The sequence below is a fragment of the Pleurodeles waltl genome, chromosome 1_1 (genome assembly GCF_031143425.1).
Source record: "Pleurodeles waltl isolate 20211129_DDA chromosome 1_1, aPleWal1.hap1.20221129, whole genome shotgun sequence".
In the NCBI taxonomy this organism is placed as follows: Eukaryota; Metazoa; Chordata; class Amphibia; order Caudata; family Salamandridae; genus Pleurodeles; species Pleurodeles waltl.
In genome coordinates, this window is record NC_090436.1 from 260,529,368 (window position 1) to 260,601,456 (window position 72,089).

Sequence of the window (72,089 nt, forward strand, 5' to 3'; positions counted from 1 at the left end):
AACAAAGTGATAAACGCCAAATATCATGAACTACACAAGACAAGTGGTGTTACACACATTTAGCAATGGAAACAATAAACCAGGAAATATTCTCATCAAACAGATGTTAAAAACGTGTAGTGTTAAAAGATATAACACTGGAAGTACTGAGGCTGACATAGATACTCATCACCAGATTTCATAGGAAATTAGTACAAGGAACAGTAACGGGGAGAGAAGGGTACTCTGAGCTTGATGGAGATCTCAAGAAGCAGAAAATGGCATAAAGTCGAATGGTGATGAGAAGGAGTACTAAAAACAAGGCACATATCAAGCACTATAAACTTCAATTAAACAGTTGAACTAATAAAGGAGCCATAATCTAATAAGGTTTTACTGACCTCTTGTTAAAAAATGAAGCCTAAAAGAAGGAAAAAAACATATAATTTTTTTTCGATATGCCATATGCCGTAATACAAAAAACTTACAATGAATGCTGCATTTCGTATTTGACCTATACAATTACAAAGAATAACACTAAGAGTATGTTCAAAAACATAGCTATAAAGGTTGAGTAAACTAAATGTATATTATCACACTGGAAGTATAGCTTAAATACCTCTGAGTTTATGGGGCCAAAATGGCAACCATGTTAGTGTCAAAACAGCGCTTATGTAGAATGACACAAGCCCAGGCCACTCTCGGGAGCAGGCGATCAGTCTCTGGGGGTGTACAAATATGGCACTAAGTAGAAGTCAAGGTACTAAGAGTAGCGGATGGCCTATAATTCCATGCCCCAGTCAAATGAAGGCTTGTATCAGCCAATTATTTGCTTTGTTTCCTATAAATACCTCTTCCAAAAGCATTACCTGAAACAGGTGCGAAGTCCAATTACCTATGTCATGAAAAGGCAAACTAGGTGCTATATAAGAATTCTGTGGTCAGAAAATTCTTGCAAATTCGGCGATATCGAATACTGAATCTCTAACTCTTTCCAAAACTGAAGGCTGAGTATGAAGTAAGAAAGGGCGTTTTATTAAACTCACTAAAGACACTTGGAAGTATTCATTTAATACCCATAATTTGATTCTACTTTATGGTTCTTAGTTATTGTTTCTCCCAATAGGCGGGCTAACTTTCTCAGCACAGATCTTCTTCTATAAGAAAAATCTCTGACCCAGATGTCACTGAATGGGGCTGTTGCAAGTTTTCTAGCCATTAAATTAACCAGTGGTCGTCCATCTTCCCATGCGTCTCCACTCTCTCAGCGAGTTAAGAGTACTCAATAAATAGCTAATGCCATAACATAACAGTTGTTGTAATTGACGAGATGTATTTAAAAATTGAATGCTGTAAAGTCGATGGTGAATGGATAGTATTTTCTGAAATAGAGTAAAAGAAGCAAAGGTTGTTTTAAAATCTAAGGTTGTATAGAAATAGCATAAGGGGCATGAGTTCCTCTTTTAAAATATACTGTTTAGTGCAGATGTTTTCTATTCATAATCCTTGTAATTTATTTAAGAGGTATTTTTTTCACACTGATCGAAATGTTGATATTCATATTCAAGTAGCTAGGAATGTTGTAGTAAGAATTTGGATTGGTATTCCTGGTCTGATCTCTCATTTTTCTCTTCCTTTTGGCTGTGGTAGACACTAGGTGACCATAACCCTGATTTGTCTTGTTACAAAGTTAAAAGGGTTCATTGTTTTTCTTGTCTCCTTCCCTATGGCCTGTCTTGTATCTCGGAGGTCTTTCCTTAGCCTCTCCCACTTTCACTGGCTTGCACTCTATTTGATTAATAGCCCTCAATGCTGTTATAGTGTGGGACACCATTGGCAAGGTTCTCAATTATCAACAGTTGGGAAGGCAGCGTTCATGCTTTTCCATTAAAGTTTATCTCTTAGCATGTTGGTTTCCCTTTCCCCTGACTTTCTCCAGTGCTCCAAGACCTCTCCCTGGGAATGTCTTGTAACCCCTTTCTCTCTTCCTGTGCTTTAGTATAGACAGGCCCGATAGGAAAATGTCAATGCCTCCACTTACTCTGCTAAGCCCTCTGCTCAGCTCCACCATTCAGTGTGGCCCAGCAGTACTCAGTTTTGGCCTGGTCTGGTGTAGCTCATTACCCACATTTACTGATTGGTATCAAACTGCTTGTGAAGGTACTCCACATGTTTTGTGCTGTATCATCTTATCTTATAATTATATTTGTAAAGTGCATGGCTACCCTAACAGGGTTCCCAGCACTAAGCAAGAAGCATATGGCGGCCAGCACAGTTAAACTAGCCAGGTGTTCAGAAGCTTTCAGAACTGGGTACCCTCTCGGGTGATTAGTGCGCTCTACAAATCAATATAACATTGCATAGCTCAAACAAGAAGGCATACATAAAAAGCTTTAAAGAAAGGAGGTTTCATAAGGTATTTGAAAAAAAGCATAGTACCTCTGAACTTGCCTAGAGAGTTTAACACATCGAATCATAGCAAGATTCAAGCTGCTACAGCAAAGAGAGAACTTAGGGATGTAGGGCTGATCCATGGGACTTAGATAGATAGGAACATAGCCGCGCAAAACCTTGTGCATACAGATCAGAGATTTGAATTGAATGTGCTTATTCATGAGTAGCCAATGGGGAGAGTATAAATGAGTGAAGACAGAAACAGATTTAAAGACTTGGCAGAGAAGACAGTATGCTGCATGTTGCACAATCTAAAGCCTGATCACTGACTTTATTGGTACCCAAATATAGAACATTTACATAGTCCATCATAGAAGTGATCAAGGACTGCACAATGGTTTAGAGTACCATTAAGCAGCTACTGCTTTTTCATAAACACTGTTTACCTTACAGCACTACTATTCATGCTTTGAGGGTCTGATGACAACTTTTGCCCCCACATTTCATTTGTGGATAGTGGAAAGGACATGCGTTTGTTCCTCTGCTCTGTCCCTAACCACCCCTCTTTGTTTTTGTGATGTGTATCCTGTCTTAGAGGCTCCATTAGCAGTGTGCATAGGGCATCAAAAGTGTTATGGACACCCCAGAGGCAACCCTTGATATATCAGAGGCCTTACCAGGAGTACTGTGCCACTCTCTGGCAGAGCTTGCTCCTACATGGGTGTTACTGATCAACAGTTTTTCCCAGCCACCACTTTCTGGTGCTTTCACAGCACCCACTGCAGTTATTACAGTGGTTAATGGCTCTCTATCCATCAGTTCTAGGGCAGGTGTCCATGGGAAAGTCACAAGCACTGGGCCCGATTAACAAAGGAAATGTTAGACATTTGGCCTAAGTTTAGTCCAAAAGTCTTACTTTAAGAATTTTCAGTATTTAGAAAGGTAAGATATAAGTCATATATTTACATCTGCCCTTGGTGCAGAAACTTCATATTTTGGGGTGGAATCCAGATTTCACACCAGGTTAGATAAATAAAGCTTAATTAAAAAATGTAATACATTTAAGACATAAAACAATACCAAAGTTACAGAAATCAAATCAGTAGTACTGGTGCTATTACATTTTAAAGTTTTTAGATAGAATAGTGGCAAAAGGCCACTGTGGATGTCTTGTAGTGCCAGACCTCAATAAGTCACAAGTTCAGGCCGACCGTGATGAAGTGCAGGCCGGCTACAGGGTCCAAGTTAGGCTCACTGAACATAATACCTTAAATGCTGGCTTGTAGAGCATTGCATGGATCCATGTTAAAGATGTGTTGCACAGCCGAGGCGATGCATCGTTTCTGAGATGCGGCAAGACTGTGGTGTGAGGTCCTTTTGCATCAACGATGAGGATCCTATCGACAGAGCTTAAGATGGGAAGTCGGGGCAATGCATTGGTTCCAAAGAGCTGTGCAGCTGCATTGCAGAGTCAGATGTCATGTTTCAGGCTGCTGACGATGAGAGATGTGAGGGCCTGCCTAGTTGTCTGCTACCTACTCTTCTGCGCATTACAGCCTTGAAGAGCTGCTGTCATCTTTAGATGTTTAAACAAATAAGGCTGCCATCTACAGAGTAAGATGCATGGCATACTCATGCTTCTAGTTGTCATGCAGGCAAGCTAGGTGATATTTAAAGTTGAGTCAGGAGAGCAGGACCTATCTCTCCTGTAGGATAACATTGTACTTGCCTTATTACATTCTACAAGTGTAAACTCCAAAAAGGAAGAGATAACAAGTTCCTGTTTGGTGTCTTTGGAATGGGGTTAAAAGCCCTATTTAGAGGTGAAATCGTTTTTTTTATCACAATTTTAAAAAGTAACTTTTTTCTGCCCTTAACCCTTTTGTGCCTATAGTCTGGCCTGGGGCTTTTGATTGGGTGTAACTGACAGATAGACTTTGTGAATTTGTCTCAGACAGTGACACAGTAGAGGGATTAGGCATGCTTGAGTGGGCCATCTGCTGGCAGGATGGAGGTTCGGAGCTGAGTACGGCCCCACTTACATGTGAATAGCCTGTGCTCTACCTTCAGACAAAGGGCCTGACAACTCTGCATTGTCACTTCAGCCAGCTTGGAACCAGGGGAGGCAGGAAATTATTTGTACTTGAAAGCTTCTACTACTTTCCATAAAAGAAAAGAAGGACCTCAGACACCACCACTTCGGTACACTTCTGGACCTGTGGACAATCCTCCAGGAAGAAGGACTGCTGTGCTGCCACTAGGACTGCAATTCTGCTGGACTGCTGCTCTAAAGGAACTGCTGCCCTGCTGTGCTGACCTACTGCCTGCTGGCCTCTTGCCTGGGAAAGAAGAACTGGACCTGCAACTTCATCTTGACCCCGGGACCCCTGAGTGACTTAAAGGGATAATCTGCTGGCATCCTGATCTGAGCCTCAGGGACATAAGAGTCTTCAAAACAAGGTCCTGGACCTAGCTGCAGCACGTTCCTGACCCCCAAGTGGTGCCTCTCAGGTCCTGGACCTTTGGTATGGTTCATGGGCTCTTTAAATCAAGCTTTTGGGCTCTTCATGACCGTAAATGGGCTAGTTTGCACCGGAAGCGCTCCGCTCGCCCTGAAACTCAGCACGAGTCACCACCAGCCCAGTCTCTTCACACAGCAAGCATCGATCACCCACAGAAGATTGCCACCATGAACCTCCAGCCTGCCGTCCGTGATGCCCGTGCTGTTTTGCGTGCCACACCAACCACTGCCTGTGACTCTCTCCTTCCTCTCTGTGACCCCTTCCAATGCAAATTGGACTCTTGGCACAAAACTGAAGAAAGTAAAAGTTCAGCAAAACTAATCTGGACTATAGCCAACCCATGCATCATCACAGTTGGCATGAACCTTTGACCTTGACCCGGTCCAATGCGACCATATAGCAGCGGTTGGAGCTTTCTGCTTTTAGGCTCTATTTTACATGTTATTCTATAAAAATTCATAACTCTTGTTCTACTTTTTGGATTTTTGTCTTTTTGGTCTGTTTTATTTATTAAATTAAGATCTTTTTTTCTAACCTGGTGTGGGTTTTTGGGTGGTGTTTTCACTGTTTTACTGTCTGAAGTGTTACATAAATAAATTTCCTGTAAGTTAAGTGTGACTGCTCTGTACCAAGCGACCAGGGGATTGAGCACGGGTTAATTTGAGGCACGCTTGTGTCTTGCACTGAGTAGAATTGTGCTTGCTGCATGACTAGAACTCACACTCCAGTCAACCAGTAACCCAATTTCTGACATCAGGTCCTTTTAACTGTCTCTTACTAAGTAAGCCTTCAACTGCTCAACTTCACTATGCTGAGTGTCAAATGCTAAAGGATTTTACTTGGCTATCAGTTTTGGGTCCAATAGTAGGGATAAGTCATGGGACACCAGAGTTAAATGGCACTTATTCACTGGAACTGCATATAGTAACACCTGACTGCCCCATGACTCCTGCAAAACTAAGTTCCCTCAGTGTGGCATTGGTAATAATGGGGAAAATATGACTTATTTTGTCAAAGCAGCTGGTATCACACCATAGCTTGCTGGCAAGTCTGCGGATATTCAAATGCCTGCTTAGATACAATATGGCCCCATTATGGTTTTCAGTATAGTCCTACATGGCATGCACTTTTATACCTAGGTGTAGTCCCTCCAAAGCCAAAAGCATATAAAGGCATCTTGCCAATGCCCCAGTACGTTGGTGGATGCAACCTTTCATTTTGGCCGGCTCTGCTGAAAGTGTGCTATGGATCGTCCTTTCGTCTTTTTCTGAGGAGCTGGGGCATAATGAAACTCAGTAAAAGTGTGTTAAGCCCCACATTTATTCTTGTCCATCAGTGTTATTGCTGCTCATTAGTTTAAGTTACAGTACATTTCAGTACTGGTACAGTGGATTATTTTCCTCAAGAAAACATATTTTGACTTACCAATAACATACAGGTACTTAAAGCCTGCCCATTGCGTACCATTGATTGACGTTCCTGTCATTATCTGTCTGCTTCCTATTCATGTCCCAGGTTGTCAACCTTGTGTTTGTCTTGCCTATGGAGCATTGCCCCTTTACCATTTAGTTTGATTGGCTTGCATCTCTGCTTCCGCTGCTTGCTTTTCAAGCACTATTTTCTTCTTTTGTGTCAAGCTATGCATGAGAATCCATGTGTTCTCTCCCCCTGCACTCTATACTGCTTTATGACCTGCATGCTTCTCTTCATGCCTTCCAGTTATGCCCCTTCGTGTGCTTCTCTCCATTGCTTCCACAACCTGTGCTCTCTTTCTCTCTCATTATTGGTCCACCTGCACCCTCCCTCTTGTTTTCCACAGCCCCTGTGTTGTGCTATGTGCATATGCTAGGGTAGGGTATTTGTTCCATGCATGCACTAGAATGTATGTGCTCTATATTGGATTCTTTGGGTGAACTTTCCGTAAAAGAACAGTTGAACATTTGCTGGTGAATGGGGAAGTTGTGTACTGCCATTGGGCTTAAGATTGGAATAAATGCTTAGTGAGTATTTTTGAAATAACATGGTGACTTCCGGCTCTCCTGTCCTTCCGTGTGTAACTTCCATGTCCCCCTCTCACTCCCTCATGTTGATGGTGCATCCTTTGTTGCTTTGATTTGCCTCCTCTGCCCCACCTGTGTTGCTTCCATGTCCTGTGTTGCTTTCAACCCAGCTGCTTCTGTCCTCCTTTCTTACACTACCCTACCTAATTAAAAAAAACATTTTTGTGCATTTCATTTATCCAACTTGGATCTATAACAAAAAACACACATTATTTTATAGGCACATCCACAAATGGGGCTTGTGCCTACAAGAAGATGTAGTCAGTGACTTCAAAGACCGCATCTCATTTATAAAAATGTTGCCATGCTGCAGAGCTTCAAGAATGCCTTTAGAGTTAAAAAACATTGGCAAAGCCAAAAAGTCCCAAAGGCACGACCTGTTCCTGTTGCCAATGCTTGTCAACAGAGCTGCTCTCCACTTCATAGAATTTATCTAGTTTAAAGAAAAGTGTAAATGGACCTTTCAAACTGAATTGTCAATTATCTTCAAACTTGCAAATAATGTTCATTTGTTTCAAATGAAGTTTATGTTTGTGAGATGATTTTGCCTGACAAATGTTTGTGAAAATATTTCTTCTGGTTTATTAGGATGATTTATTCTTCAGCTTTGTTCAGGACCTGAATTTGTGGCAGTCTGTTTGAGACTCATACGGGACTATACACAAACTGCATTTAGTAGTAAATTTAGCCACACTACTATGGTCATAATAGACTATGAAAAAATGGTACTCACAGACCTATGTGGGTAAATTTCCATCTCCACCTTCAAAGGGGTTTAGGGAGGTATATGCACATATCCCAAAATAACAAGGTCATTGCTATTCACAAACTGCACTTCTAAAGTTACTACAGACAAAAACAGCAGCAGTAAGTTCAGCACCACATATGGTCAACCACTGCACTGCAAAACCCTACATAGAAAATAATGGATGTAGGGACTTAACACTCTATAGGAAACAATGTTAAATTGAATTACATTATTTCAAACCATTAAAAATATAATTCAGAGTTAAAAAATAAAACGTACTTATAGTGCAATTCTAATATATTTTAGTGGCCTTTTTTGATTTACAAATAATGTAACATGACATTTTAATAAACTATAATTAGACTGTTTTTAATACATGTTATGCACCATTTTAATTAATTGTTAATGCATATTTTTTTTATTTTCAGTGGGCATTCATTGCTTAATTTAAACTTCAAAAACATTTCTATTTATATTAAAATATTTTTTAATTAATTAAAGATTTAAATGAAAGTTAAGTTAATAGTGATGTAACATATTTCTCTTTTGTGCCACATTTAAAATAAATAAGTAAACTTAATTTAAAATAATATTTAACATAAGCATATTTTTCTTTAAAATGTAGTAGTTAAATAAGGTTTTAACTTTACCACAGGGAGACTCCACGGTTGGGTTGGAGCTCCCTGTGCGGTAAAATGTAGGAAAAGGTAAAAAGGTTTATTAAACTTGGATTTTGTGAGTAGCTGAGAGAGTGTTTTAATTAAATAAAAGTGATTGCAATTGACATGTAGAATAAACATGGAGGCCTTAAACGAAGATCAATATTTTAAACGCAGATTCGCACAGTAAGCTTCGATAGCCACATGCATTAAGCTAAAATCACTGGCTAATGCATTTTTCTTTCCTTCTTTCACTCTGACCAAGTTCAGGAATGTGTGATATAGACCATCAATGATGCAAATGTGTTTGGAGGCAATCAAGTGAATAGATGAAGTATTATACTTCATTTTTCCCACATGCATAGTTTTCGTAAAGTATAATAATGTATTAAAATGTTTAATTTCCATAGAATGTTTCTTTATGAGTATGTTTTGTCAATGGAAGCCTATAGGAAAGGAAATGATTTAATCTAGTAATGTATTGCTCTAACCATGACCTGTTGTTGTCCAATAGTAAGAAACGTTGGGAAAAAAGTTTGCTTAGTAGACGGAAGCTGTCCTGTTCCCATGATGAGACCACTGCCTGATAGATGAGATGACTGACTACTGCTACAACTTGCTGCAGTTGTTGATACGAAACAAATTATATAACTGCTTCCTCCTAGATCAGAGAAACTTTAGAGATTCCTCTTGAGAGCCCTTCACTTCAGACTCTTTGTAGATGCTTCTCAGATTCACTCTGAGAGACTCTTTATTGTCTTGCCTGAATCCATGCTGTTTCAAGACCCCACTAAGGCGGTCATTCTGACCGCGGCGGGCGGCGGTCGCCGCCCGCCATGCGGTTACCACCGAATGACCGCCCGCGGTCAAAAGACCGCGGCGGCCATTCCAACTTTCCCGCTGGGCCGGCGGGCGACCGCCAAAAGGCCGCCCGCCGGCCCAGCGGGAAAGCCCCTGCAACGAGGAAGCCGGCTCCGATTGGAGCCGGCGGAGTTGCAGGGGTGCGACGGGTGCAGTGGCACCCGTCGCGAATTTCACTGTCTGCAAAGCAGACAGTGAAAATCTGTATGGAGCCCTGCTAGCAGCGCCGCCATGGAGGATTCACTGGGCCAGGGGAAAACCGGCGGGAAACCGCCGGTTCCCCTTTTCTGACCGCGGCTTTACCGCCGCGGTCAGAAGAGCCCAGGAAGCACCGCCAGCCTGTTGGCGGTGCTTCCGCTGGCCTCCGCCCTGGCCAGGGTCGGAATGAGGCCCTAAGTGTCTTGACTTCCATGAAAACATAATTGATTCATCACAAATAAATAGATTGTTTTGATTTATAGTTGCTGGTTACTCTCATCTATAACAAAGTTCTGTCACTTGGGCCCAGATGAGAAAAAGTGGGGACTTTATGTTCTGAATTTATTGGTAAGATTTATGCTGTAAACCAAATATTTATATAAAGGACCTGCTCCTTCAAAAGTTGGTAGCAGATTGATTGTTTGTGTAATGGGAAAGATGAGCTTCACAAACTAAAAAGTGAACCTAGAAAGATAAATGCCCATGTCCCAATGCCCACATCTGAGCTTGAAGATTGAAGGAGTGCAGTTTTTTTAAACAGTTGAGATTTGGAGTTGTGAGTATCAATAGGGATATGCATCAAAATTGATCATTGATTATTGTGCTGGTCATTAGAACTGCTGTTGGCTAATAAACATATAATTGAAGCTTCTAAAATTATGCTTTTGAATTGCTGATGCTTATGAGCTTTTGTCAAAGAAGATAAAAATTGTATCGGGCTAATAATTAGTCTCCGATCCTGAGATAGAATAAGATTTGATTCATGATATTCTTGTCCGCCAGTGATTTGTGGTGCAGGTTGTGAGACATTGTTAAATGCACTTTTGAGATAGGGACAGTAACAATTTTTTGTGATTGTACTAATACTGGTCATTGTAAGTGGAACCTGATGCACAAAGGTGACACTACATTGACTAGGTGATTTCTCGCTGGTCTGGATTTCATTGGTGTGCGTCAAACTCTTTTGATTACAAAAAGCCGGAAGGTGTGAAAACCTGAAAATTCCATTTGTTGAATTATTCTTTTGTATTCTTTAGAAGAGACAGACAAAGATTGTTATTTTATGTTGCATAGTTTAGTAGATACAAGAAAACTGTAAAGGAGGGTTAGCCACTACAAAGAGCAGGTTGTTGCATCATATTGATTACAAGAAATACTTTGTGACATGAAGCTCTAAGTGCATTGGAAAAGAGATATCAAGGACGAACAAAAAGGGCAATGAGAAATTATACAGATGCCATTTGGGATGATCAACAACAGAGATGAAGAAACAACATATGGAGGGAACTAGATTATATCCTGCAATTTCACATGAGAAAAGTGAGCAGTCCAAAAACCACAAAAAAAAAAAAGGAAAAAGACTAAGGGAGAAAACAAGATAAAAGATTAAACTAAATCAGACACTTACACTGATTCGGCAGATGATATTTCAAATGAATTACTGTCTGCATGTCCATCACCTTATGAGGGTCCTGGAACAAGTACTGGTGTGACAACAACTGAAATTGTGACAGTGACTACAGCCTCTGCTGATACAAACACATATCAAATTGAAAAACCATTACTAATGATTCAACCTACTGTAGCACAGCCTGTTGTAGCTTACCCTGTTATAGCACAGCCCATGATAGCGTAGCCTGTTATGATACAGCCTGTTGTTCAACCCATTACGCCAAATAATGTGCCTGCTCAAGTTGGAACTGTTCAAGCAGTGATGCCTGAAAATGTTACTGCTTCCATTGTGACTGTATAGCACCTGTTGCTAGGGTAGTAACAGCACAGACGGTAGAGGTGTGCACATCTGTTTTCAAATGTTGTAGCTCAGGGAGCTGTTTATGTAATGACAGTGACAAGGTTTAACCCAATGTCACAGAATTCACAGATTGTCATGTATACACCACCATAGACTAACCAATCATTAATGGAAGGAAGAATTGTTTTACGACACAAAGAAAACAAGTTGAAATGGTGAAATGAACCTAGCTGAAAGTGGGATATTTCCTTTAAGAATTGAGGAAGCTGCCAAGAAAGATAAAAATGCTGAGAACATAGAAAGCATGGGTACTAGCCAAAATATGGAAGAAGAGAGGCCAATACATGTCCCAAGATCCAAAAAATTGAATTAGAAGAAATAATTAGAGGGTGTTTGGAGTTGGATCATGTGAATCAGTAATAAGAAAAATAATGTATTTATTTGTGTGAATAAACTACTAGATGATCTGCGACTGTACATGACAAATTGACTGAATTTGCAAATAAATATAAAGTCAATATTTAAAAACAAAAACACATTGCAGAAAAGTTTCAGAGTACAGTTGAATGATGAATCAATTGATATGATGTGTTCTTCAGGAATGCACATTATTGAATTAGTGAAATGTGTCTGCAGATAGAGTGACTTTGAGAAATTAGAAGGCAAATGGGCAAAGAAACATGAAAAGAAAAACAACCCAACAGAGTCAGCTGAGTTAAAAAGAAAGACGCCTTTGGATACCCTCGATGATGGACAGGCATTGGCTTATCCATGAAGAGAAATACAAGGTGGAGGGTATGAACATGTTTCTTGGAGTAGGGTAGACCTTGCATCATTTACGAGCAATTTCCCCAATTTGAGAGAAAACCCTCTGCAGTGGTATACATAGGTTGAAAGGTTTGTAAAGATTTCAAAGGTTTTGTGGAGTGAGTTGAGCACATTCTTTAATGTTATTGTTCCTAATGATTTGTGGTTTGAATCTAACATTGTTGCTCTTTGGCCAGATACAGAACAACCAAGAGATTCTCCCACTGGTGTTCCTTCACCTACTGTGATGGAAAAATACAATGAGGTGAATGTTTTCCTGAAAGACAGAGTTCCTTCAAAGGATCTGGATTATGTGAGGATGAACAGGATTCATCAAGAGGTGAAGGAATCTGTGCATGAGTATTGTGAGAAGTTGTTGAAAGTCTTCCAGCAACATACAGGTCAAACACATCTTGAGCCAACTGATCTGAGATTCTTTATTTGCAGTTTGTTCTCGGTTTGAGGACGAGATTAGTCAGCATGTACAGCAGAATGTGATTTGCTGGCAGACAAAGTCAATGGATGAGATCCTGACATACGCTGAGTACCGTGGTGATGTCAGAAGATGAAGCAGAAAAGGTTTAAAGAGAAGTTCATGTTGGCCCAGACTGAAATGTCTCAGAGAGGGTTTCAGAATCAGTCGTTTGCAGGAAATGCTTGTGCAAAGCAAGGTGTCGGTTTTCAGAATGGTATACAAGTTGTTAAGGGAGGCATGATTGCTTCACATGGTAGATGTTGAGGAGTTCCAATTGATCTGAGTACAGGTGTTGATGTTGCAACATTGAAGAAAATGACTCCTTGTCACCTTTGTAACAAGGTTGGGCATTGGTAGCACAAGTGTAGGCTTAATCCAGACAAAATAAGTAATAATCAAATGCAGGGAAGAAACCAGACGCAATTGCAGAATGTGCCTAACCAGAAAATGCAAGCGTCAGTGCAAAACCAAGTTCAAATGATGCCAATCCCACAAGCTCCTATGATTCAACAGAATGTGGGTGATCCTAAAATGAATGTGAATCAGATGCCCTGGTAAATAAAAAGTAATTTCAGGTCCTGAATCAGAATGTAATTCAACTGTTCCTATGACTAACAATGAAAGTTTTGACTCAGACACGTCACGTTGACGGTGCCAGACAGGAGTGGCAGATTGTGTGCTTGGCACAGTCTTAGAGGAAGACCAGAGTTGACCATTTGTTGAAGGTGAGGTAAATGGCCACCAAGTGTCATTCCTGATTGACACCAGTGCTACATATTCCACTGTTAGAACAGCCGAATTCCCATACCTACCCCTCTCGGGAAGGAAGATACAAGTTGTTGGTATGACAAACAAACAGATTACAAATCCAGTTCAAAAGAAGTTGCTGTAAAAATAGGTTTATTCAAAGAAAATCACCAGTATGTTGTATGTGATTTGAGTCCTGTAAGTCTATTGGCACACAATCTGCTGTACAAGTTAAGTTGCACAATCTATTTTACTCCTAATGGAGTTGAGTTCCAGACACATGATGAAGATGTTAAGTTTAAATTAGCTCAGCAAAATGCTGTAGGGCTTTACCTAATGAGAACAGTAGAGGAATTGCCCCCTGAATTGAAAGAGGCTGTGAATTTTGAAGTATGGGATCTCGCAGGGAAAGATATCAGACTAATAAAAAGTGTAGAACCGGTACGAATCACAAACAAGCCCAATGCAGTTTTCCCAAGAACACCACCATATCACATGTCAGGAGAAATAAAAGTAGGGATAACACCAATAATTGAAGAAATGTTACAGAAAGGAATTCTGAGAGTTCTCATTTGTTTCTTGCAATCTTCTATCTGTATTTTTTGTTCTGATTGGTCGAATGAGGTAACTTAATCATTACAGCTCTCCTAAACATCTACATTGCAGGTCTTTAGCCTGTGGATAAGTGAGGAGTCGAACGATAATCTTGTAGGGTACAATTCAGAACAGTTTTGAGGTCAAGCTTTTCTAAAGCATCATGCTGAACAGCTTTTTAATATGTTAATGAATCGCTCAATAAGGCCATTGGCCAGGGGCCACACAGCTCTTCTTATGCTTCACATTTAACTGACTGAGAAAATTTTGACTGTTGAAAGTGGGGCATTGTCAGACTTCAAGATTGCTGGAACAATCCATGTCACAAAGGGACTGTCTTATCTCTCTATTTTTTTTGAGTGATAGACAAGAAATCTTCAACCAAGGGAGTATTCATTGACTACTAATATCAGAGTATGTCCATTCTCTAGAGGACTGAAAAAGTCAACAGCAATTCTCTCCCACACATGCTTTGGCAGCTCTGACATTTTTAAGGTGTGTTTAGTGGTGTTCGATGGCAGACAGTTGCACAGATGATAGGCTTTAAATTCCTTTTCAAATCTTTCATCAACTTGAGGGAACCAAAAACGGTCTGGGAGAGCTTGCTTGGCGGCAACAATTCTACAATGTCCTTCATGGCCCACTTCAAATAGCTATTGTCTCAAACTCTCCAGAACTACAATTCTCAAATGTCTCAGTATTATGCCCTCTTGAGTTACAAACATTTTATTTTTGACATTCTTGATTTTCTGATAGTCACTGTCAAAGGCAAGAGGTTTATTGTACTGGTTCCACAACTGATATCAACATGTCACTGTCTTGACTCATAGCAGTAACAATTTCCTTAAACAAAACAGCAGCTGCCGTATTGGATGTTACATTGAAGTTTATGGAAGCTTCAGTCATTTTGGAAGGGATGCAAAAACACAGCATGGGCTCTCTGAAAAAATAGCAGGATTGTAATATTTTATAGGATGATGCACAGCTGTGTAATTGTACTCTTGCAGTTGTAGACCTCACCGTTCACCTTGGCCCTTGGATTGCCAAAGATGATGAACAAAGCTTGATGATCTGTTACTAGTGTAAAAGGTTTTCCGTACAAGAACATGTGAAAATGTTCACAAGCCCAAACCACCTCTAGACTTTCTTTTTAAAGTTGAGAATAAGCATGGACATTCTCCTCCATATTTACACACTTTCATTGCACCACTTCACACCCTCTTGCGCCACATTCTGCCTGCGCCAGCCAGAATGTATGCAAAGGGGGTGTTTCAGCCCAGGTAGGCCAGTAAACATGGCAGAGTGAAATCTACAAGATTTTACAACGCCACTTTTAGCATCTTTTTTAACGCCTGCTCAGAGCAGGCATTAAAATGACATGCTCATTACTTTCAATGGGCCTCCCTTTACTTTGCAGGATTAGCGCCACAATTTATGGCACTAATCCTGCAAAGTAACACAACAGCATCATAACGTTTTATGCTGTTGTCCTACCGTGTACCATATTATAAATATGGCACACACATGGTGTCATTAGGTGCCGTGGGGGGGGCAAGAAAAGTGGTGCATCACAGCTGATGCACCACTTTCTTGTAAATCTGGCCCTTAGGTTGTTACATACCAGAAACAGTAAGTATCCTGCCAAGGAATGAGCGTAGCATTAAAATATTGTGTGGGAACTGGCAGAAGACAATGCTTGTACTGTGTAATACCCTTACATGAAAAGATATAGCCAAAGAATTTTAGCTTTGTTTGTGGAATTTACATTATTTATCATTCAAAGTTAAACCAGCAACAGAAAGCAAATGACAGACCTGCTTCAGAGCTTTGTCATGCTCTTTCTGTATGGCTCCAAAAACCAATTTGACATCACTGTACTTTACAGCATTCATTACAGGCTGTACGATATGTCACACACTAAAACTCAATGTTTTGTATTGAAACAGACCAATGTGTGTAGAAAAGATGTGATGTACCTAAAATTCTCTTAGAGTTCCAACTGATCATATATTGTATTTAAAATATCATGTCATCAATGTGCAGATGGGGATATCCTTCTCTTTCAATTGTTTTGTTTGCCTGATGCTTATCCACGCAGATGCGTACTGCTCATTTACTGTTTTTTTTGGGGCACTACCACTATGGGCGAAACCCATGGCGTTGGACGAGCTAAGCGCTTAATGGTACCATGTTTAAGTAAAGATTCAAGTTCTTTTTCAACAGCTTTCTTTATGAATGAAATGCAATTCTTTGGTGTCTTTGAGCTACAGGACAAATGTCCTTATTGATGTGTAATTGTACTTTCATAATCTTCAATTTTCCCGACCCAGGAAATAACAACGGAAACTGACCTATTATTTTGTGATGAGCGTTCATGTTGTAATTCACTGAAATCTGTCCCATGTCAGTGGCTTTGCTGAAACTGAGTAAGTAGGCACTCTACGCTGTACTTTTGCTCGGTGGTGAGGTCATAAAGCCCCTTTTATCAAGGTTCCAGTAAGTGCAACAACAGCACATTTTGCAGTTATTAACTGTTCTGTCAGCTAGCTCTGCCATGTAGGCTGTTCATGTTTGACAGTGTTTGTATTCAGTACATCTTTAAGGCATCTGTTGGCATTCATTTTGCCTAGTATCACTCCATCTAATGTATAGCTTTATTTTACATAGCAGCGTGGTACCTCTTTGTATGACCTAGCCAGCAGGTTCTAGGCCAATAATATGTATGCTTCTTAGCGAAGTCTGGCCTATCTTCAAATGCTTCACACTGGATTCTTTCGCACTTTGACTCCACATACACCAGATGTTGATTTGCCAATCAAATCCTGAATGGCAAAGGTCTGTGCATCCACTTCACTAAAATGGCTTGATGCTTTAGCTCTGATGATGACGAGCCTTTGAAGTACACTTACCAGGCTAACAGGAAAACAGGTTTATCACTCAATGAGATACTCATGGGAAGAGTCATGAAAACGCCTGCTGTACTTGCAAATGCACTTGTGAATATAATAGATAACAGGGTACTCGAATACTGCACTGGATTGGCTGATGTGATTTGTTCTGTCTGTTGACAGGTTGAGGATGTCACTGCAAACCAGCATCAAGAGTAGTGTCATGATTTAAACCCAGGGGACTGGGTATTCCTAAAGAAACGTGAAACAATCCTGTCTGGAGCCAAGGTGAAAAGGCCCCATCAGGTGATTTTAATCACAAACAAAGCTGTCAAATGTGCTGGAGTGGTAAACTGGGTACATACTTCACATACCCAGAAAACAAGAGATTCGTATGAATAAATAGTTTCTATGAGCCAGAACCAAGAACACTGGTGACTGTACCACTGCAAACTGTACAAGTCACACAGGTTCAAGATGCAAAACAGCAAGAAGAGAGGGGTGAAGAAATGTAGACGGGAAGAAATTCAGTGCTCGGATATCTCACAGAGTGGCATTGGAGCTCTTGGTACAGACGGTAGAGAAGCAAGAACTCAGACAGAAGTGACAGTTGAGACACCCTCAGAGCAACGAGAAGGAACAAGCACTGACTCAAGAACAAAAATAGACACCCACAATACTAGATGGCAAAAAGTTTCCAGTCAAAACAAGCTGAAGGCAAATGTGTCAGATGGGCCCATACCACCTACAATTGAAGAGGAGACAGAGTCAAGTGGTATACGTGACAAAGAAGAAGACCATCAAACACTCAGAAGATCCAGAGTACTTGGTAGAGGATAGTAAACACCTGAATGGACTTATTCTGTGAGCCAAGTGCTAAACACCCTAATATCAGACTTGCTCAACTGGATTAAAGAATTCCCTAAACCCCTTTGAAACTATTTAAAGCAAGACCAAATCTTGAATAAATCCTAGAATTAACTGTCCTAATAGACTGAAACAAAACTGATAAGTTGTTAAGGAAAAAGAATTATGAAGATTTACCTAGGCCCAAGGCTGCAGTAGTAGAGTAGGGATATCATTTTAGAAGAACACAGAGTAGGGTTAATGAAGACTATACGAAGCATGCTGTAAATAAAGCTGCAAGAAACTAACTCGAAGAAGAAAAACAAAAGACTGTTCGTGCAATCAAATAAAGACACTACCTTTGCTGCTACACTAATCATTATAAAAGATCTGACTTTAGGCAAACATGTGTGTTTTTACCATGGCTAGATGCAAGATTATTTTAGGTACTGGATTTTTTTGTTTTTGGTAGATTTATTAGCTATAGCAATATTGTTGTCATACACCTTACACCAGAGACAGAAACATTTGCATTTCTATTCACTAACAAGACATATGTTCCTGACATAGATGAGGATGAGTTGAAAGCCTGAATAGTGGTTTACATGAAAGATGATTTCACAAATATTTATTCTAGATTAGGTCAAGAGTATACACGAGCTATAAATGCAAAGGATTGTTATGTGTGTGCTCACTTAGATTGATCGGCTAATGAGGAAGTGGCATACCATTACATTCATCTTTCATATGCTGCATCATGCAGTATTTTATTGAATATCATTATTCTAACTTTGACATGATTCTTTCAAAGGTGGCTCTACTAAAATGTTTGAAATGACATTCACGGGTAAACGAAATAGAGACAGCTTGGCATTATTTGACACCTTTTCTACCTATAGAGACTGTTAAAGCATATGAAAATAACTTAACCTGCTTAATGAATCTATTAGATAAACCTTTTCGCATGATGTTGTAGAAGAGAAGAACACATTTTGTACACAGTACTAACAAGAATGACGATGTTTGTAAAAGAAAGGAAATGGGTATGGAAATAAAAAGTTTCTTCCAAGACTAAAGTTAGACAAGAGACACAAAGAGAAAGTGTGTGTTTTCAAAAGAAGAATTCAAGGCAAAAAGAAACCTGTAGGCAGTAGTGATTGTGAACAGTTGTATGAATTATCGGGAGGAACCTGGCAGATTTTACAGGTAGGTGATCCAACTACATCTGGAGTTTATTTTATATTTGGTAAGAATGCATTTTTGTGATTACGTGCTGATTGGGAGGGTACACAAATAGTGTTAATGAAAGCACAAAATAAGTGGGAAACATGTTTGGAGCTATTATGCCAGCAGTAGGAGTAATACTAAATGACAAAAAGATTTGAACGCTTTCAACAGTAGTGGACAAACTAGCAACAAGCACATCTGCAGTTTATTAGTGGAAAACACTGCACTAATAGCAATTAAAAGATGAATGATTTTTCAAAACAGATATGATTTGGACATTTTGCTAGAAGAAAAATGTGGAGCCTGCAAGATGCTGAAAATAGAAAATTGTTGCATATATATCCCTGACCAGAGTAAGGAAATTTTATAATGTGGTAAGAATATTTCTGATCTAAAGCTTGACTTTGAACCTTTAGTAACCACTAGTGTAGCGAAAAGCTTAACAAAGGGAATTTCTGCAACAGACATGGATTAAAGCAGAAATAGGAGGAATCCTCAAAGCTATATCAGTACCTATACTAATTGTGGTTGTCTGTTTGTTGCCTATACTAGGAATCTATAAAGCTATTAAAGCATTGTTGCAAAAGAAGAAAAGCAGAGCCATGAATAAACAAATGAAGAAAGATTTGAAATTAAATTACCACATTAACAAAGAATACCTGAAACTAAAAGAAAGGGACAACTGAAAAAGAAAGTGAAAAGACTCAACTGAAGACGAAAGTGAATCTTGAGTTCAATTGTGAATAAAGGATTGTGATAGTTAGAAACCATAAGATGGGGGAGCATTTTAATTAAATACAAATTATTGCAATTAACATGTAAAATACATGTGTAGGCCTTAAATGAAGTATTTTAAACACAGATTTACACCATAGGCTTCCATAGCCACACTAATGTAGCTAGAATTACTGATTAATGCTTTTTTTTTTTTTTTTTTTTACCCTTACAGAGGTTGGGAATGTGAGCCATAAACCTTCAATGATGCCGATGTGTTTGGAGACAATGGAGTGAATAGGTGAAGTATTATATTTCATTTCACTCACATGCATAGTTTTTGGAAAATATATTAATGTATCAAAATGTTTTGTTTGATTTCCATAGACTGTACAGTTTATGAATAGATTTTGTCAACAGAAGCATAGGGGAAAGGGAATGATGTAATCTAGTAATGTAGTACTCTAACCATGACCTGTTTTTCTCCAATATAAGAAGTATTGGTAATCAAGACTAATTTGAAAGTCACATTACAATCTGTAGCACATTTGTATCTTATGTTTAGAAGATCTTTGTTTACTTTGCTCAGAGAAGAAAGCTATTGTGTTCCCTTTATGAGACTACTGCCTGATTGGCAAAGATGACTGTCTACTTCTACAATTTGTTGCATTTGCTGATACGGAAAATATTACATAACTGTGTGTCCCTAAAACAGAGAGACTTTGGAGACTTCTCTTGAGAGCCCTTCAATTCAGATTATTCTGATGCAGAATAGTTGACGTTTCTCAGATACACTCTGATAGACTGTTGTATTTCCTTGCCTGAATCTATGCGGCTCAGAGACTCTAGTGAGTTTCTTGAACCTTCTTTATGGGAAGTTCTGCTTGTGATCTATGTAAAAGATTAATGCTTTCACATCTTGAATTGAGAAACCTTTATGGGTTTTATTTGACACTTTTCTCTCACTCTCCCTAGCCTAGAATTGGGATCAACTTATAGAGAACAAGCTTTATGCTTTATGTATTGTATTGCTATTTTTATTGACTTTATTTTTTTTTTAATTACTAAAGGATATGTTAAAGCTTTGACACCCACACCACAACTCATCATTGACTTCCATGAAAATGTAATTGATTTATGATGAATAAACATATTGTTTTGCACTTCCTGGTTACTCTCAACTACATCAAAGGTAGGTCACTTGGGCCCAGATTAGAAAAAGCGGAAATTGTATGTTCCGAATGAGTTGGTAAAATGTACGCTTTTAGCGAAAATATTTATTTAAAGTCCCTGCGCCTCCATAGCCCAAAGTAATGTTACCTTTGTGACTAGCCCCCATAACTTACAAGTTCCAGGATTGGTATTTTGTGAATTGTTTTCAAAATACTCTTATGGAATAGTGTCGGAACATTCCAGAGATTCTGATCTTCAAAAGGTTACTAACAGAATATCATATATATTTGGAAGTTTAGTAGTTTTTCTAGGCATTTTCATCGAACCTTGAAGAATCGGTTGAGCAACATGCGGTCCTATTTATTAATGATGGAATGACCATCAGAAAAACCGTCATGTTTCATAACATGTTAATCACAAGAACAAAGAGCAGCTGTTTATTCGGTTGCTACGTTGACTACAACTCATTCTCGAAGTCAATACCACTGCCAAGCAGCAACAATAAATAAGGGTGATGTCAAAAACGACAGTATCTTTTTTTCAAAGAGTTGAATTGAAAACACGTGTGTTATGGATCTAATTTGCATAATCTTCCTAGGAGACATGGCACCCTGTGCCAGTGCAACGCCTCTTTATTGTGGTGTTGCTACATATATTCCTAACATATGTACTTTGGTCAGAGGAGCAATAGTTTGCTTCCATGATTCAGAAAGTAAAAATAAATTCTACCTGCACAGAAACACTCTTGCAACCCAATAATCATAAAAAGCTGATAAAATCCATCCATTCAACAAGGTCATTGCAGTGCTCGAGACATGCACTGATGAAATTATTATCCTAAAATACTTACGGTCTAAGTGTGGTAACCACAATCATGTCTTTTGTCTTCTGCCTTGAAAGAGTTGTTTTATTAGCCGTTTATTCTGCCATTTTACGTTTTTTTTATGATGAACGTAGACTAAGCCAGTTGTCTCACATCCAAGAAGCTAAATGTCTGTAAAATGGTGAAAGGGCAGTCTTATGCAATAGCAAACCTGAAAAATGTTGGCAGCTAAGTTGTGTTGTCTCATATTAATCACGTTGTCTCCAAAGGCCCTCCGCCTGTTCATGCTTAAGACTCTTGCATGCTTAAATTAGCATAAACTGCCATATTTCCTTTCACCCTTTCCAATCCTCAGTATGCTCTCTTTTTATGGGTGACTTATTTATAAACATATGCTGCATATCTAGGTCTAGTGCTATGTAAATCATCCAAATACTGTCTGGCGTAGCAGCGCTATAGAAAATTATGTAATTAAATAAATTAATATACTTGACTTGGTCAGTGTGCTATTGTACGTGCGGTGCAGTCAAGACAATTTAAGTGGTTCCCTTCCATCCACAGTATGCTAATTTTACTTACCTCTGATATAGGTGCTATCTGTGAATCCTCTGTTCTCACTCATGCATTAATTCTTTTGAGGTTACTAAATGGATATTCCATACGTTAAAGTTACAGTCCTCTGCACACATGATAGTCGCAGGAGTACTGCAGCACATGTTGTGTGAATTCTTAAAAATGAAGTTATACGTCATTAATGTCTCACGGGTGAGTTGCGGGTGTTCATGTGTTCACTGTGATACCGATAATTGGTACAGTGTACTACTCAAAATGAACACGGTAACAACAATCTCTGCTTGCTGCTCTGTAAAAGCCATTCACAATGGGAAAGTTTCCCCTGTTGATGCATTGCCCCTTTATAAGAGGACTCTGTTAGGTTCTTAATAGCAAAAGTTGTCATTTTTGTAGGTCTAATACAGAACATTTTTACCTATTAAAAGATTTCATGATGAAGTGCTGATTCTACCAAATGCACATCTTACCCTTCTAAAGAGGACAGTCTTTGGATATTATTAGCACAGGATAAATGCCGTAACAAAGGCCCCTGCAACCCCTGCGGTGTGGGTGGGAGGTCCCCCAGGCTCCAAGGGGCCCCCTCAGCACAGTAGCAGGGCCCTAACGCTCCTGAATAAGACCTGCAATGTACTTTGCAGAGGGGCCACCTCAAGTTTTGTTATGCCACTGCACAGGAATGTCATTTTTTGCAGGAGGAATGAAGATAATGTTTGCCTCTTAAGATATCAGTGATGTCTATAGATGTGATACACAAAGGGCCACAGAAACAATCAGGGGGCCACCTGCATTGGCCAACATGAAGATAGTGTGTATGAAACTTTTAAGCAGACTGTGAAGTAGATATTGCTGTGTCCAGAAAGGGGCAAGGTCTAATGAGAGTCTAAAGCACTTCTGTATTCCTCTTCAAAGAACTCTCTTCCGCAGTGTCTTTGTAAGACATTTACGGTCTTTTTCTCCTCATAGCTTTGTGACACAATCTGCATATCTCACAACTCATCTCTTTCCCATGAAGCACATTATTTTTCCCTCTCTCTTGAATGGACGTCCTTGCATTATCTTCACTTCACCAATACCCTCAAACACATTGCACATTTCCCCCTACGCACCGTACTTTCTTTAATTTCTCATGTCAATATTTTGACCACTATGTACCTTCTTTAGACACTTGCACACATAATCACAGTTACATCTGGCACACCTGAACATTGCTCTGTGCGCTCTGCAGACAGCAATGTATTTTGAAATCCTTTATGACCCACTGATAAAGAAATTCCCGCTGCATTTGACCTGAGATCCACAGCTCTCATCATAACCCACCCACAACCTGAATTCACACAGCTACATAGGAGCACCTCTTCACACTACACACTTTACATGAGCAATATGTTGCATGCAAAAATACAGAAACTCATCATACTGGGAAAAAATAAGTTATCTTAGGTAAAGCCAAAGTAAATAAAATGTGAAATGGAAACAGAAACAACACACCTGTCCCCAGCCGAAAGGGCAGTATCTGATTTTGCTGGCTTTAGCTGCCGCTGGCCACTATGGAAGATTTCTTGAAAAAATTTTGATTCTGAAAAATGTACACTTATAAAAAGATGGCTTGGGAAAGTAGTCAGATTGTTAATGGATTTGGGTAGAATGGAGAGGAAATAGACTGTGCTGAAAGAGATGGGATGTTTCACTGAGCTGGATGAGCATTGTTTTAATCCTGAGTAAAGGGGAATGGTCACTGATGAGGTAGGCTGTTGGGAAGTTGAGGAAGTTGAGGAAGTGGGAATTTCAGATGAAATATAACTACTGGAAAGTCAATTAATTTAGAGAAATTAAAGTTGAAGGAACAGCTCAAGACAATATTCAGAACTAAAAAGGCAACGCAAATCAAAATGTTGAGGGCCTCATTTACAAGAGGCCTGCATCACTGGAGTGTCACTTTTTATGACGCTGCAGGGGCGCAGGCCACTCAATCATATCTATGAGGTACCATATAGATATGGATTAAGGCAAGGCTGTGCAAAGCACTGTGTTGTCTTATTCTACATCAAGGAGGCATTGCAGTGGGTTTTCCCTTGAAACACCTATGGGTTTTAACACATTCCCAGATTTACAAGAATCTGTAAACCTAGGATTGCGGCAAAGCTGTGTGCCTCCCCAGGGAAAGCGTAACAAGGAGAACTAACTTTATTTCTCCTTATTCTTTCCTCTTTTTAAGTGTGTTGCATTCTGTAGCACACTTAGAAAGAGGAAAACACCTACATTGATTATTTTTGTGCAGGAAGGTGCCTTTTCCTGCACAAAAACAATTGTGCCAGCAACGCAGACACCCTGGCACTATGGTGCTAGGATCCCTGCATTGGCGCTAGGCACCAATTGTGCACCAGAGCATACAGAAAGGATAGGAATGCACCATTTGTCATTAATACAGCACATTCCTGACTGTTCCTTTTGACACAGGGCAGTACAACAACAAGCCTTGCAGAACTGCCCTGGGCCAAAAGTTGTAAATGAGGCCCTGAGTCGCTTCGCTTCCTTAACTTCTCACCCAGCAAATCAACAATTGCCAGGAAATATAGTGGATAGAAGCAAATGAATACAAACAAATCAAAATATGGAATTGTATTATTGTACTCTCTACTATTTGTTTAATGTATTAATGGAAATGCCCCAGGATTTCAAAAAGCCAAGATCAACTGATACTTTGCTTTTTGCACCCTTTGTTCAGCCTCACAATTTTGCTATTTAACAGCATTTCAATACACTCTCTTGTAGAGCAAAATTCTTCGTCATACAGGCTACTCCCCTTTGAAATAGTCTGCCTTCAAAATGAAAAGGTTTATCCTCCTGTACTCTTCAAACAGAAACTTAAACTCAACCTTTTCTCATAACTACCTATGAAAGGTAATCCCTGATAAACTCAGCACCAAGAGACCATAGGCTGTACGCTCCGATTTATAAATATCAAAACTACAATTAAACTTAAATGCATTACATGGACATATTTCACATCTGATATTAACTCTTCTAGAATAATATCCCTTCTAATAAGGATTGTATCTATCTCTTGCAAGTGATATCACTGTAGTTGACATTCTTGTAGCTGAATAGATGAATATTCAAACTCACACCCTGTAGCAAAGTCAGATGCTTCAGTTGAAATAGTATGTGGTATCCTGATCACCAACAGCTATGCAGCTCCGGCTGTCAGTGGAATGACTAAAAGTTTATTTCAAAGATGGTTTACAGAAAGTAGGCATAGAACCGTCATGATGTGAAATGCTGTTCAATCACACTACAATGTGGCTCAGGCTCAATCACACAAGGTTAAAATAGGAGGACTTAGGGTAAGGGGCAGAGTAGCTTGTCTGAGCAAGACCTGACACAGATACTCGGAGAGACAAGATGACTTCTTACCTTGTGATTTCTCTTTGTCTGTTCACGTTCTTCTCCAGAAGAAACTGACAAAATCTTTTGTAGATATTTTGCACATGTAGGCCTGTACTCACTTAGCAATATTGTATGCATGCTGTTTCATGGACCGTGCAGTTCCGCCACTGTCAAGGACTTAGCAACACATATGGAGAATTGCTGGCTTCATGATGGCACTGTGAGAGCTGAGATTTTCTTGATAGATGTTTAATCTTTATATAGTTATACTTACAGATAAATGTGTGAATTAATTTAATTATAATACTGTGTTTATGAAAATTGTGACCAACTAAATGGCCATCATCATAAGTAAGGCCTATATTTTGTTTTTCATGCTAAACTTAAGCTGAAGAAATTATTTTGTCATTTCAAAAGAGTGTGCTTCTTAACTAAAATAAATGTTATAATTAAACATGTATTTGGTGACCTCTGCTGGACTGAAGTAAAAGCAGATGCAAGGTCATTGTATGAAGCTATTTGTATAGAATGTTTCTAGTGTGTTCTGTTTTCTGATTAAATTTCTGCAGTGTAACTAACTTCATTGTCTGTAGTTATGTTTTTAACTCATATATTTTTTCCTCAAGGGAAAATGAAATGATACATCAAGAATTGTTACTGTATTTTGTAATCACTTTCCTGTGACATTGTATTCCATGTGTGTGAAACGAAGGGCCCACATTTGAAGCTGTAGAAGAAGATGTGCAAGGTACAATTGCATTTGTTTTGTTTTCGTCAATGAAATAACAGCAAATAGAAGATCTTAGAGCTAACATTTTATATAATTTTGGCATCTGTTAATGTTCTGATTTGTCATAACTTTCTCACCTCATGTTTTATCCAATCTTTTTCATTTAACAAGTTTAATTTAATGTTCAGTCACCATTATTGGGAGTTTGTTGTGAGTCGCTATTTGTCTGTGTTCCAGGTTCCTGAGTTCCTGAGACTTACTTTATGACCTGTCACTTTGACATTTCGTGCTTTGCCAGTTAGTCTACTGACAATGATAGTGTTTATCATTTTCTGTAGTTTATTTCTATTAAGTACTGAAATTATGCTTATATTGTTCAGTGTATCTTATAGTCCAAATTCTAAACCATCTCCCCTACTCTTAGTGTTGCTGCTACCTGTTCCTGTCCTGATGCTGGTGTCTGATGTTGCTGTCCCTCTGACGGAGTAGATATTGTTGCTGATTACCGTAGTGATTGGGTAAATGTATGAGCTGTGATTTGTTATTTTTGTTTTTCAGGTACCAACTGCAAATGTTTATTTACTGCTGCTTATTTTTGATAGCGCCATAGCTAGAGGTTTTCCAAATTTATGTTACTAAAACTTTTACATGAAGTCCAACATGTTGATGCTAATTGGTGGTTAGTGAGGTGTTACTCTCATGCTCATGAATAATCATTGATTCTTTTGTCCTATTGCTATCAGATGTATTCAATTTCTCTTGCTCAGATTATATGGCTATGGTTTTGTGTAATAACCATTGAGATCATCTGTCTTTTTGCACTGATTAAACTTAGATACATTTGTCATTTGAATCAGCCTTTATTGTTTCTCTACATGTATCATTTGAGTTTGAGAATTATTTTTGTGACCTTAGCGTTGTTAATATAGGGAAATAAATCATTAACTTCTTAATAAACTGGTGTGGTTCTTGATGTTGAATTGATTATTGTGTGTTTTATGTGATGTCTATAACGTATTCCAGATGACGTTTTCTTTAAAGCAAATTTGGTTCGGTTCATCGACCTAGTGTGTGAAATCCACTATCTAGTTCTTTGTGACTAGAAAATAGCCAGTGTATCTTTGTGTCAGCAGGTTTGGTAGCAGAGGATGGTTAGTATCTCTTTAAATTACGTCATTGCTTACGTCATAAATTGCGAAAATTAATTGGTGTGTTTTGCTTATTATTTTTGAAAATGTTGTTCAAATTTGATAAAAGGAATTGTGAAATACCCAAACAGGCTTTCCCCAGTTTTTGGAGTTTTCTTAGGTTGATGAGGTATGTTTTCAATGTATTGTTGTTAGATTGAATTGAGGAGAATATGCGCTTGCACAGCTTTAGTTAATTTGCAGTTGATTGAGTTGTTTGTGACTTTTTAGGGGAGTTGGCATACTCCAGAAGAAAATAATGTTAAAAAGAGAGTTGGCGTACTCTGAAGCATGTGAGTAGGGAAGTCAGCAAACTTCACATGTGTGTGGCGCGTGGTGCTCGGAAAAATTGTCCGCGTGGTTGTTGATAAGACGAACTTGACCGGAGAGGTCTAAGACTCCGGAGTATATTGAAAAGTGTGATGAGACACTTGGTTTTTGTTGTAATTTGTCTATTTAGTAGACCACTTGGGTGTGGTTGGTAAGTCTAGTTTACGAGTTAACTTGAGTGTTTGTGAATTTTCAATTGAGATTTGGCGAGTTCTATGTGCACCAGGACAGTCCCCATTAATCAGTTGAGGGTGAAAATTGCAGATCGAATTTTGCTTGCGGATCTGGGTAACAGAGAAAAAAGAATAAGTGCAAGAGCCAAAGCCGACAGTGAAATTTAGAAATTCCTGAAGTGATTGTGTTACCCTGTGTTAGAAATGGGGTCTTTGGTTGACAGTCAGGTTACCCCCTGTTCAAGCAAGGACCCTCACTCTAGTCAGGGTAAAAGAGAATCACCCTCAGCTAACCCCTGCTTACCACCTTGGTAGCTTGGCAGAGCAGTAGGCTTAACTTCAGAGTGCTAGGTGTAAAGTATTTGTACCAACACACACAGTAACTTAATGAAAACACCACAAAATGACACAACACAGGTTTAGAAAAGTAGGAAATATTTATCTAAACAAAACAAGACCAAAACAACAACAATCCAACATACACAAGTCAAGTTATGAATTTTTAAAGATTGAACTAAAAAATAGCGCTTAGAAACAAAAATGCTTCGATGAGGTGTTAACACGGCGTCGTGATGGAGTCGTTCCCAACAAGCCGACACCAGCGGAGCCGGACACAGAGTTGCGTAGACCCCCAAGTACAGTACCTTTGGTGAAGAGTGAAAACAAGCCGATGCGCGAAGTCAGGGATCGTGGCGTCTGTGCGAAACATTGAATCCGCGCACTTCGAGCGGCGTCGGTCACGACGTGGTGCGGCGACTTCCACAGTGTCGCGGACTTCAGCGGGGCTGCAGCAGCGTCGGGCCTGCGAAGTGCGTCGCGTTTCAGCGAAGGTCACGGCGTCGGGTGCAGGCGGCGTCCCCGGATTCAGCAGCTGCGTCGGTCCGGAGTCGACCGAAGTCGATTTCCTTGGATTTCAACCAGCTTTCCTTTCAAGGGCCCAGGGACTGGACAGGGCACCACTTGTCAGAGCAGGAGTCTCTCCAGAGACTCCAGGTGCTGGCAAGGAGAAGTCTTTGTTGTCCCTGAGAATTCAAATAACAGGAGGCAAGCTCTAAATCAAGCCCTTGGAGATTTCTTCACAAGATGGAAGGCATACAAAGTCCAGTCTTTGCCCTCTTACTCTGGCAGAAGCAGCAACTGCAAGATAGCTCCACAAAGCACAGTCACAGGCAGGGCAGCACTTCTCCTCAGCTCTTCTCCAGGCAGAGGTTCCTTCTTGTTTCAAGAAGTGTTCTAAAGTCTGTGGTTTTGGGTGCACTTCTTATACCCAGTTTCTCCTTTGAAGTAGGCCTACTTCAAAGTAAAGTCTCTTTGGAATGTGAAATCCTGCCTTGCCCAGGCCAGGCCCCAGACACTCACCAGGGGGTTGGAGACTGCATTGTGTGAGGGCAGGCACAGCCCTTTCAGGTGCAAGTGACCACTCCTCCCCTCCCTCCTAGCACAGATGGCTCATCAGGATATGCGGGCTACACCCCGGCTCCCTTTGAGTCACTGTCTAGTGTGAGGTGCAACCAGCCCAACTGTCAAACTGACCCAGACAGTCAAAGTCAAAGAAATGGTATAAGCAAGAAAATTGTCACTTTCTAAATGTCAGAGATTAAACCAGAGTGACAATACAGTACACCCATTTCCTTTGCAAAGTGAGAATGAAATAAACAATGTATGGCTGTCGGATAGTTCAGATGAGGAGGAGTATGTGATGGCTACACCATTTGAAGTGCATCAGAAAGGTCCTTATGTTAAGGGAAAGGTGCATGGTCACAAAGTTTTCTTTCTGGTTGGTACTGGAGCCACACATTCACAGTGAGATCTGCAGAGGTTCCAAATTTAAGCTTGTCAGGGAGGACAGTTCAGATTGTGGGAGTTGCAAACAAACATTTGACAAATTCTATTACAGAACCAGTTATAGTTCGGATTGGTAACTTTAAAGGTTTGCACAAGTTTGTGGCTTGTGACTCAAGTCCAGTGTCACCCCTGGGAAGAGATCTATTGTGCGAAAGAAGATGTTCAATTACTTGCACAGATGAGGGAATTGAGAATCAGACGAACAGTGATGATGAAGATCCAACACTAACTGTCAACAATGAGTCTGTTGGTGTCTGAGGAATTTTCTTTTATTAGTTTCAATGAGCCACAGGTTATAGAAGCACCTGTGATTAGTTTCCTTCCAGTTTTTTTTAAATAAAAGATCTTCCAGTTGATTTGCAGGAGACTGTAAAGCCTAAAGTTTGGGATCTTTCAGGAAAGGATATTGGGTTGATCAAAGGAGTGGAACCAGTCAGAGTTGCAGTGAAGTCTAATATGTTTTTCCCTCAGACTCCACAATATCCAGTGGCAATCGCAGTAATCGAGGGTGTAAGACCTTTGATAGAGCAGTTTGTGGAGAAAATAATATTAAAGGAGGTGTTGAGTAGCCCATGTATTTCACCAAAAATGGGTTGAAGAAAACCATGTGGCAAAATTTGTCTTGTACAGTATCTGAGGAAAATGAATGACATTGTGATTAAGTGTTGTCCAGTTGTGCCAAATCCAGCTGTGATTATGTTTCAGATCCCATATGATGCTGAATGGTTTACTGTGTTAAACCTGTGTCAAACATTTTTCCCTGTGCCTCTTCATGAGGATAGCAGATGTCTCTTTTGTTTAAGATTTTTGAGCAAAGTCTACTGTTGGTGTAGAATTCCACAGGGGTTTTCAGAGTCACCATCCATTTTTAACCAGATCTTGAAAAATAATCTACCGTCACTGGTAATGCCTTAACAATCAATATTGGTGCAATACATTAATGATCTAATAAGCGTATCAAAGACAAAGGAAGGGTGCAAATATGATAGGATTACATTGTTGATTTTCCTGGGAGACAATGGTCATAAAGAGTCCTCTACTAAATTGCAGTATTGTCAGAGAGAGGTGAAATATTTGGGTCATCTAATTGAGAAAGTAACTAGGAGAATTAAGACAGAGAGGGTTGCGACAATTTTGCTAATGAATGTACCAAGTACACAAAAGGATGTGAGGATGTTTTGGGGAATGGTTGGTTATTGTCGCCAGTGGATTCCAAATTTTTCAGTTCTTTCAAAGCCATTACAGCGACTGGCTCATAAAGATGTTTCCAATCCTATAATATTGGATTCAACATGTATGAAAGCGTTTTCTTCTCTGAAAGAGTGTTTGTGTTAAGCTCCATGCTTTAGGTATGCCTGATTGCACAAAGTGTTTCCTGTTGTTTTGTTATGAACGTGATGTATGTTCTTTGTCTGACTTGACTTAGGCACATGGTGGTGTCAATCGTCCAGTAGCATATTTTTCAGCTACTTTGGATCCGGTTGCAGCAGCTTTACCAGGATACTTGCGGTCCATTGCAACAGTAGAGCAGAGTATCGCTCAAAGTGAAAGTATTGTGATCGGCTATCCTCTTCCTGTGGTGGTTCCCCATTTGATAGAAATCCTACTCACTCATTCAAAAACCCAGTATCTGACCAGTTCTAGACTGACCATATATGAGACTGCAATCTTACGGTCTCCGAATGTCACAATAAAGAGATGTACAGTGCTTAACCCAGCAACTGTACCTCCAATTGAAAATGTTGGTTCAGATAAATTGGATGATACTGAACATGATTGTTTGGAAATTAAAGAATTATGCACAACACCCAGAGCAGATATTAGAGAGAGCTGCCTGGAAGACAATGATCACATTATTTTTGTTGATGGTTTCTGCTTGATAGATATTGTGGGCACTTTGAGAACAGGATATGCAGTATGTACTATCACTGGCATACTGGAAGCTTCATGGCTTCGGGGAGTGTTTTCTGCACAAGTAGCAGAATTGGTAGCTCTTACAAGAGCATGCCATATTTTGAGTCAGATGAAAGTGACAATCTATACAGATAGTCAATATGGATTCAGCATTGTGCATGACTTTGGCCAAATATGGTCACATAGAGGTGTGTTCTGGTTCATCAGTAAGAAATGGTGAGAAAATGTATGAGTTGTTACAAGCTGTTCAAAAGCCTGAGAAAATTGCTGTGTGAAATGCAGTGCACATCAGAGATCACAAGAATACATGTCATTGGGAAATGTATATCCAGATCAAGTTACAAAATGTTGTGCCTTGAATGGCATATCCTACAAATGAAACTGGGAATTGTTACCTGAAAATGATGAAGTGTATACACATTTTACCATGTAAATTACTGATACTTTGAAAGAGCTAGAGGCTCTACTAGATAATGTTTCTAAAGAAGAAAGTAGGGATTAGATTAAGTTTATTTGTCCAGAGGGATGATGATGTCTGGGTGACAGGAGAAGGGAAGGTAGTTCTGCCAAATAGTCTACTGGCTCAAATGGGCAGATACTATCATGGACAGGCACACATAGGGAGAGATGCAATATTTTGGTGTTTTAAACAGCACTGGTTTAATCCAAAGTTTAGACAGGTTGCCAAAGCAACCCATATAAAGTTTCCCATATATGCATTGTTTGTCAACACATGAATGTTGGCAAAGGGACAGTGGTCAATTTGGGACATATTGGCATGGAAGGAGGGCCATTTAGCAGAATGCAAATGGATTTCAATGTGATGCCTGCACGTGCTTGCTTGAAGTATGTGTTGGTGATTATGTGCATTTTCAGTCATTGGATTGAGGCTTATCCTACAAGGAGAAATGATAGTCTCACAATAGCAAAATTACTTCTTAGAGAGTTAATTCCACATTTCGCTTTCCCGGTCTCTTTGGAATCAGATAGAGGAAGCCACTTCAACAATGAAGTGATTAGGTTGCTATGTTCAGCTTTAAACATTGAGCAGAAACTCCATTGTAGTTACTGCCCAGAAGCTTCAGGACTCGTAGAGCAGATGTATGGAGCTCTAAAGTCCAGCCTGGCAAAAATGTGTGCATCCACAAACTTGAAATGGCCAGATGTTTTGCAGTAGGTTCTAATGTCAATGAGAAGTACCCCTGACAAGAAAACAGGATTGTCTCCCCCTGAAATCCTCATGGAGAGAGTTATGAGGCTACCAGCAGTACCTGCAAATGCTCTTATAAATATTACAGATTACATGATTTAGACTACTGCAAAAGTCTAGTTGAAGTGGTTCGATCTTTTTCTCATCAGGTGGAAGCAAACACACTTCAACAATCTCAAGGACACAACCAGAAAGCTGGTGATTGGGTCGTCATTCATAAGCACGTAAGGAAGTCATGCTTGGAGCCAAAGTGGAAAGGACCCTACCAAGTGATACTAATCACAACTACAGCTGTGAAGTGTGCAGGACTTGTGAACTGGGTCCATGCAAGTCACACTCGGAAAGTGAATAATCCCACAGAGCAAGAAGAAGAGCTATTGAGATTACCTGCAGCTAAACATATTTCAGGGAAGGAGAGAAAAAGAGAAGAACTGGAGGCCGTACCTGAAAGAGTTCAAATCGACCTACCCACTCCTGTATCACGAAGGAAAGAGGATCCTGGAAAAAGAAGGTGAATCATCCTCAAATGATGTAGTAAAAGAACCGGTCCAAGGAGGGCAAGAGAGAGTGCCGGTCAGAGAAAGGTGTTCCCAGAAGCAGGTGGTCTTACAAACCAGATTGAGCAAGTGACTGACCCCAATGGAAAAGGAGTGAGACAGATCCAAGAGGGTTTGACTCCTGAACCATTTGCAGGAACGTCAAAGGAAAAGAGTTCGGGTTAAATTCTGAAAAGAGTATTAACAAGAAGAACTTTGAAAGGTGACAACTGGCTGGAGAAAAGCTCAGAAGCAGGGAAGATAAATGTGGTTCTACCAATTCAGTAAGAAAACAAGTTAAACAAAGGAGAAGATTTCAGTGAAGAAGAAGCTGGTAGTAGTTGAAAAGTGAAAAGAAAGAGTTGCCAATCGAAGATACTCTGGTCCTGAATGGGCATATGTAACTACAAATGAATGGCAAGAAGAATCTTTCAATTTTTGTTTTGACAGAGACATTCTGAATTATTTTATGTGAAGAGGAAAGAAAAAGACTGATGAACATTTGTTGGGAGCTGAATTTTTGAAAAAACTAAAATGACAAGACTTTGGCGAAGTTGTACTTAAAGAGACTTTGATAACCTAACTTGATAAGCTACTAAACTGATCTGACACATTTTCACAAACTGTGACAAAGACTCCTGATAGTGTGAAAGAACTTTTGGAGAAAAAAACGTACAAATTAGGAGGGATTGAAGAGTTTGAAAATTTAAGATTTTTGATTTTTTTGTCTTTTGTTTTTGTTTTTAGATTTTTACTGCATAGCCATAATTTTGTTTACTTCTGCTTTTGATTCTTTACAGACCATGGGAAACTTCAGTAATCAACACACTAAGAATAGTTGTTGTAAATGTATAGGCAATTCTTTGTGCAATAGTATGTTTGTTATTGATTGTGAGTGTGATTGTCTTTGAGACGAATGGAACCAACCATACTATAGAAACACTCACAACTGTTAGCCCTTTAGAGTCAACTACTACTCTTTCAGCAATAGATAGGTTTAAAATAGATGAGAAATACTTACACGAAGAGAAAGAACTTTCTTCTAATGTCTTCTATCGCTTATTGCGTGAGTATGTTAATGTAATGGATGCAAAAGATTATTATGTCTGTACGCAGGTTCCAGCCTCTGTTGAGAAGGGAACTGCTTAACATAGTTTACCGCTTACTTATGCTATAAGTTGTAGTCTTTTACTAACTTGATTTTATAACCAGGAATTAATTCAATATTTCTTTTCAAATTGAATATTTATTTTGTACCTATAATTAGATATTTAAGTAGATTAGCAAAGGATAATGACATAGTTTTAGTAAGAGGTTTCTTTGAACCTACATTAACCTTTGGAACTGTGTTTGTGCATCGCAATAACCTTAACTGTTTCCTTACACCTGTAGAAAATAAGTTTCTAGATAACACAGAACATAGGAGAAGAGTGATCAAAGCTGAAATACACAAGGGAGTAGTTCACCATAATCCTGGGATTGATCATGCTTATACTGACATCACTAGCTTTAGATTAATTACATGTAGGAAAGCTTTGTATATATAGGCCACAAAGTTATTTTGACAGAATATATGTGGTTACAAGTGAATGTAGACATGTGTTTTTGTTTCAGAGTAAATGGAATTTCATGTTAAATGGTCAGGATCCTCAAAGACATCCTGGAGTACATTATATTTCTGGAAAGAATGCTTATTACCGTCTTCCTAGAGGATGGTGTGGCACATTTTATTTGGGAACAGTCTTTCCAAAAATGTACCAGCTGGAAGACTTAAGTAAGTTTCCTAAAATTACTGAACTGCAACCGAGACGCAAATGAGAATCAGTTTCTAACATTGTAGGAGACATATTTGGAACAATAATTCCTTCAGTGGGAGTTGTTTTGAATTTAATAAAAATACAAAGGTTGTCTACAGTTGTGGATAACATGTTAACGGATTATTCAGGAGCTATTCTCCTCTTAGATACTGAAATGGCTACTACAATACTTATGGGTCTTCAGAACCATCTTGTGTTAAACATTTTTAAGCAAAAGAGGGCTGAGTTTGCAAATTACGTGGTCCGCGTCACATACCGGACAATAGTAAATTAGTTAGAGGTCGTTGGATTAACAATTTAACAAAAGATACCGTAGAACTAAAAGAATGAACTGAAACTACTATGTGGGAAAAAGCTGGCAAGGGAATTGCTTCAGTGGGAAATTGGAGTGGCAATCGTGGAGAAGGTATTATATTAAAATTAGTCAAATAGATTCTGATTATTGTGTTTGTCTAATTGGAATATGGGGAATATATAAAATATTTCAAAGGATTAAAAGAAGAAGATTTGAAAAGAAACAGAGGAGGGTGGATGTTCAAATGGAAAGATTTTATGGGAAAAATTCAAAGAGAAAGAACATTTATAAAAGATGAGTCAATCAAAATTCTGAATTATGAAATGAATTAAATACATTTATTTTGGGTTTTTGCGTGATGACATATAGTCATCAGAGGAGGGATAGTGAGAGCTTAGATTTTCTTGATAAATGTTTAGTCTTTATGTAATTATACTTATAGATTAATGTGTGAATTAAGTTAATTATAACATTGTCTTTATGAAAATTGTGACCAAGTAAATGACTGCCATCATAAGTAAGGCCTATATTTTGTTTTCCATGCTAAACTTAAACTGATGAAATTATTTTGTCATTTCAAAAGAGTGTGGCCCGTATTTATACTCCGTTTGCGCCGAATTAGCGTCGTTTTTTTCGATGCAAATTCGGCGCAAAACTAACGCCATATTTATACTTTGGCGTTAGACGCGTCTAGCGCCAAAGTATGAAGAAAGAGCGTCATTTTTTAGCGTGAACGCCTTCCTTGCCTTAATGAGATGCAAGGAAGGCGTTCCCGTCTAAAAAAATGACGGCGACGCAAATGCGTCGTATTTATACTCCCGGGCAAAAATCACGCCCGGGAGGTGGCGGGTCAAAAAAACCCGCATTTGCGCCTGAATTTAACGCCTGGGTCAGGGTAGGCGTTAAGGGACCTGTGGGCTCAGAATGAGCCCACAGGTGCCCTCCCCTGCCCCCAGGGACCCCCCCTGCCACCCCTGCCCACCCCAGGAGGACACCCAAGGATGGAGGGACCCATCCCAGTGAAGTACAGGTAAGTTCAGGTAAGTATAATTTTTTTTATATTTTTATTTTTTTGGTGGCATAGGGGGGCCTTATTTGTGCCCCCCTACATGCCACTATGCCCAATGACCATGCCCAGGGGACACAAGTCCCCTGGGCATGGCCATTGGGCAAGGGGGCATGACTCCTGTCTTTACTAAGACAGGAGTCATGAAATGGCGTCTGGGCGTCGAAAAAATGGCGCAAATCGGGTTAAGACGATTTTTTAGCGTCAACCTGACTTGCGCCATTTTAAGACGCCCTAACGTCATTTTTTCCCAACGCCGGAGCTGCCTGGTCTACGTGTTTTTTTTCCACGCACACCAGGCAGCGCCGGTCTGATTGCGCCGTCTAACGCCATTCCATAAATACGGCGCCCGCATGGCGCTTCAGAATGGCGTTAGACGGCGCAAATTTTTTTGACGCCAAACTGCGTTAGCGCAGTTTAGCGTCAAAAAGTATAAATATGGGCCTGTGTTTCTTAACTAAAATAAATGTTAGAATGAAATGTGTATTCAGTGACCTCTGCTTGACTGAAGTAGAACCAGATGCAAGGTCACTGTATCAAGCATTTTCTATAGAATGTTTCTAGTGTGTTCTGTTTCCTGATTAAATTTCTGCAGGCTAAATTACTTCATTGTCTGTAGTTATGTGTCTAACTCGTATGTTTTTTCCTCAAGGGAAAAGGAAATGGTACAACAAGAATTGTTACTGTATTTTGTAATCACTGTTCTGTGAGATCGTATTCCATTGGTGTGAAATAAATGGTCCACTGATGAAGCCGGAGAAAAAGATGTGCAAGATACAATTGGATTTTTTGGTTTTCGACAATGAATTAACAGCAAAAAGAAGATCTTAGAACTAACATTTTATATAATTTTGATATCTGTTAATATTCTGATTGGTCATAACTTTCTCACCTCATGCTTTATCCAATCATTTTCATTTAACAAATGTAATTTATTGTGTAGTCACCATTATTGGGAGTTTTTTGTGAGTCACTCATTGTCTGTGTTCCAGGTTCTTGAGTTCCTGAGACTTACTTTATGATCTGTCACTTTGACATTTCGTGCTTTGCCAGTTAGTCTACTAACAATGCTGGTGTTTAATATTTTCTGAAGTTTATGTCTGTTCAATACTGAACTTATGCTTAGATGGCTTAGTGTATCCTAAAGTCCAAATTCTAAACCATCTCCCCTACTCTGTTCCTGATTCTACCTGTTCCTATCCTGATGCTGGTGTCTCATGTTACTGTCCCCCTAACGAAGTAGATTTTGTTGCTGATTGCCGTAGTGATTAGTTAAATGTAGGAGCTGTGAATTGTTATTTGTCTTTTGTTTTTCAGGTACCAACTGCAAATGTTTATTTACTGTTGCTTTTTTTATAGCACCATAGCTAGATGTTTTACAAATTTATGTTACTAAAACCTTTACATGAAGTCCAACATGTTGATTCTAATTAGTGGTTAGTGAGGTGTTACTCTCATGCTCATGAATAATCATTGATATTTTTGTCTTATTGTTATCAGATGTATTCAATTTCTCTTGCTCAGGTTATATTGCTATGGTTTTGTGTAAAAGCCATTGAGATAATCTGTCTTTTTGCACTGATTAAACTTAGAGTAATTCATCATTCAAATCAACCTTTATTGTTTCTCTACCTGTATCATTTGAGTTTGAGAATTATTTTTGTGACCTTAGCATTTTTAATATGCGGAAATGCATCATTAACTTCTTAATAAACTGGTATTTGCTATTGACATTAAATTGATTATCATATGTTTTATGTGATGTTTATGATGTATTCGAGATGACGTTTTCCTTAAAGCAAATTCAGTTCAGTTCATCAACCTAGTGTGTGAAATACACTGTCTAGTCCTTTGTGACTAAAAAATAGATAGGGTTTCTCTGCGTCAACAGCACCCCAGATCAATGACTAATGATACTGTAAATGTATGACAATGCTTCACCACCTTGCAGTGCTTCTATCCTCCAGTGGTACCTGCCTGTCATAAAATACTCTGATCAGCCCATTCACAGAGCCTGACGTCAGATGCACTCTAAAAGTGGACTTTATGAATGAAAGGAGTTTTCCAGCATGGAAACTGTTGATCGAAGTAATACTTTTAATGAGATATCTGAACAAAACTGGTGGGTTTCTTTGACCTGAATCAAAGCCAATGTACCTGTTGTTTAGCTGAATTCACTTAGGTTGGATATGAGGCTCATTACGCGATGCTCAGAAAATGTCTTATTTAGACTACTAATATTTTACCATACTTATTACCATTTGTGCCCAAGTAAGTTTTAAAATGTTTTAATCTTTTTATGTTCTAATATTCAAGTGACTGGCAGCAACAAAACTGTACAGCACCTTTTGGGGGCACTTGAGGGCCCTGCTTATACCACTGTGGGTGACATTTCGAACCCGCATTGGAAGTATATTGGGAGAGAAGTCTAAATCACTCCAATAATAAAACATTTCTGTTTTGACTGTCGAGGTACCTCTGCCACAGTAGCCCAGGACAAAAGGACTGCTGTCCACACATGTGGGGAGGACGGCCGTAAGAGTACTTGCATCACAGTTTGTGCAATGACATCCTTGTAGCCAATATGGATGTCAAGCACAAGGAGGAGTGTTTTATAATTGTTGTAGCACTTACAACCTGTTAACATCCCTCTTTTCATTGATATCAAAGTGGGAAATCTGAATAGTCACTTGTAGATTGATGTGCAACTCCTGTGGACCCCTGCAAGTAATCTGGGTGTTGACTCTGTGAAGCAAAATAAGTTTGACCAAAATGTCATGTCTAGTGATAAATGAATAACCACCCTTCAATCGAACAACATAGGGACAAAAGCTTAGAGGGAAGATTTTTTTAAGCAGAGGGCCAGTCCCGATCTCAGATGGGGTATTATCTTATGAATGACTATTTATAAATTATGCCTTGGAAAAATGTATGCTGCCAACATTTTACAATAGGCTGTTATAAAGGGCATTGAAAAGCCAGAGGGCTTTCACAGAATCATGTTATTTGCAGATAGCACACTTAGGACAGTATCAAAACCCACAAACTCTATTCCCTGCAACATGTCGCTAATGGATGAGTCCTCGCTCTTGTCTCTAGTATTAACCCCTTCGCTGGCAGGCCTTTTCCCCCTCCTGTGCGGAGCCTTTTTTTGGCTATTTGGAGCAGTTCGCGCTTAGGCCCTAATAACTTTTTGTTCACATAAGCTACCCACGCCAAATTTGCGTCCTTTTTTTCCAACATCCTAGGGATTCTAGAGGTACCCAGACTTTGTGGGTTTCCCAGAAGGAGGCCAAGAAATTAGCCAAAATACAGTGAAAAGTTCGTTTTTTTCAATAAAATGGGAAAAAGGGGCTGCAGAAGAAGGCTTGTGATTTTTTCCCTGAAAAGGGCATCAACAAAGGGTTTGCGGTGCTAAAATCACCAGCTTCCCAGCTTTCAGGAAGAGGCAGACTTGAATCAGAAAACCCAATTTTTCAAGACAATTTTGGCATTTTACTGGGACATACCCCATTTTTATGATTTTTTGTGCTTTCAGCCTCCTTCCAGTCAGTGACAGAAATGGGCATGAAACCAATGCTGGATTCCCAGAAACCGCAACATTTCTGAAATGTAGACAAAAATCTGAATTCAGCAAGGGGTAATTTGTGTAGATCCTACAAGGGTTTCCTACAGAAAATAACAACTGAAAAAGAAAAATATTGAAATTGAGGTGAAAAAAACATCAGTTTTTCTCTACGTTTTACTCTGTACCTTTTTCCTGCAATGTCAGAGTTTCGAAAGCAATATACCGTTACGTCTGCTGGACTCTTATGGTTGCGGGGATATATAGGGCTTGTAGGTTCATCAAGAACTCTAGGTACCCAGAGCCAATAAATGACCTGCACCCTGCAGTAGGTTTTCATTCTATGCCGGGTATACAGCAATTCATTTGCTGAAATATAAAGAGTAAAAAATAGCTATCAAGAAAACCTTTGTATTTCCAAAATGGGCACAAGATAAGGTGTTGAGAAGCAGTGGTTATTTGCACATCTCTGAATTCCGGGGTGCCCATACTAGCATGTGAATTACAGGGCATTTCTCAAATAGACGTCTTTTTTACACACTGTCTTACATTTGGAAGGGAAAAATGTAGAGAAAGAGAAGGGGCAATAACACTTGCTTTGCTATTCTATGTTCCCCCAAGTCTCCCGATAAAAATGATACCTCACTTGTGTGGGTAGGCCTAGCGCCCGCGACAGGATGTGCCCCAAAACACAACGTGGACACATCACAGAAAACAGAGCTGTTTTTAGCAAAGTGCCTACCTGTAGATTTTGGCCTCTAGCTCAGCCGGCACCTAGGGAAACCTACCAAACCTGTGCATTTCTGAAAACTATAGACCTAGGGGAATCCAAGATGGGGTGAGTTGTGTGGCTCGGACCAGGTTCTGTTACCCAGAATCCTTTGCAAACCTCAAATTTGGCTAAAAAAACACATGTTTCTCATATTTCTATGGCAGAAAGTTCTGGAATCTGAGAGGAGCCACACATTTCCTTCCACCCAGCGTTCCCCCACGTCTCCCGATAATAATGATACCTCACTTGTGCGGGTAGGCCTAGCGCCCGCGACAGGAAACGCCCCAAAGCGCAACGTGGACACATCCAATTTTTTTAAAGAAAACAGAGGTGTTTTTTGCAAAGTGCCTACCTGTGGATTTTGGCCTGTAGCTCAGCCGCCACCTAGGGAAACCTACCAAACCTGTGCATTTCTGAAAACTAGAGACAAAGGGGAATCCAAGATGGGGTGACTTGTGTGCTCGGACCAGGTTCTGTTACCCAGAATCCTTTTCAAACCTCAAAATTTGGCTAAAAAAACACATGTTCCTCACATTTCTGTGGCAGAAAGTTCTGGAATCTGAGAGGAGCCACAAATTTCCTTCCACCCAGCGTTCCCCCAAGTCTCCCGATAAAAGTGATACCTCACTTGTGTGGGTAGGCCTAGCGCCCGCGACTGGAAACGCCCCAAAGCGCAACGTGAACACATCCATTTTTTTGAAAGAAAACTGAGGTGTTTTTTGCAAAGTGCCTACCTGTAGATTTTGGCCTGTAGCTCAGCCGGCACCTAGGGAAACCTATCAAACCTGTGCATTTCTGAAAACTAGAGACCTAGGGGAATCCAAGATGGGGTGACTTGTGTGGCTCGGACCAGGTTCTGTTACCCAGAATCCTTTGCAAACCTCAAAATGTGGCTAAAAAAACACATGTTCCTCACATTTCTGTGGCAGAACGTTCTGGAATCTGAGAGGAGCCACAAATTTCCTTCCACCCAGCGTTCCCCCATGTCTCCCAATAAAAATGATACCTCACTTGTGTGGGTAGACCTAGCGCCCGCGACAGGATACGCCCCAAAGCGCAACGTGGACACATCCAAATTTTTGAAAGAAAACAGAGGTGTTTTTTGCAAAGTGCCTACCTGTAGATTTTGGCCTCTAGCTCAGCTGCCACCTAGGGAAACCTACCAAACCTATGCATTTCTGAAAACTAGAGACCATGGGGAATCCAAGATGGGATGACTTGTGTGCCTCGGACCAGGTTCTGTTACCCAGAATCCTTTGTAAACCTCAAAATTTGGCTAAAAAAACACATGTTCCTCACATTTATGTGGCAGAAAGATCTGGAATCTGAGAGGAGCCACAAATTTCCTTCCACCCAGCGTTCCCCCACGTCTTCCGATAAAAATGATACCTCACTTGTGTGGGTAGGCCTAGCACCCGCGACAGGAAACGCCCCAAAGCGCAACGTGGACACATCCAAATTTTTTAAAGAAAACAGAGGTGTTTTTTGCAAAGTGCCTACCTGTAGATTTTGGCCTGTAGCTCAGCCGCCACCTAGAGAAACCTACCAAACCCGTGCATTTCTGAAAACCAGAGACCTAGGGGAATCCAAGATGGGGTGACTTGTGTGGCTCGGACCAGGTTCTGTTACCCAGAATCCTTTGCAAACCTCAAAATTTGGCTAAAAAAACACATGTTCCTCACATTTCTGTGGCAGAAAGTTCTAGAATCTGAGAGGAGCCACAAATTTCGTTCCACCCAGCGTTCCCCCAAGTCTCCCGATAAAAATGATACCTCACTTGTGTGGATAGGCCTAGCGCCCGCGACAGGAAACGCCCCAAAGCGCAACGTGGACACATCCGATTTTTTTAAAGAAAACAGAGGTGTTTTTTGCAAAGTGCCTACCTGTAGATTTTGGCCTGTAGCTCAGCCGCCACCTAGGGAAACCTACCAAACCTGTGCATTTCTGAAAACTAGAGACCTATGGGAATCCAAGATGGGGTGACTTGTGTGGCTCGGACCAGGTTCTGTTACCCAGAATCCTTTGCAAACCTCAAAATGTGGCTAAAAAAACACATCTTTCCTAATATTTCTGTGGCAGAAAGTTCTGGAATCTGAGAGGAGACATAAATTTCCTTCCACCCAGCGTTCCCCCACGTCTCCCGATAAAAATGATACCTCACTTGTGTGGGTAGGCCTAACGCCCGCGACAGGATACGCCCCAAAGCGCAAAGTGGACACATCCAATTTTTCGAAAGAAAACAGAGGTGTTTTTTGCAAAGTGCCTACCTGTAGATTTTGGCCTGTAGCTCAGCCGCCACCTAGGGAAACCTACCAAACCTGTGCATTTCTGAAAACTAGAGACCTAGGGGAATCCAAGATGGGGTGACTTGTGTGGCTCGGACCAGGTTCTGTTACCCAGAATCCTTTGCAAACCTCAAAATGTGGCTAAAAAACACATGTTCCTCACATTTCTGTGGCAGAAAGTTCTAGAATCTGAGAGGAGCCACAAATTTCGTTCCACCCAGCGTTCCCCCAAGTCTCCCGATAAAAATGATACCTCACTTGTGTGGATAGGCCTAGCGCCCGCGACAGGAAACGCCCCAAAGCGCAACGTGGACACATCCGATTTTTTTAAAGAAAACAGAGGTGTTTTTTGCAAAGTGCCTACCTGTAGATTTTGGCCTGTAGCTCAGCCGCCACCTAGGGAAACCTACCAAACCTGTGCATTTCTGAAAACTAGAGACCTATGGGAATCCAAGATGGGGTGACTTGTGTGGCTCGGACCAGGTTCTGTTACCCAGAATCCTTTGCAAACCTCAAAATGTGGCTAAAAAAACACATCTTTCCTAATATTTCTGTGGCAGAAAGTTCTGGAATCTGAGAGGAGACATAAATTTCCTTCCACCCAGCGTTCCCCCACGTCTCCCGATAAAAATGATACCTCACTTGTGTGGGTAGGCCTAACGCCCGCGACAGGATACGCCCCAAAGCGCAAAGTGGACACATCCAATTTTTCGAAAGAAAACAGAGGTGTTTTTTGCAAAGTGCCTACCTGTAGATTTTGGCCTGTAGCTCAGCCGCCACCTAGGGAAACCTACCAAACCTGTGCATTTCTGAAAACTAGAGACCTAGGGGAATCCAAGATGGGGTGACTTGTGTGGCTCGGACCAGGTTCTGTTACCCAGAATCCTTTGCAAACCTCAAAATTTGGCTAAAAAAACACATGTTCCTCACATTTCTGTGGCAGAAAGTTCTAGAATCTGAGAAGAGCCACAAATTTCGTTCCACCCAGCGTTCCCCCAAGTCTCCCGATAAAAATGATACCTCACTTGTGTGGATAGGCCTAGCGCCCGCGACAGGAAACGCCCCAAAGCGCAACGTGGACACATCCGATTTTTTTAAAGAAAACAGAGGTGTTTTTTGCAAAGTGCCTACCAGTAGATTTTGGCCTGTAGCTCAGCCGCCACCTAGGGAAACCTACCAAACCTGTGCATTTCTGAAAACTAGAGACCTAGGGGAATCCAAGATGGGGTGACTTGTGTGGCTCGGACCAGGTTCTGTTACCCAGAATCCTTTGCAAACCTCAAAATGTGGCTAAAAAACACATGTTCCTCACATTTCTGTGGCAGAAAGTTCTAGAATCTGAGAGGAGCCACAAATTTCGTTCCACCCAGCGTTCCCCCAAGTCTCCCGATAAAAATGATACCTCACTTGTGTGGATAGGCCTAGCGCCCGCGACAGGAAACGCCCCAAAGCGCAACGTGGACACATCCGATTTTTTTAAAGAAAACAGAGGTGTTTTTTGCAAAGTGCCTACCAGTAGATTTTGGCCTGTAGCTCAGCCGCCACCTAGGGAAACCTACCAAACCTGTGCATTTCTGAAAACTAGAGACCTAGGGGAATCCAAGATGGGGTGACTTGTGTGGCTCGGACCAGGTTCTGTTACCCAGAATCCTTTGCAAACCTCAAAATGTGGCTAAAAAAACACATCTTTCCTAATATTTCTGTGGCAGAAAGTTCTGGAATCTGAGAGGAGACATAAATTTCCTTCCACCCAGCGTTCCCCCAAGTCTCCCGATAAAAATGATACCTCACTTGTGTGGGTAGGCCTAGCGCCCGCGACAGGAAACACCCCAAAGCGCAACGTGGACACATCCAAATTTTTGAAAGAAAACTGAGGTGTTTTTTGCAAAGTGCCTACCTGTAGATTTTGGCCTGTAGCTCAGCCGGCACCTAGGGAAACCTACCAAACCTGTGCATTTCTGAAAACTAGAGACCTAGGGGAATCCAAGATGGGGTGACTTGTGTGGCTCGGACCAGGTTCTGTTACCCAGAATCCTTTGCAAACCTCAAAATGTGGCTAAAAAAACACATGTTCCTCACATTTCTGTGGCAGAACGTTCTGGAATCTGAGAGGAGCCACAAATTTCCTTCCACCCAGCGTTCCCCCATGTCTCCCAATAAAAATGATACCTCACTTGTGTGGGTAGACCTAGCGCCCGCGACAGGATATGCCCCAAAGCGCAACGTGGACACATCCAAATTTTTGAAAGAAAACAGAGGTGTTTTTTGCAAAGTGCCTACCTGTAGATTTTGGCCTCTAGCTCAGCTGCCACCTAGGGAAACCTACCAAACCTATGCATTTCTGAAAACTAGAGACCATGGGGAATCCAAGATGGGATGACTTGTGTGGCTCGGACCAGGTTCTGTTACCCAGAATCCTTTGTAAACCTCAAAATTTGGCTAAAAAAACACATGTTCCTCACATTTATGTGGCAGAAAGATCTGGAATCTGAGAGGAGCCACAAATTCCCTTCCACCCAGCGTTCCCCCACGTCTCCCGATAAAAATGATACCTCACTTGTGTGGGTAGGCCTAGCACCCGCGACAGGAAACGCCCCAAAGCGCAACGTGGACACATCCAAATTTTTGAAAGAAAACAGAGGTGTTTTTTGCAAAGTGCCTACCTGTAGATTTTGGCCTGTAGCTCAGCCGCCACCTAGAGAAACCTACCAAACCCGTGCATTTCTGAAAACCAGAGACCTAGGGGAATCCAAGATGGGGTGACTTGTGTGGCTCGGACCAGGTTCTGTTACCCAGAATCCTTTGCAAACCTCAAAATTTGGCTAAAAAAACACATGTTCCTCACATTTCTGTGGCAGAAAGTTCTGGAATCTGAGAGGAGCCACAAATTTCCTTCCACCCAGCGTTCCCCCAAGTCTCCCAATAAAAATGATACCTCACTTGTGTGGGTAGGCCTAGCGCCCGCGACAGGAAACGCCCCAAAGCGCAACGTGGACACATCCAATTTTTTTAAAGAAAACAGAGGTGTTTTTTACAAAGTGCCTACCAGTAGATTTTGGCCTATAGCTCAGCCGCCACCTAGAGAAACCTACCAAACCCGTGCATTTCTGAAAACCAGAGACCTAGGGGAATCCAAGATGGGGTGACTTGTGTGGCTCGGACCAGGTTCTGTTACCCAGAATCCTTTGCAAACCTCAAAATTTGGCTAAAAAAACACATGTTCCTCACATTTCTGTGGCAGAACGTTCTGGAATCTGAGAGGAGCCACAAATTTCCTTCCACCCAGCGTTCCCCCATGTCTCCCAATAAAAATTATACCTCACTTGTGTGGGTAGACCTAGCGCCCGCGACAGGATATGCCCCAAAGCGCAACGTGGACACATCCAAATTTTTGAAAGAAAACAGAGGTGTTTTTTGCAAAGTGCCTAGCTGTAGATTTTGGCCTCTAGCTCAGCTGCCACCTAGGGAAACCTACCAAACCTATGCATTTCTGAAAACTAGAGACCATGGGGAATCCAAGATGGGATGACTTGTGTGGCTCGGACCAGGTTCTGTTACCCAGAATCCTTTGTAAACCTCAAAATTTGGCTAAAAAACACATGTTCCTCACATTTATGTGGCAGAAAGATCTGGAATCTGAGGGGAGCCACAAATTTCCTTCCACCCAGCGTTCCCCCACGTCTCCCGATAAAAATGATACCTCACTTGTGTGGGTAGGCCTAGCACCCGCGACAGGAAACGCCCCAAAGCGCAACGTGGACATATCCAAATTTTTGAAAGAAAACAGAGGTGTTTTTTGCAAAGTCCCTACCTGTAGATTTTGGCCTGCAGCTCAGCCGACACCTAGAGAAACCTACCAAACCCGTGCATTTCTGAAAACCAGAGACCTAGGGGAATCCAAGATGGGGTGACTTGTGTGGCTCGGACCAGGTTCTGTTACCCAGAATCCTTTGCAAACCTCAAAATTTGGCTAAAAAACACATGTTCCTCACATTTCTGTGGCAGAAAGTTCTGGAATCTGAGAGGAGCCACAAATTTCCTGCCACCCAGCGTTCCCCCAAGTCTCCCAATAAAAATGATACCTCACTTGTGTGGGTAGGCCTAGCGCCCGCGACAGGAAACGCCCCAAAGCGCAACGTGGACACATCCAATTTTTTTAAAGAAAACAAAGGTGTTTTTTGCAAAGTGCCTACCAGTAGATTTTGGCCTGTAGCTCAGCCGCCACCTAGGGAAACCTACCAAATATGTGCATTTCTGAAAACTAGAGACCTAGGGGAATCCAAGATGGGGTGACTTGTGTGGCTCGGACCAGGTTCTGTTACCCAGAATCCTTTGCAAACCTCAAAATTTGGCTAAAAAAAACACATGTTCCTCACAATTCTGTGGCAGAAAGTTCTGGAATCTTAGAGGAGCCACAAATTTCCTTCAACCCAGCGTTCCCCCACGTCTCCCGATAAAAATGATACCTCACTTGTGTGGGTAGGCCTAGCGCCCGCGACAGGAAACGCCCCAAAGCGCAACGTGGACACATCCAAATTTTTGAAAGAAAACAGAGGTGTTTTTTGCAAAGTGTCTACCTGTAGATTTTGGCCTGTAGCTCAGCCGCCACCTAGGGAAACCTACCAAACCTGTGCATTTCTGAAAACCAGAGACCTAGGGGAATCCAAGATGGGGTGAGTTGTGTGGCTCGGACCAGGTTCTGTTACCCAGAATCCTTTGCAAACCTCAAAATTTGGCTAAAAAAACACATGTTCCTCACAGTTCTGTGGCAGAAAGTTGTGGAATCTGAGAGGAGCCACAAATTTCCTTCCACCCAGCGTTCCCCCACGTCTCCCGATAAAAATGATACCTCACTTGTGTGGGTAGGCCTAACGCCCGCGACAGGATACGCCCCAAAGCGCAAAGTGGACACATCCAATTTTTTGAAAGAAAACAGAGGTGTTTTTTGCAAAGTGCCTACCTGTAGATTTTGGCCTGTAGCTCAGCCGCCACCTAGGGAAACCTACCAAACCTGTGCATTTCTGAAAACTAGAGACCTAGGGGAATCCAAGATGGGGTGACTTGTGTGGCTCGGACCAGGTTCTGTTACCCAGAATCCTTTGCAAACCTCAAAATTTGGCTAAAAAAACACATGTTCCTCACATTTCTGTGGCAGAAAGTTCTGGAATCTGAGAGGAGCCACAAATTTCCTTCCACCCAGCGTTCCCCCAAGTCTCCCGATAAAAATGATACCTCACTTGTGTGGATAGGCCTAGAGCCCGCGACAGGAAACGCCCCAAAGCGCAACATGGACACATCCGATTTTTTTAAAGAAAACAGAGGTGTTTTTTGCAAAGTGCCTACCAGTAGATTTTGGCCTGTAGCTCAGCCGCCACCTAAGGAAACCTACCAAATCTGTGCATTTCTGAAAACTAGAGATCTAGGGGAATCCAAGATGGGGTGACTTGTGTGGCTCGGACCAGGTTCTGTTACCCAGAATCCTTTGCAAACCTCAAAATTTGGCTAAAAAAAATACATGTTCCTCACAATTCTGTGGCAGAAAGTTCTGGAATCTGAGAGGAGCCACAAATTTCCTTCCACCCAGCGTTCCCCCACGTGTCCCGATAAAAATGATACCTCACTTGTGCGGGTAGGCCTAGCGCCCGCGACAGGAAACGCCCCAAAGCGCAACGTGGACACATCCCATTTTTTTAAAGAAAACAGAGGTGTTTTTTGCAAAGTGCCTACCTGTGGATTTTGGCCTGTAGCTCAGCCGCCACCTAGGGAAACCTACCAAACCTGTGCATTTCTGAAAACTAGAGACCTAGGGGAATCCAAGATGGGGTGACTTGTGTGGCTCGGACCAGGTTCTGTTACCCAGAATCCTTTGCAAACCTCAAAATTTGGCTAAAAAAACACATGTTCCTCACATTTCTGTGGCAGAAAGTTCTGGAATCTGAGAGGAGTCACAAATTTCCTTCCACCCAGCGTTCACCCACGTCTCCTGATAAAAATGATGCCTCTCTTGTGTGGGTAGGCCTAGTGCCCGCGACAGGAAACGCCCCAAAGCGCAACATGGAAACATCCAATTTTTTGAAAGAAAACAGAGGTGTTTTTTGCAAAGTGCCTACCTGTAGATTTTGGCCTGTAGCTCAACCGCCACCTAGGGAAACCTACCAAACCTGTGCATTTCTGAAAACTAGAGACCTAGGGGAATCCAAGATGGGGTGACTTGTGTGGCTCGGACCAGGTTCTGTTACCCAGAATCCTTTGCAAATCTCAAAATTGGGCTAAAAAAACACTTGTTCCTCACATTTCTGTGGCAGAAAGTTCTGGAATCTGAGAGGAGCCACAAATGTCCTTCCACCCAGCGTTCCCCCAAGTCTCCCGATAAAAATGATACCTCACTTGTGTGGGTAGGCCTAGCGGCCGCGACAGGAGACGCCCCAAAACACAACGTGGACACATCAAATTTTTTCATTGAAAACAGTGCCTACCTGTAGATTTTGGCCTCTAGTTCAGCCGCCACCTTGGGAAACCTACCAAACCTGTGCATTTCTGAAAACTAGAGACCTAGGGGAATCCAAGATGGGGTGACTTGTGTGGCTCGGACCAGGTTCTGTGACCCAGAATCCTTTGCAAACCTCAAAATTTGTCTAAAAAAACACATGTTCCTCACATTTCTGTGGCAGAAAGTTCTGGAATCTGAGAGGAGCCACAAATTTCCTTCCACCCAGCGTTCCCCCAAGTCTCCCAATAAAAATGATACCTCACTTGTGTGGGTAGGCCTAGCGCCCGCGACAGGAAATGCCCCAAAGCGCAACGTGGACACATCCAATTTTTTGAAAGAAAACAGAGGTGTTTTTTGCAAAGTGCCTACCTGTAGATTTTGGCCTGTAGCTCAGCCGCCACCTAAGGAAACCTACCAAACCTGTGCATTTCTGAAAACTAGAGACCTGGGGGAATCCAAGATGGGGTGACTTGTGTGGCTCGCACCAGGTTCTGTTACCCAGAATCCTTTGCAAACCTCAAAATTTGGCTAAAAAAACACATGTTCCTCACATTTCTGTGGCAGAAAGTTCTGGAATCTGAGAGGAGCCACAAATTTCCTTCCACCCATAAAAATGATACCTCACTTGTGTGGGTAGGCCTAGCGGCCGCGACAGGAGACGCCCCAAAACACAACGTGGACACATCACATTTTTTCATTGAAAACAGTGCCTACCTGTAGATTTTGGCCTCTAGCTCAGCCGGCACCTAGGGAAACCTACCAAACCTGTGCATTTTTTAAAACAAGAGACCTAGGGGAATCCAAGATGGGCTGACTTGCGGGGCTCTGACCTGGTTCTGTTACCCAGATTCCTTTGCAAACCTCAAATTTTGGCTAAAAAAACGCATTTTCCACACATTTCGGTGACAGAAAGTTCTGGAATCTGAGTGGAGCCACAAATTTCTTTCCACCCAGCGTTTCCCCAAGTCTCCCGATAAAAATGATACCTCACTTGTGTGGGTGAGCCAGGTGCCTGCAACAGAATAAGGCCCAAAAGTTGTAGAGATAGAGGGGATAGCACAGCTAGTTTATAAGGACATATTCTTTTATACATCTTTAGACTGACTCTGCTTTGGGGACCCACATAAGTGAGGTGTCATTTTACTTGGGAGACTGAGGGGAACACTGGGGAGTAGGAATTTTGTGCTGGAGTGGTGATCCTACGAAGAAAAGGCAGGAAAATATGCTTTTTTAAGCAAATTTTGAGGTTTACAGAGGAGTCTGGGTAAGAAAATGTTGGGGGATCCATGCAAGCCACACCTCCCTGGACTCCTTGGGGTGTCTAGTTTTAAAAAATGTCTGGGTTTGGTAGGTTTCCCTAGATGAAGGCCGCACACAGGACCAAAAACATAGGTGCCCTCTCCCCCCCAAACACAGGTAGTTTTGTAATATATCATTTTGATGTGTCCACATACGTCCGTGATGTGCCAAACACTAAAATTTTGAAAAGAAACACACTTAGGTTATGTGAAAAAGACCCCTCACCCACCAACCAAGTTGGTGGCATGCTTCATCATCGGGGTCCCACCTGAGGCACCTAGCGTGTCACAGGTGTGCTGCGACGCCTGATTACAGCGGAGCAGGTTTTGTCATTTTTACCACACATACTGGTTGGATTTGGCACAAGGGTGAGTGATGGTTCAGTGGATCAAATTTTTCTAACAAGAGCTTTCACAAAAATGAAATGCACTGTTAATAACTGAAAGGCAAAAAACTGAACCAATGACTCACAGCTCGTGAGCTGTAAAGCCGCGACAAGGCACCAACCGCTTTACAGTCCATTCACACAACTTTCATACATGACACACACAAGACCATTCACACCGCAAGCCACGGGCCCAGCACATTACAACACTCACATCGACAGACAGCGCCACTCAAGGGCCCATCACTTACATACGCCCACATGCCTGATACAACAATCACACCAGCTGATGGGAGTGTGTGGACTGGTGTTTGGCTGGCAGTGTGTTGCAGTAGCCAACAGCAAGTCAATATGTACACTCTCAGCCAAGCCCCACTCCACACACAATGGCATCATTTTTTTTTTTTTTTAAAGAGAGGAACCCTTAACTAAGTAGAAAGAATTACAAAACTACAAACACAAAAGCCCTAACTAAGAACATGACAGAAATGCTAACCATGAAACTGAACACATGAAAATACAAAACAGACATGAGTTTACACTCATGGTTGTTCCCAGAAATTCTTCTGGGTGTGGTAATTCTTAAAACAACCACCAGCACACAGCCCAGGCTTTGAAGGACAATCTGGGCAGTACATTTAAGTCTCCCTCCGGATACCTCTTCGAAAACACACTCTATATTTCTTAGCTGGAAAGTCTTTTTTGGGTGTGGGAGAAATGTGCTCAGCAAAGTGGCGATCTTTCAATCTAGCCACATCCTCCACCACTGCTTCTCTAGGAACTCTGGCCTGTTCCACCACAATAAGGCTCTCTATCACTGACTCCTGAAATTTCACAAATGTCATCTTTGACTCTGGAGACCTATCCCTAAACACAATAAAAGCATTGAAGGTTGCTAAGTGGAAGAGGTGAAGTGCTAACTTCTTATACCAAACGTAAGACTTACGAATAGCAGTATAAGGTTCCAACCTCTGGTCAACTCTATCTACACCTCCCATGTGCTTATTATAATCTAAAATGCACACAGGGTTGCGCACTTCAGCAACCTGGCCCCAAACATTCACGGGGGAAGTACTCTCATCATGGATGGTACTTAGCATGTAGACATCCCTCTTGTCTGAAAATTTCAAAGCTAGCAGCTCCTCGTTCCGCAAGACACAGCACTGTCCCCTCTCAAGTTTTTTACAGACAAGCTCCCTTGGATAGCCTTTCCGGTTAGAACGGATTGTGCCACAAACTGTGTCCACTCTAAACAATTCCTTGAACAACTGCACACCATTGTAGAAGTTATCTACATACAAATGGTGACCTTTGTTGAACAGTCGTCTACCAAGATCCCACACAATTTTCTCAGTAACTCCAAAAGTGGGAGGACAACCAGGGGGTCAATATTGGAATCCCTACCAGTGTACACACGGAAACTATACATATATCGTGTCCTACTTTCAGACAGCATATACAATTTAATTTCATATCGTGCCCTTTTGCTAGGAATGTACTGCCTAAAAACCAAACGACCCTTGAAGAGGACCAAAGACTCATCCACACTTAACTCTTTGCCTGGAACATAGACCTCCGAAAACCGATCTACAAAATGATCAAGGACAGGCCTAATCTTAAAAAGACGGTCAGAATCTGGGTGATCTCGTGGCAAGGCTAATGCATTGTCAACAAAATGCAGCATCCTAAGAAGAAGCAAATACCGATTACGACTCATGGTCGTAGGAAATAGAGCTGTTGCCATCAAGTGACTAGTAGACCAATAAGAAGCCAGTGATGGCTTCCTTATCAACCCCATCAAAAAAGTCAAACCCAAAAACTTTTTTATCTCCTCCAAATTTGTGGGAATCCACTGGGCAGCTCTAGAGTGTGGCCTAAGTCTAGCAGCGTTGTCCCTCAAATGCTGCTCCGCATACAAATTAGTCTGCTCAACAATCTCTTCCAAAAACATATCATCCATGAATAACTCAAAGAAATTGATAGGCAAAAAGTTCTCTGTATTGGCGTTACACCACGGGAGACCAGTAAAGGCAGGCAACTCTGGCTGCTCCATGTTTGGGGCAACCCAGACATCAGGTCTTATAACGGGAAACCTTTCAGCCCCAGGTTGCTGCACTATTGGCACATCAATGTCCTCCTCTAAAACAGGCCCTTCATCTGCACTGAGTGTGGCTTTATCATCAGAAGATTCCCCTCCAACAGAAACATCACTGCCAGAATCTCTGACTTCCTCCTCTGCCTCAGATGCAGAGTCCGTCTCATAGTCATGATCAGACTGTGACTCAAAAAGCATACCAACCACCTGCTGAGCGGTCATCCTGCGGCTAGCCATGATCTCTCCTGCTAAAATTAACTGGACAAATTCACCACCAATAACCAGCACTGTGTAAGACAAGTAACAAAGTGTAGCTTTGTTAGTAAGAGTTATAAACTCAAAAACTATACCGCTCACTTGCCTGAAAAAGCTTGATTCACCAGCAACTACACAGCAATCACCAATGATATCCCACTAAAAAGAAAAAAAGAAAGGCAAATTAGAAATAAGACAAAACAAATATCATTGTGCACAAACCTAAGGACAATTTCACACACAATCCTGCATTTAGTACACCCCCTACAAACATGTCATTCATGCATGGCAACAATACTCCTTTGGAGTAAATTGTTTTTACTTACCTAAAACATGCAACTGTGCAAACTGCAGGTCAACCACCGCCAAAACCGCAAGGAGCCACAGCAAATAAAGCAAAAGCTTTGAACTAGAACAAAAAGGAGGAAAACATTTTTTTATCACAAATGCAAAGACTTCTTCAGTTGACAAACACCCACCATCAAACATTTAGAAATTGGTGCCTAAGTGGATTCTGCCATAGGGGCAGATGGGCCTACTAAAAAAAATAGGCCTGTCTGCCCCAAGGAAGCCAGAAAATACCTTTAGTAGTGTGTCCCCATGGAGAGCGACCCTTGCCAAAGGGGACAGCCCTCAAACAAAAAAAACAAAAAAACACACACAACACTATCCCTGGTGCCTAAGTGGCTTCTGCCCCCCTTGGGGGCAGGTGGGCCTAAAAAAATAGGCCCATCGCCCCCAGGGGGTGCAAAAATGGCCAACAGGTCAATGCCCCCCTTGGGGGGGCGCCCTGTGACCAAGGGGACGCCCCCCCAGAAAAATAAACAAATTTAAAAAATCCCTGGCGTTCTAGTGGTTCCTGCCCCCCTTGGGGGCAGATCAGCCTAAAAATAATAGGCTGATCTGTCTCCAAGGGGTGCAGAAATGGCCTGGGTACATGTGCCCCCAAAGTGGGGGGCGACCCTAGCCCAAGGCCCCCCCCATCCACTAACACACACACTATCCCTTGTGTCTAAGTGGCTTCTGCCCCCTTTGGGGGCAGGTGGGCCTAAATAAATAGGCCCATCTGCCCCCAGGGGGTGCAGAAATGGCCAACGGATCAATTCCCCCCCACAAAAATAAACAAATAAAAAAAATCCCTGGCGTTCTAGTGGTTTCTGCCCCCTTTGGGGGCAGATCAGCCTAAAAATAATAGGCTGATCTGTCTCCAAGGGGTGCAGAAATGGCCTGGGTACATGTGCCCCCAAAGTGGGGGGCGACCCTTGCCCTCCCCATCCACTAACACACACACACTATCCCTGGTGTCTAAGTGGCTTCTGCCCCCCTTGGGGGCAGGTGGGCCTAAATAAATAGGCCCATCTGCCCCCGGGGGGGGCATAAATGGCCAACAGGTCAATGCCCCCCTTGGGGGGGCGCCCCGTGACCAAGGGGACGCCCCCCCACAAAAATAAACAAATAAAAAAAATCCCTGGCGTTCTAGTGGTTTCTGCCCCCCTTGGGGGCAGATCAGCCAAAAAATAATAGGCTGAACTGTCTCCAAGGGGTGCAGAAATGGCCTGGGTACATGTGCCCCCAAAGTGGGGGGCGACCCTTGCCCATGCCCCCCCCCATCCACTAACACACACACACACACACACACACACACTATCCCTGGTGTCTAAGTGGCTTCTGCCCCCCTTGGGGGCAGGTGGGCCTAACAAAATAGGCCCATCTGCCCCCGGGGAGTGCAGAAATGGCCAACAGGTCAATGCCCCCCTTGGGGGGGGCACCCCGTGACCAAGGGGACGCCCCCCCCACAAAAATAAACAAATTTCAAAAATCCCTGGCGTTCTAGTGGTTTCTGCCCCCCTTGGGGGCAGATCAGCCTAAAAATAATAGGCTGATCTGTCTCCAAGGGGTGCAGAAATGGCCTCGGTACATGTGCCCCCAAAGTGGGGGGCGACCCTTGCCCAAGGCCCCCCCCCATCCACTAACACACACACTATCCCTGGTGTCTAAGTGGCTTCTGCCCCCCTTGGGGGCAGATCAGCCTAAAAATAATAGGCTGATCTGCCCCCAAGGGGGGCAGAAATGGCCCTAAAAGACATGCCCCTCAAAGGGGAGCAACCCTTGCCCAAGGGGCCGCACCCCCATCCACTACACACACAATCCCTGGTGCCTAAGTGGCTTCTGCCCCCCTTGGGGGCAGATGGACCTAAATAAAATAGGCCGATCTGCCCCCAAGGGGGGCAGAAAAGGCCAACAGTTCTCTGCCCCCTTGGGGGGGCCGCCCCTTGCCCAAGGAGGCACCCCCCTACATAAATACACATATAAATAAAAATCCCTGGTGATCTAGTGTTTTCTGCCCCCCTTGTTGGCAGATCTGCCTAAAAAGTAGGCCAATCTGCCCCCAGGGGGGGCAGAAATGACTGTAAATAATTGCCCCCTAAAGGAGAGCAACCCTTGCCCAAGGAGCCGCTCCCCGCAAGACAGAAACAGTAGGGAAATACAAAAAAAAAAATCCCTGGTGTCTAGTGGGCATTCCTGATGCCCGATCGCAATGCGATCGGGCAGCAGGAATGCTCAAAGAGACACCGGGGGAAAGGAAAAGCCTTTCCTTTCCCCCGGTGCCTCTTTGGCCCAAACCCCCCACCCACCGGGAAGAGGAACTCACCTCTTCTCTGAACGCCGCACAGGAAGCAAATGGCTTCCTGTGCGGCGATATCCCCATAATGAAGTCACCGCGCGATCGCGCGCTGACGTCATTATGGGGGGTGGGGGGGGGGGTCGGGGGTGGAAGGGGAAGGTCTTTCCCTTCCATCCCTGACTTTGGGGGGTGGGGAGAAGCACACAGAGGGAGTGAGAGCGCTCCCTCTGGGCTGTGTGCCGAGGATGTAGTGGTTACGTCCTCGGCACAGCAGCACTGTGCCGAAGGACGTAACCACTACGTCCTCGGCACAGAAGGGGTTAACTGGATTAAGAGGCAGACACTACCACTGTTCACAACTTTACTAACAAATTGGTGCTCGGTGTTTACCCCTTTTGGGGATGAAGGAAAGTACACCAAAATTGTAAGAAAGCTAGATATAAGGTATATTTAGAAACTGCCCTGTGCTTAGCCAAACGTGGGTCCCACAGGGACCACACTTCTGGACCAATTTGATGATCATAGTCTTGCTTTGATGCTGGTGGTGAGCTTTAGCCACCAGGATTGGTTTCTTCAGGCCTTCTGGCCCGTAAACATTTGCTTTCTTCATGGAGTTTGATTTTCACAATGCTCCTTCCTTACGCAGGACCTGTCTACTGTCTTGGCACATGGAACCTCTCATAGGTCCAGAGCCTTACTTATTCTTAATATAGTTAGTTGTATAGCTCATAACCTTGTCTTATGTTATGTTCTCTGTGTACTATATATATGTATATATATATATATGCATATATATATATAAATATATAGATGTATGTGTGTGTGTGTGTGTGTGTGTGTGTGTGTATGTATGCACTGAAAAACCAAAGTTTACAGGAACGTTATACTTAGACTCGGATTTCACTCACACAAAACTATTGAAATTCAGCAGTTATAGTGCCTAGGGTCACAATACCTTAGGCACTTGCCATGCTCTGCTTATTTCCTCAGATATTACAGCACTTATGACAACTTTTATAATGTCAATAAAAGTATCACTGAAACATTAGAAGTCAAATTATTGATGAACCAACTATGCATGGCAGGGGCACCAGTTATAGTTACCTTAGGCAGCGAGTTATAGTTACTTGAAATAACTCTAACTATAACTGCTGCATTTCAGTTTTAATTTTATATCCTAACTATGAAATTTCCCTGCAACCTAGGTGTTTGGGGGAATGTGTGAGTGGGTGTATGATTGTGGTGGGTGTGTGAGTGCTTGTGTGACTGGCTTTGTGGGTCTGTTGGTGTGGGAGTGGCTGTGTGGGTGTTTGTGTAGGTGTGTGAGTGGCTGTTTGGGTGTGTGAGTCATTTTGAGAGTCTGTGAGTGGTTTTGTGGGTCTGTAAGTGGGTGTGTGAGTGGCTGTATGGGTGTGTGAGTGCTTGTGTGGGTATGGCTGTGTGAGTGCCTGTGTGAGTATGTAAGTGGGTGTGTGAGTAGATGTGTGAAAGCTGTGTGGGTGTGTGAGTTGTTTTGATGGTCTGTGAGTGAGTTTGTGAGTGCCTACATGGGTTTGTGAGTGTGTGTGGCTGTCTGGGTGTGTGAGTGGGTGTGTGGGTATGTAAGTGGTTGTGGGTGTGTCTAAGTGGGTGTGTGAGTGGTATGTGGGTCTGTGAGTAAGTGTGAGTGGCTGTATGGGTGTGTGAGTGGTTGTGTGGGTGTGTAAATGGGTGTGTGAGTATGTAAGTGAGTATGTGAGTAGGTGTGTGGATCCTGAGTGAGTGTGTGTTTTTTTAAATTGGGGTCTGGATCCTCAAATCCACTCTGAATCCACCTGAATATATCCAAATCCGTGAGGATCCAGGGAGGATCTATTGCTCCTTGTGTGGTCAGAAAAAGGTTTTTGGACAATTTCCTGCCCATGAAGGGTCCCTCACAAACCCTTTCATTAGTCTCATGGGGTCAGGGTATCTCTATCCTAACCCTTTCTATCAATTTGTATCTTTATTTACCCCGCTGGGAACAAAGTCCAGATGAACAAAATGCAGCTGTAACTTTCCTCCCAGGTTGTGGCCAGCCAATCACAAAATTGCTGTTGGCACGTGGATTTGCAAATCTGAGGAGGATTCACGGAGGATCAGCATTCCTATATTTATAAATTTTAACATTCTTTAAAATCTCAAAAACTACTTAACAGATTTGCAACAAATACCAAAAAGGACTCTTTCTGGACCAAGAGCTACCTTTCTGCCAAATGTGGTGTAATTCTGTCCAGCTGTTCGGCCTCTATTCCTGTTCAAAATCCCCATGGAAATTAGCTTGGAGAAAACACATTCTAGAACCCTCCCCCTTTTTCCTGGTCCCAGCTTGACAGATCACCCTGAAACTTTCCAGACAGCAGCTGACATGAGCGTCATAGTTTTTGGGAAAAGTTCTTGAAGATTCACCATCCGACACCAAAGATAGAGGCAAGTAAATAATTGTTTTTTCTAAAGAAACTAGGTCCTAACTATAACAACCTAGTGGTGACCGCCACAGGTTATTTTTTACTGGTTTGCATATTCATGAGCAGGATATGTGTTTCTTTGTTCAAAAGAATAGGGAGTAATTTGTATTTTATAATGTTTTAAAATAATAGGTAGTTTGTTTTTGATTTTTTTTTCAAGTTTTACTTTTTAATGTTTCCATTTACTGTAATTTTGTTTTATATATATATATGTATGTTTATATATATGTATATATATAAACACAAATGCTTTATATATCATTTTAAATTATTAAAATGTTTTAGCTGTGGGATGTAGGGCTAATGGAGGAATTGTGTGGAGTTTTAAAAATGTTTTTATGTGGATTCCTTTTCTTGATTTTGAAAAATATTTTACATATTTTATTTATAGTTTTAAACTTTTGTTACACATTTGAATAATGTTTGGTTAATCATGTCTAAAATGACAAACTTGTAAAGCACACATTTTAAAATTTTAATTTAGTGTTCTAATGCATTTTTGGGATATTGTAATTATTTTATCCCTATTTTTAATTGATTTATTTTTGTAGTAATGACAATCTTGTTGTATTATTTTATTTCACATCATTAGTTTGGTTGTATACATCCTTTTATAATTAAGTTCATATATATTTTAATTTATAATATTAAAAGTGTTGTTTAGTCTGTGAATTTGTTTATAGCGTAATATTTTCATCAAAACATTTGTATTGGATGAGAAATATTAAATTTACATTTAATAAAGTACAGCTGTTTCACAATGCTATAGGTTGCAAGGTGCATCAGCACCCTCGGAATGTTCACTGTCTGACAGTGAACATTACAATGGGGCTGGCCAGGGGGACACCTGCACTGCCATGGTTTTGATTTTAATGACCTACTACAGTTCCCATAGTGCCTCATAAAGAGTCATTGGGACATAACTATAAAAGGAGAACATAGTGAAAGGACTCACTAACTGTGATAAAGACCGGTGTGATCAGAAGGTGTTGGCGCAGTTGCTACACTTACAAAAAAGGAATTATAAAGTTCACAGAATGCAGTGCTAACTACTTTGCAACATGGATCATTATTGAGAGGTGGGTCTCCCCTTCTAGCACGAGCACCAGCCGTTGAGTGCGTCATTGAAAGGACCACTTTGTATCTATCTATATATATATATATATTTACAGATTATTTTGAACATATAACACATTTATATTTATTTTGGCAATTTATGTATGCATTGTGTATTCAGAAACAGTTTTGGACATTTTTTATTTCCAGATATGTTTAACATATGTTTACATTTGTGGTAGAAATAACATTTTGTTCATTTGCAATATTTTATATGATAAAGTACAATTGTAAAAATAGTATTTTTTTACCTTGCATTCTTCCCTATTGGGTTTTCTGTTCTTTTAATGGCCATGTTTCCTGCTTTATTAATTTTGTAGTCTACCTTTATTTCAGTTCTTGCTTGTTGCGTTCAGTTGCAGTTCCCCAATTCCTTTCTCCAGGTCAGCTAAGTTTACTATTTTTTATTACATTTTCAGACTTCAGTGGCATCTGGATGTGTACAGGATTATTTAATTGTAGATTAGTGTTAGCATTTGATTTGGAAAGTGTTAGAAATGTGTTGTAGTTGCGATAGTCGAGCGTGGTAGGCCATTTATATTGTTGGTATTGGTTTACTGCACTTGTTATTTATGTATTGATTGTATGTATATTTTTTAAAATATATATTGTATTATAATGTTTTGGGTATATGTGATTTTTTAGTTTCATTTTTTTCCAAGGAAATACATTTGGTTAGATTTAACAAACATTTCTAATTTTTTGATTTTCTGGTTTTCTGGGGTGAGTTTCAAACTGTACATTTGTGGGAGTTTTGAAGGTCTCCAAGGAGTTCTTTTGGAATTTTCTTTGTTTATGTGTGTTTATGTGTGTTTTACATTTTTGGAGAAGGGGATATGTATTTTTGTATCTATAGATTCATTTTGACATTTGGATTAGTATGGAGTTTCAAATTGTCAGCTTACATCAGTAAGTAGTGCTTTTTTAATTTTTTAAATGTGGAATTTGTTACTGTATGGTATTGTTTTGTATATTATACTATTCATTGTTAACAAATATTTTATGTTCTATTTATTTTATATTGTATTTTGTGTTTTGGAGATGAAAGTTGTGATATGTATTGTTTATTTACTTATATAAATAAATGAACTGTTTTTTTTGTATTCAGGCTTGTTTATGATTGTTGTTGGTATATTTTGAATGGTTTGTTCAGAGTAAGGTTCATGTTATGAAGTCTAGGTATGCTATGGGCTCTAGCTATGTTAGACCTTGATAGCTAGCAAAGAGGTTGACGTGGCTTTGCAACATTTTTCAAATTTCTATTATTTATTTTGAAACTTTAGGTTTTTGTGGGTTTAGTGGTTTTTCTATTCTTAGCTCTTTTCTTATAATTTCTAAAAATTGGTATGGTATTGGATGTCATCATTCTAAAGATCTTTGGTAGGAATTATGGCAGCCTTCCATTCTGTTGTTGGTTTTTGCTTGTTGTACTATGGTACTGTGTTAAAGATTCCTCCATGGTGCATGATATTTGGGTTTAAATCTGTGACCAGAACAGTGAAGTCGGCCAGCCCACGTATCTTCAAAAAAGTCCATTAGGTGAGTTAATTTGTGTTCATGTCATTAATAGAAAGTTGCTTCTCTTAATAGGTTGTAACGTTTTTCTACTTCAGTTACAGGGATGAATGCCATCACAATTAGTTTTGTAATTTCATGGGCAAACTCAGCATTTACAATATACTCAATACTTTTAAAAGTTTTCTGCAGGAGTTTGCATGTAGTTTGATGATCCCTTTTGAATGTCTGTATGTGGATATACCTTTTAAATGTTAGAAATCATTGCTTGCTCAACATCGATAATTATTATTTGTGGACTGTAATTGTTGTTTTTGGATGTTATTTGTTTTGATAGTTCTCATATGCAGCACTTTTTTTTACTTAGACTTTATTTGATAAATGTACTTGGAGTAACTGGTGTTTTTTTATTTTCCATGTATTGTGTAGATTTATTTTAATTGTGGAAGGAACAATTTGTACATGTTGCTAATCATCCACATGCTGCACTGCATATTTTACAGTTGGTTATTGATAGTAGCATTCACAATTCTTCTTTCATTATTACCAATGTCATATAAAAATACTGTTCCATTTGTGTCTCTTAATGTTACATGTATATTTATACCCTCACATTATTTTGCAGGGTAGGTCTTTCTCTGGTTGCTTTTGCAGTTCTGGCTATGAGTTCTTTTACAATGGGAATTGAAGGGGGCTGGTCCATTGTATTATGATGAATACTGGGTATTGTATTATTTAAAATTGTGCCAGTAGGCTCCCGCAAGGTTGTACTAGCTTCTCTGAGTTCATGCCGCACATTTCTTACTTCAGTTTCTGTAATGTTAGGGGGATGTTTATGGTCTCTAACATTTTCAACAATTTCATTTTTCGTAGTTGCCCTCCCATAGCATGCCTTACAATATCTATTTGGACATTTTCAGTGCTGTCTCTCACTGCTTGTACTTTCTGTTTTATCTCATGGGGTTTAATGATAACTTCCCTTTCTGAGGTCCTGTGTTGTGGCTCTGTCATTTTATCTGTCGGTTATACAATATTAAATTATGAATACATTAATATCAACTGTGTTTTTAATAGATGATTATATATACAATTATAACCTGTTTTTACATATAGAGTTAAAAAGTAGAGGTTTTTGCTGTTTTCTGTAAAGGTTACTTTAAATGTTGGAAAATTATGTTAGTATTTGTTTTACCTGGCAAATAATTAATGTTGTTTTATTTTTTAAGCTATTTTTACTTTAGTTTTAAAACATAAAATAATATGTTAATTAATTGTGTACTAATAATTTCTTACATTTTACTTGGTTATCATGAGTCATTTTGGTGTTTGTTTTAAATCTACTCATTTTTATTTAAGTGCTGTTTTTTATGGTTCGGATACATTGTTTGTTTTGGGAACACAAAAAAAGAGATGTATTAGTTACTTAGTTAAATTAGGTGTTTTTAAAGTTTATGTATTAAATTTAATTTAAGTTAAATTTATATAGGTTGTTTGCTGTATTTTGTTGTGGTATCCAGGAATCCAGAAGAGTTTCTGCTTTATTCTGTTTTTAATTACTAAAGCATTGTAATTGGTTTGTGGCTATTGATTTGTTTCTTTTCTGTCTCTGCTGTTTTTTATTTTAGCTTTTTAGCATATTTGGTGAATGACAATTAATCTTTGTTTTCTGGTGTTCTATCATTGTTTTCTATTAAAGTTGTGGATGTAAAGACCTTTCACATTTTATTGTTTAAATATGCATTAAATACATTGTTTTGTTCTTGTATTTAATAATAGTATTTTCATTGTTGAAAATATGTTACTGTTGTTTCTTCAATGTAATAGTAATGTATTGATAAACATATTTATGTAATAATGTATTCATTTTTTATTGTATTATTTTTCATTTGTATTTTTTCAGTGTATTGGAATTCATTGTTGATAATGTTAACTATTTAGTGTTATTTATGTTCTTACCTTTTTTTTTTATGATAACAATATTTTGTTGTAGTCATAAATATTTTTTGTGGTTCTAATTTATTTTGGTGGTGATATTTAGGGGCATATGTACAAGGCCCTAGCTCCCCCTTGTGCCTCCCTAGTGTAATTTCTTTTACACTGAGGCGGCTTTAAGGAGGCAAGCATTGCGCCACTTTGTAACACCTTGTGCCACATTATGCCTGCCCCAGGCATAATGCATACAAGGGGACATTCCCCTGTTAGGAGGCCCAGTGAAACGGTGCAGTGAAAATTACAAGATTTCACTGCACCATTTTTCTCATTATGTTTAATGCTTACCCAAGGCAGGTGTTAAAGTAAAACTCCCATTGTTCCAGTGGGCCTCCCCACGCATTGCTGGACTAGCACCATAATTTGTGGCATTAATAGACCAGTGCCCCACAATAGCCTCAAAAATTCTGACGCTACTGTGCTAACATGCACCATGGTGCGCCTTATTGTAAATACAGCACTTCCACAGTGACGTTAGGGGGGCAAGAGGGCACAAGAAAAGTGGCACATCACAGCAGATGCACCACTTTCTTGTAAATATGCCCCTTAGTGTTTCTTAATTTTTGTTAACAATATTTGGATATTTTACATATTTTTACTGACAATATTTCTGTAATCAACATTATTGTTTTCTCTTTTTAAGTATACAATTGCGATATTAACATAATCATTATTGTTTTGGTGGTATTTGTGGAGTTTGATATTGTTTTCCTCTATATTCTATCAAAGAACTGCCCTGTTGTGTGGGGAAGGCTTTGATGCTGAAGCTGGCAGCAGAGTAATTACCTCAGCCCAGCAGAGAGAAGATAGACTTGGAATCCCATTAGAAGTTGAGTTTGAAAAATGCTTAAGCACCAGAACAGGTACCATATGTGACAAACGTGATATTGAAACTGAACTCTGGGTTCATTTTTACCATATGATCAGTGTATCATTCTAGTTTCTGGCCTAACAAAAGTGACACTGTAGCTTGATGCAGCTTTTGTCCACAGTGCATAATACAGTGAAGCACACCCACTTCTCAAGAATCACTACTGGTGGACCCAGTCACACTCCGTAATGCCTACTCACATTTAAGGACTATAGCAGTTAATCAGAAATTTTTGAAGGGTCAACAGGATACCTGTGTGCAGGTACTGCAGAAACCTCAGTCCTACCTGTTCTTCTGTTTGAACATGGAGGCAAGAAGGACTTATATTAAGGGATGCTTCGAGAAACTAGTAATTTTAGATTGTGTAGCTCAGAGAATCTTAAACTTTTGACTTCTATGGACTGCCACTTAACCACTGCTGGGAGCAAGGGAACCCTGCCTAAATACCTCTATTTGATGTGAAGCTCATAACAATACACATAAATACAGAAACAAGTATACATCAAACAAATGTGCACGTTCTGAAATATTTTACGTAATTCATGAATAAAAATTGAAATTTTAATTTTAGTGGGATATTGGATCTTTTCACAATTTGGAACAATATGTTAAACTCCAACATAACACTTTGTATTTTCTGCTCCTGTATTTTGCTGAAGCATTCTAGTGCTTTAGGTGAGACTTCTTATCATCCATACTACTGTTTGTTATGCTTGAGGTGATCCCATGATTCAAGCTAACAATGCTAACTTAAATTTCAGGCTGCAGTTTTAAATTCTTTCTCATAAAAAAATCAATGTTTACTTTGCTATGTGTAAATACTTTATTAATCCACTCATATCATTTCATATTCTAGACAGAAGTGGTTCTCTGGAGGAGACAGCACAGGTGGGAGTAGTGAGAAAATGGGGAGTATTTTCCTCAAAATGGATGGAGTTTAGAGAAAGTAATGAAGAGATTTAGGGAGGGACATGCAAAAGAAAAACCCATCCAAAAAAGAGTATTCACAAAATACACACCCATACCTAATTATGTAGTACTACTGAATAAAACCGGCTTAAATGTATTTCTGCAAAGTCTTGTCTTGGAGTAAGTCAAGCACAACACATGGCCATTATTCAATAAATACACATTCTATATATAAAATGTTGCAATTTTAGCAGTACATGTGATTTAACAAACAACTTGAATTTAAAATAATGTCTGTGTCGTACTTACTCAACGAGGGCATTTAGTCCCAGCCTATTAATGCTACTACAAAGACTCGGATGGATTGCAGGACTATGAACAATCTTTAAAAACTAAGGAACAAAGTTGGAAGAAGCAGCAGAGTCATGACACTTTTATTCAATGACAAATGACAATCGGTCCAACTTTGGCCCATGGTTTAGATGGGTGAGCCTTCAGTATGACCACACTGTGCAACGTTTGGCCTTATTAAGTAATCAAAACAATCTGCCTCCCCTGAAATCAGAGATGGAAACCAATTCTGGGTAACAGCAGGACACGTAGTTTTACACTCCTGCAGCTCCCAGCCAGTTACAGTGATCATGGTGTACCGTAGAACTACAGAGGGTACTCACAGTCCTTTGCATGGTCACAGAAAAGAAATAAGACCCGACCTCTTACAGACTGCTCTGACTTTCAGTCTGTGGGCTGATTTTTTGGGCTATTTTATGAACCGCTTGGCCGTTTTTTGTGATGGCTTCTGTAATATTAAAACATACAGTAAGTTCAGATCTATGCAGTTTTCCATTCTTTGCAGAACACTTACACAGTCTGTCAGTGCAAGTTCAAAACTTCCCTAATTTGCAAACTAATGCCACATTTTCAGCTTTCTAATTCACTAATAAGGGTCACATTTAATTTGGTTTCTCACCCTGTTTTGTGGCCCAGTCAGACTGTTCTTCCATAATCATTAAAACAATTCAATAGGTTGAATCAGGGACAGAAGAGAGAGACCAGGCTACAGCATGGCTATTGTAGCATCCTCCCCAGCCTAGGCACCCACCACTGAATACGCCACACATGGAGCTATGTATTCTAAGTATTTATTATTCAGTGTGTAACCGCAAACTTAACATTCTAAACTTGCATTTACTGTACCATATTCTAACACTTACATCATCATGCTACTGAGTCCTTCAAGATCCAAAAAGAGTCCATCATTCATACTCACAAAACATGACATCTCCCTCTCTGTTAAATAAATAATTACAGTTTTTGCAACATATACACATTATAATTCTTCAATGAGTCTTCTTGGCGCTTTCATGGCTCACCCGGATCTTGTCTTTGGAAAATGGGAATCAATAATCAGAGTGTCCATGATCTGCTTTGATGATCTAGGAGTAATGGTGGTCTAGGAATCTCCATCGGTATTCTCTGATCCATTCTCTATAGGTATTTCCATGTCACCTACTCCAAGTTTTTGCAGATTTGCACCTGTATCCCATCACATCAATGCAGAATAGATATGAGCTTGTGTCTGTGTATTTGGTTGAGTACATTACAATAGCATCCAATTGTTCGCTATAAGTTCACTGGGGTTTGCTACATGTGACACAAATTTGAGGATAGAGTGGTAACCTAGTTGTGGTACGGTTAGTGTGATTGCTAGACTTCATCCATGCAATTGTAGCTGTCTGAAGTCCTGGTTTTTTCGTGTGTCACTGTTGTAATTCCAGATGACATGCATGGTTATGTAATGGCACATGATTGTGCCACTTTTTGCGAGGGGCTACTTGATACGATGGCAAGGTTTGTCTCTCAGAGTTGTGATTATAGTGTTTCCATGTCCATGTTGTGGCCCTATTTCTCTTTCTTTTGGCAGCATCAGCACAGGCAGGTAAAGGAGACGGGGCACAGCCGAGTGGGGAAGCTTCTCACCACAGGACCTCGGGTCAAGATACAACCGACACAGAAGGACCCAGTGGTCCAGAAGGTGAGGGGAGTGCCACAAGGGAGACCAGTTTAGCCTCTACATCCTCATATTCCTCCCCCAGTGGATACTACCTAGTGGTGATGGACCCATCAGGGAACCCGTAGTACCATCTTTCTCTGCCACCCCACATTCTATCACTGCTGTCACTGTTGCTCTGCACCCAGGTAGCCATGCCTGCTCACCCATGAGAGTGGGCATCTCCTTTGCAGCAGGTACCTCAGCCCTAGCCCCTGTTCCCCTGCTGCCCCCAGTGAGGAGGCTATTGACCTTCTGAGAACATCTCTGTGAGTGCGTACGCCATTGTGAATACCATCTAGGGACTGGTGACAAAACTCCAGCATTCAAACTCATTCCTGGAGGTCATTCATGGTGTAATTGCTGGCCTACAGAGATCTTTTCAGGGTCTGTCCTCCAAACTGATGGCAGCCAGTCATCCCTTGTCTTCCGTCCCCCCTCCACCTCCCTCTTGCCAGTCCAAATCCCCACTTCCTGACCTACCCAAAGCATTCAGAAAGATTCACATGCATCCACTTCAACAGACACACGGAGCACTCAAAAACACAAGCAGCTCAAAACACACCGTCATGCATAAAAATAACATCCAATCGCAGACACAGCAATAGTCACTACTTTCCCTGACACCCTCCCACTTCCAGCATCACACACACAACATCTGGCATATCTAGAGACACCACCACAACAGTCACTGACATGGCCACCACACCCATCCAACCCCCAGATACCACCCCAACAGAACCTTAGAAATCCACCCCTGTCACTACACCCGCAGACCCCACAACTACAGACACACCAACATGGACCCAATCCAGCATACCTGCAATCACCACCGCAAAAGACAACCACCCACTTTCCACTGCATCCACCAGCACCTCTACCCCCTAAGCCTAAGACACATAAATGCCTTCACTCACCCTCCAGTAGACACTCACCCCACACAAGCATACACCCAAGACATCCATTACTACAAGTCAGGCAACCACTCTCTCAAACTCCAATTTCCAACCCCCTTCTGATTACCATCCCCGTGTGTTTAAAAATCTTTTCTTTGTGAGCTAAGCCTTACCCCTGCCCTCCCCCCTACCACACTCATAAAGCCTGCATCCCTTCCCAAGGCCATCCCTTTCACCTCCAAGATCTCCCTGCCCCCCTGCAAAGACCCATACCCTTCCCCCTCACCAAGAAGAAGCCCACCCCTCTCAAAAAGTAGCCTCCTCCCAAACCCAACCCCCACTTCCAAAACTCGATCCCCTCCAACCCCACAATGAGTGGCCTGCCAGTCCTCTTGGTGCCCCTTACTGTGGAGGTTACATGGCAGGTAGAAGTCTAGTTTGGCAACTACACTTTGCCATTATTTGGACACCATATGGGCTGGCATTTGGCCTTTGACTTACAGCCCTTTCTTGAATAAACCCAAACAGTTGTTGGTTTGTTGGGTACACCTTTCCTGCAGACCCTTTCCTACCTTTCTGTTGTTCCTGCGTGACTTTGGCTGCATGCCTGTAGTTGAGCATGTTTGTGCCTTCTTGCTGCACCATGTGGTGTTGTTTGCAGTATGTGAGTTTGTGTGGAGTGCCGTTATCCCCCAAGAGAAGAATATCTGTTATATGATGGGTATTTGTGTGTAGATGCAATGTTGGTGTCATGGCATTATGAAGTATTTCTTTTTGTGTTGTGCCATGCGGGCATGTATGGTGTTGGACTTGTCCCCCTGATATGGCTATTGTATACATGTAATGTGAGTATTCGTGGGTTTTGTTAGTGCAGACATGGTGTGTATTAAGTTATACTAGATTGCTTTGCATTTGAGAGCGCCTGTGTCCATTTAGGTGTGTGTCCCTTGCAGCTAGTTCACGTAGAAGTATGTCCCATGGTGTAGGAGTTGTATGTGCTTTGCAGATTTGCTCTTACCCATTATGTAGCTGTGCATGACAATTGATTTTGGTATTGTTTGCACCTTGGATCCATGTAGGGCCATTTCCCATGCACATGTTGTTTGAGGGCCCTGTTCAAAGTGATGTGTGTCCAAGTGCAGCCTCCCTACAAGTATCCTCCTGATGCTCCCATCCCAAATGTGCAGGTATTGTTGTTAGGGTACTTTTTCTCTCTTTTGTCTACTTGTCTCTCTGTCTTTTGTGCATGCCATTGTGCTTCCATTGTGCTGTGTGTGTATGATGTGTATGTCCATTTCAGGGTTGTTTCATGGTGGTGTTGTATGTGATATAGATGGATATTTGTGTTGTATGTGTGGACAGTTCCTGGCCAGTGTTGGTTGTGAGTGTGTGAGGTGTATTTGTATATGTGCAGTAGTTGTGTTGTTGTTGCTGTGTGTAACAATGTTGTATAGCCTACTGTGTGGCCATGTGTATTTGTGTATTGTTCTAGTGCAGTGTGTGTGTGTGTGTGTGTGCTGACCAAAGTGTGCATATTGTGAGTGTGTGGATGTCGGTGTTGATGTCTGTTTGTGGGTGTGTGCTGTGTGACATGTGTAGTCGCTGCCTGTGGGGCCCCCTCTATGATGTGTTTCCGGGAGTTTCATGATGTTTTTAAATGTTAATGACACTGGTAGGTGTGTGTACTTATGGTTGCCGTCGTCTAGCGTGGTGTTGATTGTGTTGTCTTCGGGTGAGCAGGAGCATTAGCATGAAATTTTCGAAGGGCTTCATGGCCGCTCCAGACCTGTGAGGGTTCCTGCAGGTGAGTGTCTCGATATTGTCTTTTTCTGCCAGCTTGGACAGCCACAGTCACATTGGCGGTGTGCAACCTTGTGATGGGTGCGGCAGAAACACAGGCTCCGCAGGACTGTTTGTGCTTCCAGGTGACCATGGCGGTTTGTACTGCCTGGTGATAGAGGCAGATCGCTGGCAGTCTTCTGTTTCAAACTTGTAACACAACGGTCTGCTCTGCCAGAATGCTGGTGGTCGGACCGTCACAGCCAACACGGCGGTCCTTGGACCTACAAACTTGTAATCAGCCCCTTAGTCTCTTGTATAAAAACACACCAATATGTGTAGAAAAAGTTGTAATGTGCCTTAAATTCTCCTTGAGTTCCCACTGATGATATCCTTTGTTTAACTCAAGGCAAGAGAAGACTTTCACACTGTTCAATTGTGTTATCATATCAGCAATATGTGGACCTGGATGTCATTCTCTTTCAATTGCCTTGTTCACTTGACGCATATCCACGCAGGTACATACAGCTCCCTTACTTTTCAACAGCTTTTTTTTTAAATGAAAGGCAGTTCTTCTGTGTCTCTGAGCAACAGGTTGAACATCTTCATTGATATGCAATTTTACTTTCATAGTCTTAAGTTTTCCTAACTCAGGAAATAATGGAGGAAGCTGACTTACTTTTTCAATGATGAGCATTCATATTGCAAATCACCAATATCAGTCCCATATCAGCAGCCATGCTGAAACTGAGTAAATAGGCATTTGATGATGTACCATGCTGGCTACACCATTGCTGCCGGCTTGATTATGTGCTAGAGACAATGCTGTAGTCTGTTTCCCACTAGGCTGGCAGGCAGAAACCTGGGTTTCTGCCCACCAGCCTCTCAGGAAACTCTTAGTGAGTCCAGTGGAGAGGTAGCCAGTTATCAAATCTCTCTATCCAAGCAGCCCGTCTATTGCCAATATTTTCTTTTTGGTCATATCGAAACCCAGTGGTGGTTTCAGGAAGACGGTAGTATTCTAACTATTCACACGATTGGCTGACCCTGTGACTAGAGCTGTTTCTGGCTTCACTTGTTGGTCTTCGTGAATTGGTTCATGCATACCATCTCTAAGACCCAATGGCATCCTGGCCCCTGGACCATCCTTGACAGTCTGTGGAATGGTAGCCTCTTTCTTGGTCCACATTGGAGCCCTTCACTTTCAGGAGTCTTTGGGAGTTGTGCTGAGCCGCCACCCAGCAGTTTTGGTGGTGTGCCACATCAAGTATTGGATAGCTCCATAAGCACAACCTCAATGCTTCTTCTTGGGTCTCCTTGCCTGCTGTTGAGGTCACACAGCTCTTCTTTTTGAGGCTCAGATAAGTATAACTATAACATGCTTTCTCATCATTCATTCTGTCAGCTAATGCTATTTTTGTATCTGTTTGTGGCTGCCTTTAGTGGTATAACTCCTTGCAGTCTGTAGCTTTACATCGCATAATAGCGTTGTACCTTTTTGTATGGCCTTGTTCATAGTTTCTTGACCACTGATGCATGCACTTCTCAGTGAAGCATTCTTTATCTTCAATGGTTTACCTCAGTTGGAGTAGCCATTTGACTCCACATGCGCCAACCGTAAGTCTGACACTTCGATGACAGCACATGTGGCACGCAGGAGCAGTTTGCTTGGACCACAGCAAATTCTCTGGGAGAGCACTGTTGATCTTTGGGTTACTTATCCCCTTTCTCTTCACCAGGTGTAGTGTCCTTCCCAGCCTGGGTACCCACCAATTAGAACTTAAAATCTATAAAGTCACTGTAGTCTTCTTGAGTTATTGCATTCTGCATTCTTATTTAAGGATTGGATTTATAGTGGAAAGGCCTTGTACTGATATAATGTTAGCTATAGCCATTCATTTAAAGATAATTTGTTGTGATATTTGATGTTGTATATGACACCAGGCCTGGGGCCTACTCCACACGTTGTTCAAAATGGTGGCAAAAACAGCCTTGTATAGTGACAGGACAAAAGACACACACCCTTAGAAAGCAGTTTTACAGAACGTGTATGAGATCATATGAATAAAAGCGCAATATAGAGCAAAGAAATATGTGAACACAGGAATAATGCACTAAGATCTCGACAGCATATATCAAATTTCGGGTAGCTACTCCTACTATTCCTACTCTGCT